Below are 72,089 nucleotides of genomic sequence, written 5' to 3' on the forward strand. Positions count from 1 at the left end.
AATGTTTTGGAGGGTAACTTGCAGGGGTTGGTTCTCCCATGTATCTACTCTCGTTGTTTTTATAACTGTGTGTGTGTTTTGCAAAATGCACTTGAAGTACATTTGGTGGAGTTCTGCGGTGCATCTTCATATGAGGGAAGGAATGTATGCTTGTAGATATGGATGCAGAACATTCCCTCTGTTTTATCTTCATATCTGGTGCCTGAGCTGTCGAGCGTCTTCCTGCAATTTCTTTTTTGTTTGTCTCTGAACAGGTAACCATTTTTCAACGATACTTGTGGTTGTGGTGTCAACCAGGTTTGCTGCTTTTCGTGGATGGTGATGAGCTTCTCGAGTGTTGTTGGAGCTGCATCCAACCAGGCAAGTGAGAAATATTCCCTGAATTGAGTTTTGCCCAACAGGCTTTGGCAGGAGTCAGATTTTGAGTTCTATATTGCATGATTCCCAGCTTCGAAATGTCCTTACAGCTACGGTACTGATTTGGTGAATCTAGTTACGTTTCCGGTCAAGCTGAACTCTCACGTTCATAGTGAGGAAATTGAATGTTGGTAAAGCCATTGAGCATCAAGGGGCGAAGATTAGAGACCCTCTCAATACTAATCCTTAATGTGTTAATAATGAAGGAATTCAATGATGGTAATGCAATTATCAAAAGTGTGAGGATAATATTACTTCTTAATTGTAATTGCACGATGTTGGCAGTGAGGAGTCACTAATAGTAATAGCATGGAATGTCACAAGGTAATGCTTGTATTTTCTCTTATTGGATATGGTCATTTGTGTGACACGAATGTTCCCTGCCAGTTTTCAGCTCAGGCTTCTCATGTCAAGTCTTTGCTCGTTTTGGTTAAAGTAAAACTGTTCTGTCGCCAGTCACCATCCTGACTGTCATCCTTCAGTGAAGTTGCAAAGAATGAGCTGGCACTGAATATGAGGCAAGAGCTCACTGTCAGTTTACAGGGCCAATGCAAAGCTCTTGATTATTCAGTGTTCTGTATCATGTGTACAATCCATTACATATTGCAAAACATTTTGTGTAGGTGGTGGATTAGAAACCAAACATGCACGCACTCACTCTCCCAGAGAGATATGCATACACACACCGATGAACCATGATTGGAAACTGCAGCAGAAGAGGGAGGGAGGCAGAGACACAACTAATTAAATCGATGAGCACAGCAAATAGAGAAAGAGATCCTAAATGTTGTGTGAGAAGTGGAGAGGGAGAGTACTGAGAGAGAGGGGAGGAAACAGAATACCCAGAAAGATAGAATCAGTGAAAAGAGTGCATGAGAGGGGCAGTCTCATTACTCTGTGTTGTCTGCATCAACGATTTGGATGGTAATCTACGATGCATGTTTAATAAGAATGCTGATATCACTAAAAGTATAGCTATCATGGCCAGTGAGGATGGTTATTGGAAACTTCAGCAAGAACCTGATGAGCTGGGCAAAGGGGCTGAGAAATGGCATATGATGTTTAATGCAGATATATGTGAGGTCTTGCATTTTGGAAAATCAAACCAATGAAGGAGTTCCATGGAGGATGATATGACCTTAAGGAGTGTAGTGGAAGAGAATTTAGGTTCACAGTTTTCTGAAACTATAATGGGTAATGGATTGAGATATGGTTCGGTTTATGGTTAGGTATAGGGTTAGGTTTATAGTTAGAGTTATGTAGTCAAGGCACACTGGCCTTTATCAGACAGACCAGTGAATATGGTAGTTGGTATGTTGTAGTTATCCTCAATACATGTGAGGCTGCCCTTGAACTTTGTTTCCAATTTTGTTCAGGGGGTTGTGAAACTAGAACGATTGCAGAAGAAGTTTACAAGGATGTTCCAAAGACTCCAGGATCTAAGTTAGAGGAAGAGGTTAGACAAGCTCGCTCTTTGTTCTTTAGTGCGTAAGAAACTGAGGGAAGATCTTTTGAATGTGTATAATCATGAGAGTAATGGATAGGGGAGTGCACTCATTCTTGTTCCGATCTTGGGCAATCGAGATCAAGACAGCATCATTTGACAGTTTCAGAGGAACGAATAAAAGGGGATCTGAGGGGCACAGAGGGCGGTACACATATGAACTGAGCTGTCAGCGAAGATGTTGAGACGGGGACATTAAAAATGTTTGAAAAAAACATTTGAACAAATAAATGGATGGGGAGTGATTAGAAATGTACTGGCCAAGTGCCAGAAAATGATATTAATGTGAATAGGTAGGATTGCTGTAGGATTCAAGATTACAGGGGTGCTGGAAAGCACAGCAGGTCAGACAGCTTCCAAGTGGCAGGAAGGTCGAGCTTCTGCCCGAAATGTCGATTTTCCTGCTCCTTGAATGCTGCCTGACCTGTTGTGCTTTTTCAGCACCACTCCAATCTTGACACTAGTCTCCAATATTTGTAGTTCTCACTTTCACCTACATTTCTGCAGGACTTTATGATTCTGTGTTTTTGCCTCTCCTTCCCCAACTTCCTCATACGCTACCCCTCAAACTTTCTCTCTTTGTGAATGATGTGTGCATACTTTTATTAACTCGTGGAACCAGCATTTATTATCGATTCATTATTGCCCCGTGACAAGGGTGTAGTATACTGCAGTAGGTGGATCTAGTAAATCGAAGGTTTTGACGCAAAATATTCCCAAGTCAAGATGGTGAATGTCTTGGAAGGGAATCTGCAGTTGCTGGTCGTCTCGTGTATCAACTTTTGTTGTGTTTATAATTGGTTGTGGGTTTTGCAAAATGCACTTGAAGTATATTTGGTGAAGTTCTGCGGTGCATCTTCAAATGAGGGAAGGAGTGTATGCTTGTAGATGTGGATGCGAAACATTCCCTCTGTTTTACCTTCATATCTGGTGCCTGAGCTGTCGAGCTTCTTTCAGCAATTTCTTTTTGTGTGTGTCTCTGAACAGGAAACCCGTTTTCAACTAAACTTGTGATTGTGGTGTCAACCAGGTTGGCTGCTTTTGGTGGATGGTGTCGAGCTTCCGTGTTGTTGGAGCTGCATCCATTCAGGAAAGTGGCAAGTATTCCCTGAATTGATCTCGGCGATAATGGTTAGGCTTTGGTGGGAGTCGGAATTTGAGTTCTATACTGCAGGATTCCCAGTCTCTGTCATTTCCTTATGGCTACGGCACTGATTTGGTGAATCTAGTTACGTTTCTGGTGAATTTTAACTCTCACGTTCATAGTGAGAACATTGAACGTTGGTAAAGCCATTGAGCATCAAGGAGCAGCGGTTAGAGACCCTCTCAATACTAATCCTTAATATGTTAATAATGATGGAATTCAATGATGGCAATGCAATTACACACAAAAATGTGAGGATTATATTCCTTCTTAACGGTAACTTCCAGGATGTTGGCAGTGGACCATTCAGTAGTAGTAATGCCATGGAATATCACAAAGTAATGCTTGTGTTGTCTCTAATTTGAGATGGTCATTGCCTGGCATTGGTGTGACACAAATGTACCCTGCCAGTTTTCACCTCAACATTCTCATATTAAGTCTTTGCTGGCTTTAGTTAAAAATTCACCTCTAAAGTAAAACTGTTCTGTCGCCAATCACCATCCTGTCTGTCACCCTTCAGCGATGTTGCAAAGAATGAGTTGGCTCTGAATTTGAGTAAAAAGTGAGGTCTGCAGATGCTGGAGATCAGAGCTGAAAATGTGTTGCTGGTTAAAGCACAGCAGGTCAGGCAGCATCCAAGGAACAGGAGATTCGATGTTTCGGGCCAGAGCCCTTCATCAGGAATCTGAGGCTCTGAATATGAGGCAAGAGGTCACTGTCAGTTTACGGGGCCAAAGCATAAGCTTGTGATTTTTTAGTGTTCATTGTCAAGTGCATAATCCATTACATATTGTGAAATATTTTGTGTAGGTGGAGGAAGAGAAAGCAAACATGCACGCACTCACTCTTTCAGAGAGAAATGCATACTCATATCCACAGATCGAAGAACCATGATTGGAAAATGGAGCAGAAGAGGGAGGAAGGCAGTGACATAACTAGTGAAATCGAGGAACACGGCAAATAGAGAAAGAGATACTAAATATCTCTTAGATATTTAGAGGTGGAGAGGAAGAGTATTGAGAAGACAGGAGGAAACAGATTAATCAGAAAGACAGAATCAGTATCGAGAGTGCAAGAGAGGGGTAGTCTCATTACTTTTGTTTACATAGAGAGTGGTACCCATATGAAGTGAGCTGCCAGCGGAAGTGGTTGACACAGATATATTAACAACATTGAAAAGCTATTTGGACAATACATGGATTGGGAAGGATTAGAAGTAGATGTGCCAAATGCTGGGAAATGTGGTTAACGTGGATGGACTTTGTGGTCAGCGTGGACCAGATTGAGTCTTTTGATTTATTAATCTGTGGGACTTGGCCATCACTGGCTAGCCAGCACTTAGAGTATAGTGTTCAGTTTTGATCACCTGTCCATTCCTATATGCTCAAGAAGGCGAGCTGCCTTCTTGAATCACTTGCTGTGGATTGACCCACAATGCAGGTAGGGAGGGAATTCCAGTATATTTCCAAATCAGAGTGTTGAGTCACTTGGAGGAGAACTTGCAGGTGTGGTGTTCCCAAGTACCTGCTGCCCCTGGAAGGTTGAAGAGGTTGTGGGTTTGGAAGGTGCTGTCTAATGATCTTTGGTGAATTTCTGCACTGCATCTTGAAGATAGGACATACTGCTGCTACTGAGTGCTGATTGAGCTTGGATTGAATGCTTGTAGATGTAGTGCCAATTAAGGGGGTTGCTTTGTTCTGGATGGTGTCAAGCTTCTTGAGTGTTGTTGGAGCTGCACTCATCCAGGCAAATACAGAGTATTCCATCACACTACTGACTTGTACATTGTAGATAGTGTATAGAGTTTGGCGTCTCAGGAGGTGAGTATCCATAGTCTCTGACCTGCTCTTTGAACCATTGTGTTTACGTGAAGAGTCCAGTTGAGTTTCTGGTAACCCCGCGGATGTTGACAGTGGGATATTTAGTGATGGTACTAACGTTGAATGTCAAGGGGCAGTGGTTAAATTGTCTCTTATTGGTGATGGTCATTCTCTGGCATTTGTGTTGTGTGACTGTTACTTGCACTTGGCAGCCCAAGCCTAGATATTGTTTACGTTTTGTTGCATCTGAGCACAGAGCTGATGAGTTGTGAATTGTGCTGACCGCTATGCAACCATGGGTGCACATCTCTACTTCTAATTTTTATGACAGAAGGAAGATCATTGATAAAGCAGCTGAAAATTCTTGCGCATAGGACACTACTCTGAGACACTCTGGACAGATGTCCTGGAGTTGAGATGATTGAATCTTCACCACCACAACCTTTATTTCAGGTATGCCTCTAACAAGTGGATTGTTTGCACCCTAATAACCATTCATTCCAGTTTGTTTTTTCTCGTGCTCCTTGATGCTTAGTCTCTGTGCTATAGGACTCTATGACTCTATACGCCCAAAAACTGGAGTCCAATACTTTGTGATCAGTCATGAGACAATCATTTGATATCCCATAAAAGGTTGTCCATGCTCAAGTCATCTCGCTGCATCTCTGATGAGCTTAGTTGAAAATGGGGAACGATCTGCTTTTATCCATGCAACCTTGCTTCGAGTGGAATCTTCTGTTATCGACAAATTATATCATGTTTCTTCCTGGACGCCAGTCCATCTCTCAGCACTGGATCTGCTGAAATGTTAATTGCCCTATAAAGTGTCCATTCAGCTTGGAAAATCTGTGCTGACATTAAGGAGGATCGTGGCTGAGCTATGCTTTCATGTCATCCGCAAATCGTTGTTGCAGGATCAGAAAAAAATCTCTTTTCGAATGGAAAGCTCCCAGTTTGAGGCTTGACTATTCTTATAAATGAAATTTCAACATAACCTTCAATGGAGTAGCCAAAGCAATTAGCCTCCAACTACTTATCATTAGACCTCTTGTACTACCGTGTTGCCGGTAAGGATATATTTCATTAAGTCGAAACCACAGTCACAAACCCTACACTCACCCCTCCTTCATAGTCAACCTCCAGTAGTCCAGTCTGTGAGACATCGTCATCCTGATCCTGATGAAGGGCTTTTGTCAGAAATCAATTCTCCTGCTTCTTGAATGCCACCTGCCCTGCTGCGTTTTTCGAGCACCACACTGTCAACTCATCCCGCTAATTCTCTCCATTGGGACAGTCACAGACATTCATGCTCCTGTCATTGACAGCTGTGCTTCATATCCTCGAGTCCTAATCTTCCTCACAGCATCCATCTGTTTTTCCATCCCCCTTTTTTTCAAGATTAGAGTTGTGCCTGCTGGGCTCTGCCACTATTCCTGATTAAGGGCTTTTCCCGAAACGTCGATTTTCCTGCTCCTCGGATGCTACCTGAACTGCTGTGCTTTTCCAGAACCACTCTAATCTAGAATCTGATTTCCAGCATCTTCAGTACTTGATTTTACCCTTTTTTTAAAGTGCCACCTTCCAACCACACAGTTTGACGAAAGTGGGTTCTCCTGTTACTTTTTCGCTGTTCATGTGATCCAGTCTAATTGTGATTCAGTCATCTCATGTGAAGCTTGTCAGAAAGCTAAATTCTAACAAATGGTTGGATCTCAGGTGTTTTTCTGTGAATCCATCTAGTTTTCTATATGTCCCTCAGTTAGACTATGCAAAAAATACAGTGCACAGTTCTGGTTTTCATATCTTGCCATCAGACCACACTGGGGCCACTGTTCACAGTTCAAGTCATCATATTTCTGAGGTACAGAATATTAAGAGCATTGTGCTCACTTCTGGTCACATATCCCTCAGTTAGACCATACCAAAGCACGATGCACAGTTATGGTCGCTATACCCCTTGGATCGTCCACACTTGGAGCACTATTCCAGTCTCCATATCCCTAGTTTTGACTACTCTTCGAGCAGTGCATGCAATTCCACGTTCCACTCAGTTACTGAAGTGCTGTGCACAGTTCTACTCTCACAGATCACACCTGGAGCAATGTGTCGAAAATGTGGTGCTGGAAAATCATCGCAGGTCAGGCAGCATCCGAGGAGCAGACGAATTGACATTTCAGGCATAAGCCTGAAACATCAATATTCCTGCTCCTCAGATGCTCGCTGACCTGCTGCACTTTTCCAGAATCACAATCTTGACTCTGACCTCCAGCAGCTGCAGTCCTCACTTTCTCTTACCTGGAGTACCGTGCACAGTACTCTCCGTATTCCTCAATTAGACCACACTTGGAGTACTGTGCACAGTTCTGGCCTCTGTACTCTTTTTATAACACCCACAATACTCAATGGACCCATTTTTGTCCATGTCATTTGCCTGGAACACAGGCAAAACCTTGCTTCCCTTCTGTCTGACAGCTTTGGACAAGTGCATTGGGCAGGAGTGAATCCCCTTGCTCAGTTCAGCACCTTGCTCAACATCACTGCCCTCACGATCTATTTCAACTTGAGTTGTGAGGGTCTGAGGGGCATACCTGCATGCTAGTTTTCTGTGTCTCACGATCCCTCTATACCATAGTACCCTAAAGGCCCCCTCTCCCATTTAGATAATAGGTTGTCTATCCATATTTTCGACCAAAATGCAAACGCTAAAAGCCATCTGCCACGTTTTGGCCCACTCTCCTCACCTATGCATATACATTTGTATGGTTCTTATTTTGTCATTACAAGTTACCATCCCGCCTACTTTTGTGTCATCTGGAAACTAGGTAATAGGATAGGTAATCTATCCCTGTAACCACGTCGCTAATGTAGACAGAAAGCAGCTTGAACTCAAGGACTGAATCCTCTGTCATCCCTCTAGTTAGAACATAGAGCAATACAGCACAGAACAGGCCCTTCGGCCCACGATGTTGTGCCGAACATCTATCCTAGATTAAGCACCCATCCATGTACCTATCCTATTGCCGCTTAAAGCTCGCCAATGATTCTGACTCTACCACTCCCACGGGCAGCGCATTCCATGCCCCCACCACTCTCTGGGTAAAGAACCCACCCCTGACATCTCCCTTCCACCTTCCACCCTTCACCTTAAATTTATGTCCCCTTGTAACACTCTGTTGTACCCAGGGAAAAAGTTTCTGACTGTCTACTCTATCTATTCCTCTGATCATCTTATAAACCTCTATCAAATCACCCCTCATCCTTCGCCGTTCCAATGAGAAAAGGCCGAGAACTCTCAACCTATCCTCGTACGACCTATTCTCCAGTGATGGGATCAAAGGACAGATCTGTTCATAGGACAGATATTACTATCCACAACTTGTTGGAGCTTGCCTGCCTTGATGCTGTCAGAGAAAGTATTTTGTTGAGTCTGTAGATAAAATGAAACTGGGAACCAGTGCAACTTTGTGAGAGAGTGAATTGATATTGTCTCAGAGTGGCGTTCTTATATTCTCTCATTATTGTCCATTGCCCCAGGTCAAGGAGCAGCACATTCAGCTATTGGATGCTCCGCCTGTCCCTCGCCACCCTTTCATGGAGTTTTAGGGAGAAGTGGGATGGGGGGTCACGCTTGCCTCTCAAGGGAATCAAAATCTAGTTTCTCCAAAAATTACTTGACTTCATGTAACTAACATGTGAACATCGCAATTCCACTTCCAACATTCGAGTTGTGAAAAGAAAACAGACCTCACAACTTGTTTCCAATGCTGCGATATCGAAACATCCAATGCTTCCGTTTTATGCAACAAGAGTGATATTTGCATTAGTCTCTTCAAACGTTTTCTTGCTTAATCTGTATTTCACCATTTGTCACACATACTTTTTCACCACTATTTCTTCATCTATTTGTAAAGAATATTTCTCAAACACGAACAAATGAATCTCAATAACATTCGGTGCATGGATTGAAAGCCCTCAAAAAGAATTGATTCAATTTTAGTAATGGCGTGGGTTCAGTTCCTTTAATAAGATGTGCAATCATCGGGGAAATTGAATAGATTTACCTTCTTTTTAAATGGCATGGATTACTTGAAAACCTTATGTTAACATAGAACATAGAACATAGAAGGATACAGCGCAGTACAGGCCCTTCGGCCCTCGATGTTGCGCCGACCGAATCCTACCTAACCTATACTAGCCCAATAACTTCCAAATGCCTATCCAATGCCCGCTTAAATGACCATAAAGAAGAAGAGTTCACCACTGATACGGGCAGGGCATTCCATGAACTCACAACCCGCTGTGTGAAGAATCTACCCCTAACATCTGTCCTATACCTACCACCCCTTAATTTAAAGCTATGTCCCCTAGTAACACCTGACTCCATTAGCGGTAAAAGGTTCTTAGTATCTACCCTATCTAAACCCCTAATCATCTTATACACTTCTATCAGATCTCCCCTAAACCTTCTCTTCTCCAATGAGAACAGCCCCAAGTGCCTCAGCCTTTCCTCATAAGATTTTCCTACCATTCCAGGCAACATCCTGGTAAATCCATCATCTTGTTATTCCTACCAAACTCATCTTGTTATTCCTACCAAATCATCTTGTTATTCCTACCAAATCATCTTGTTATTCCTACCAAAACATGTTCTCCCACCTTCAGTCACAGAGATGAAGAACTAACAAAGAAAACAGCTTTACATTAACATTTCAATCTTACCTCATCAGAGAATGAATTAATTTCAGAATCATCAATTTGAATCCCCACAATATTTTGTGTAAATGAAGTTACACTTTTATACCAGTTGCTCAAACCAGTAAAAAGTACAGCAAATCTTCCACAAGAAACATTTATTTGACTTAAAAAACTAAATCACATGACAAAAACATTGCTGATGTACCATGATATTAAATAACAATATTGCCTGGCAGGCCCCTATATTAATAGTTGATATTTAATTGGCAGTTGCACAACACAATTAATATGATAGATTGTACAATCAATTCAGTCCATCAGCACTATTCACAAATAGCTAATACTAATTATTAAATTACAGTTTAACTGAGAATCTGAGAACTTTTGTCTAAATTGTTTAGTCAACTGTTTAGTCATCTGATTATTAAATTACAGTTTAACTAAGAATCTGAGAACTTTTGTTTAAACTGTTTAGTCAACTGTTTAGTCATCTGATTGTCAAATATTATTCATGATCATGTGAATTTGTTCTGGCAATTTGTTAACCATCAATATTTTATTGTGGTTCTGATATTTGTGTTTCCATAATATATTGCTTTCTGATGTGAAGCTAGTCTTGTGCACACTGTGTTCTCAGATCCAGCAGCAGGAATAACATAGGATGTGCAAACAGCCAGTGTACCATGTCTTCTTCCTTGACCCTGTTATGCCATTGCTCACTATCCCTATTTCATGTAAATTGCTTTAAAACTATTAAAATCAATCCCTGTCTTGAATGTATGCAATGACTCTGTTATATTAATGAACAGGTAAAGAGAAAATATATTTCTCAAAGTGCACTTTAGTTCTTAATGTGTGGTGAAAACAATCCATTATTAACTCAAACGTAAACTGTTCCCCAATTAAATCCAAATAAACAATATGAAATGAGTGTAAATACAATAGATGACTTCATCGGTGCACTCAATGGGCTGAAAGGCCTATTCTGTCCTGAGTGACACTCTGACTCTCAGATATTGAATGGGTGGATTGTCAAGCATCTGTTTGTAGAAAACCTGTGGGTAGTTAATATAGGCAAAAAAAAAACAGAACATCTGCGGGTCAAAGTCCAAGCAAAAACAGGTAGAATTAATCTATTGCTCCCAGTTCTTTTGCCTTGGGTTTTGGTGATCGCATGACCTTGTACATGAGTGGTATGTGGTTCTGGAAAAGCACAGCAGTGTAAGCAGCATCCAAGAAGCAGGAGAATCAAGGTTTCAGGCAAAAGCTTATGCCTAAAACGTCATTATGCCCACAATTTCGACTCTGATCTCCAGCAACTGCATTCCTCACTTTCCCCTAATCGCATGTGAGTGCATTGATTCTCAATTTGGTAGCTGGATCATTAAGACCACACTTTTGATTGGCACGAGAAAACGTCTTTCTTTATCAGTGGATTGGTTATGCTATTTTACCACATTAGTGTCCAGGGACATAAAGGCTATATGGGTTAGCTATGGGAAATGCGGTAGGGCACTGGGATCTGTCTGTGTGATATGCTTTTCAGAGAATCAGTGCAGACCTGATGGGTTGAAAAGCTTCCTTCTGCACTGTAAGCATTCTATGACTCATCCTCCATTACTCCAGTAATTGTGAAATTGAAGATTCAACTCCCCAGCAAAAATAATCCTCTTCTCATCCTAAAAATGTCGACTTCTTATTCTGATACACTCTTCCCTTCGCTTTAAATGCACATGCCAACAAGGGCATCCTAACTGCATTTGCCCTTCTGAGGTTTCTCAGAATTTTGTTTAACTCAAAGAGAAATCACCTCATTTTCAAGCATTCCAGTCACCTCAATCTCTCCTTAACAGAGAATCCCACTATCACATGCACATTCTAATTAACCTTTATTGTATTTCCTTATGTATGCATATCTTTCCCTCCAAAAAGGATATTACAGATCGCATCTCATCAAGGCTGTGTACAACTATAGCCAGATTTAGTTTCTCCTGTTCTCAATGTTGCAATTCATCTAAGAGAGTGAATGGGTGCTTTGTTATCAGCTAATAATAACTGATGGCAATACTATGATCTATACCTAGTTGCCCTTCGAATGATATCATAGGATATGGTGGTGAGCTGCCTTCTTGAATCGCTGGAGCGCATTTAGTGTAGGAACACGCACAATGCTTCCTGTTTCTGATTATCTGTTCTCGCCAACTCTATTGTTAGTTTTTTCTTATTCCTGTAAAATGGCTAACTTGTCATTTTTGAGTTATAATTATTTCAAGTCTTTATTTTATTCACATGTTATCACTGGGAACTAAGACAAATACTCTTGCTTATGTAGAGATGCTGGTGTTGGACTTGGGTAGACAAGGTCAGAAGTCACACAACACCAGGTTATTGGAAATCACAAGCTTTCGGAGGGCTGCTCCTGCAAGAGGGCTGCTCCTGCTCCTTCTCTGCATGCAATGGGACGTGCCCTTCCTGGAGGGAAGTTTGTATGAATTAATTATATTGTGACTTCATGCTTTATTTCTGCATTAAAATTACTCCAGCCTTTGGGGTGTCGTTTAATTCAGTCTCATCGCTTATTATCTGAATTCAGAATTGAATCTTTAAGAAGAAAAGCACCCTGCAACCAGGCTGAAGGGGATGCCTCGACCTGGCCTGTACTCCTGTAATTATTGGTGGCAATGTCCCAGAAGGGCCGGGTCACCAGATGGCAGATACTATGTCTGGCTCAGCACATTCTACAGAACTCAGAGCGGCGGAGAGAAGTAAGAGGCTGGATGCGGTGATTCCTTCTCCTCCCTTCAGCACCTCCAAAAATGAGTGCTGTTTGCATGTGTTGCTGTCACATTTCCTTCAAGGCCAGACAGGTAGGGGAAACTGAGTGACTTGGCTGGAAGCAATCACGCAGTGAGCAGCGAAGGGTATAAATTGAACTGTTTAGATCGTCACACACAGTCGGGATCCCTTTAGTGTCTCCAATTGTCCTCTTCCGTTTGGGCTGAATATATTGCTCTTCAGCCTGGAACAGATTAGACAGGAAATAAACCAATAAACAAGAGGGAGATTGCAGTTAAACACTGAACAATAAACACAGCAATGTTCACTAGAAATCTAACAGAAAGCCATTTATATTTTCTTTATTCTGTAGTAAAATAACGCTGGACAACACTAAAACTCACTGGATATGCTTCAGATTCCTGCAGGTGTGGACTAGGCCCTGGAGGGTGGGAACAGACAGGTCGGTGAAGGAGTTTGAATTCAAGATCAGCAGTGTTAGTGACTGGTTCATACTGAGAGCTGAGGAGAGATCCTCTGTACAAGAATCTGTGATGCCATTCATTTCAAGGCTAGGGATTAGAGAGGAAAACAATCATGAGAATATCTTTACAATGTCTATTAGCCCAATTACTGACAGTCATGATAACAGCCAGTTATTATAAACACAGCTACACAACTTCAGTTTCTTTATTTTACAATTCGGGTTGCTCAGAGCAACGGACAGCAGCTTCACCCCAGAACCCTGTGGGTTATTATATCCCAGGCTCAGATCCATTAGTGATTGGTTTGTAATGAGAATAAAAGCGAGATCCTCTGCGCACGAGTATGTGAGAACATTACTGTCCAACCTGAGGATCAGAGATTGAAAGATAGTGGGAATCCGGGGAAATCCAATGCTTTAATGACAATAACAATACAGTCTAACATATTCAGGCAGCACAATTTCCACCCATGAAGAAGGAGAAATATTTTCAGTGCTGAAAATCTGAAATACAAATAGAATATGTTGGCAATAATCAGTAGGTGTGATAGCATCGAAAAAAGAGCAAAGAGGAGACTTCACTTCTCTTTCCAATGAACTTTTCTTAGCACTGGCAGAAAACAGACAATAGACATATTGTAAGTAAGAAGATAGGGGAGACAACAATGAAGACCAGACTAGAGTTCAGATAGAACCTATTTTCTGCGTTCTGTTCTGCTGTGAGAGGCTGCAGCTGTGGAGATTGTACAATTGAGAATACAGGATGTTCCAACAAGCTGTGCAAGTGTTGCAATTGTTTTTCACACTGATCCATTCTGATCACTGACTTTATTTTCAGAATAACTTCAGATTGCATTTAAAAGGATTTACTGCCCAATCATGCGATTTATTGCAGTCCAGAGCAGCCAGTAATTGGTTTGCACTAAGAGGGGAGTGAAGAGTGTATAACGCTGTGACCATCTAGCCTTGAAGATCAGAGAGAGAAATCATAGGAATTGGAGTAAATCCTTGGCAGTTGTTTTAACATTAAAGTGACTGTGATGAGAACAGAACATAGAACATAAAACATAAGAACAGTACAGCACAGGACAGGCCCTTCAGCCCTTGATGTTGCGCCGACCTGTGAACTGTTCTCAGCTCGTCCCCTTACACTATCCCAAAATCATCCATGTGCTTATCCAAGGATTGCTTAAATCTCTCTTATGTGGCTGAGTTAACTACTTTGGCAGGTAAGGCATTCCACGCACTGATCACTCTCTGAGTAAAGAACCTGACATATGTCTTAAATCTATCACCCCTCAGTTTGTAGTTAAGCCCCCTCGTACAAGCTGACGTCATCATCCTAAGAAACAGACTTCCACTGTCTACCCTTTCTAATTCTCCGATCATCTTGTATGGCTCTATCAAATCCCCTCTTAGCGTTCTTCTTTCCAATGAGAACAGATCCGATTCTCTCAGCCTTTCCTCATAAGACCTTCCCAACAGACCAGGCAACATCTTGGTAAATCTCCTCTGCACCTTTTCCAATGCTTCCACATCCTTCCTGAAATATGGTGACCAGAACAGTACATAATATTCCAAGTGTGACCACATTAGCATTTTGTATAGTTGCAGCATGATATTGCGACTCTGGAACTCAATCCCTCTACCAATGAAACCTAACACACCATATGCCTTCTTAATAGCACTATCAACCTGAGTGGCAACTTTCAGGGATCTATGTACATGGACTCCAAGATCCCTCTGCATATCCACACTATACAGTATTCTGCCTTCCTGTTATTCTTCCCAAAGTGCATCACCTCACATTTAGCTGCATAGAACTCCATTTGCCATCTCTCAGACCAATTCTGCAGTTTATGCAACCTGTAACATTCTTCCAAACTGTCACCACTCTGCCGACTTCAGTGTCATCTGCAAATTTACTAATCCACCCAACTATGCCAGCGTCTAAGTCATTGATAAAAATGGTCCCAAAACAGAATCTTGTGGCACACGACCAGTAACCAGAGTCCAGGCTGAATAGTTCCCATCAACTATCCACTCGCTGCCTTCCTTCAGAAAGCCAGTTTCTAATCCAAACTGCTAAATCATCCTCAATCCCATGCCTTTGCATTTTCTCCAACAGCCTACGATGTGGAACCTTATCAAAGGCTTTACTGAAGTCCATGTACATCACGTCAATTGCCCTACTGCCATCCACATGCTTGCTCAACTTCTCAAAAAACTCAATGAGGTTTGTGAGACGTGACCCACCCTTGACGAAACCAACTTGACTGTCTGAAATCAAATTGTTGCTTGATAGATTATTATAAATCTTATCCCTTTTAATCCTTTCCAAAACCTTTCTTACAACAGATGTAACGCTCACTGGTATATAATTACCTGGGTCATCTCTACTGCCCTTCTTGAACAAGGGCACAACATTTGCAATCCTCCAGTCCTCTGGTACTAAACCTGCAGACAATGACGACTCAAATATCAAAGCCAAAGGTTCTGCTATCTTCTTCCTAGCTTCCCAGAGAACCCTTGTATAAATCCCATCCGACCCAGGAATGTCTACTTTCAGTCCTTCTAGAATTGATAACACCTGCATGTAACTAACTTCGATCCTTTCTAGTCTAATATCTTGTACCTCATTCTTCTCCTCTACAATATTCTCCTTTTCTTGAGTGAAAACTGATGAGAAATGTTCATTTAGCACCTCTCTGATCTCCACAGGTTCCACATTTAGCTTCCCACTTCTGTCTTTGACTGACCCTATTCCTCACCTTTTTATTCCTCGCATACCTATAGAAAGCTTTAGGGTTATCCTTTATTCTATTTGCTAAAGATTGCTCGTGTCCTCTCTGTGCACTTCTTAATTCTCTCTTTAAATCCTTTCTAGCTGATCTGTAACTCTCCATCACCTCATCTGAACCATCTTGCCTCATCAGCACAAATGCTCCTTCTGCTTACCAGACATGCAATTTCTGTAGTAAACCACAGTTCCCTTACTTTATCATTTCCTCCCTGCCTGATAGGGACATACCTATCAAGGAAATGCAATAACTGTTCCTTAAACCAGCTCCACATTGTCTGTATCCCCCGCATTTTGCTACCACATTCTCGGCATCCTAATTCTTGCCTAATTGTATTATAATTGCCCTTGGCCCACTGATAACTCTTGATCTGTGGCATATATCTATCCCTTTCCATCGCTAGTTTAAACGTAACTGAATTATGGTCACTCTCTTCAAAGTGCTCACCTACAACGAAATCATTACCAACACCAGATCCAGTCTGGCATCCCCTCTTGTTGGTCCTTCAACTTACAGTGTCAGGAAACCTTCCTGTACATATTGGACAAAAACTGATCCATCCAACGTACCAGACTTATAGCATTTCCAGTCAATGTTGGCTAAGTTAAAGTCCCCCAGAATGACCACTTTGTTCCTTTCACTCCTACCCAGAATAATTTTGCTAATCCTCTCTTCCACCTCCCTGGAACTCCACGAAGGCCTATAAAAAAACTCCAAGCAGTGTGACCTCTCCTCTCCTGTTTCTAACCTCACTCCACACTACCTCAGTAGATGAGTCCTCATCAAAAATCCTTTCAGCCACCATACTATCCTTGACTAACAAGGCCACATCTCCCCCTCTTTTACCACCTTGCCTGTTCTTAATGAAAGATCTAAAGCTTGGAACCTGCAACATCCATACCTCACCCTGATCTATCCATGTCTCTGAAATGGCCACAACATCGAAGTCCCAGTTACCTATCCATGCTGCAAGCTCTACTTATTTCCGATGCTTCTGGCGTTGAAGTAGACACACTTCAAACTAGCTTGCTGTCTGCCAGCACATTCCTGTTACTGGAAATCCTGTCCCTGTCCTCCCTGCTCTCATTCTCCTGTGCACTGCAACAACGTTGCAAGTTCCCATCCCCCAACCTAGTTTAAATCTGAATAGCACCAGCAAATTTTACACCCATGATATTAGTACCCCTCTGGTTCAAGTGGAGACCGTCCTGTTTGGACAGGTCCACCTTACCCAGAATGAACCTCGATTATCCAAGTGCCTGAAATCCTTCCTCCTGTACCATCCTTGCAGCTACGTGTTCAGCTGATATCTCTGCCTATTCTTTGCCTCACTAACACATGGCACCGATAACAAACCAGACATAATAACTGTGCAGTAATCAATGTGCAGTATTGATTTGATAACACTGCTCTAAATAAGGATATATAATTTCAGACATCCAGATATTACAACACCAGCTAACAGAACCTGGTACTCACCTCAGTGTCTGTATTTTGCAGTGCGGATTCTTCAGAGCTACAGACAATAGTTTCACTCCAACATCTCCCAGCTCATCATGACCCAGATCCAGAAGTGTTAGTGACTGGTTCACCGTGAGAGCAGCAGCAAGGTCTTCAGCACAAGAACCAGACTATAGTCCAGTCTGGAGAACAGAAAGAAAGTGAAGGAGAAGAATGATGGACATGTGGACAAAACATAGCAGGACTGACCTTAGACATGGACCCAGGATGCAGAATAGGAAGTGGCACGTCAATCAACTGTGACCAGGATCAACTTTAATAAATGTCAACATCGGATGTTCCAATAATCAGCAACAAATGTATTCTTGTCTGTTTTGTGTCCCTGCTCACACTTAATTGCGCTCTCTCTGTCCAACTTGTCTCTCTATACTTTAACGTAAATACCAGAATTGAAATACAAAACATAGAACTCTGTTTTTAATAATCTGAAACTAATAATAACCAGATACATTGTCAGACATGCAGCTGATGTAAGTAGAAATGTTGATACTTACTTCAGTTCCTGTATTTTACAGTCTGGATTCCTCAAGGCTGCACACAGTATTTTCACTCCTGAATCTTGCAGCTTATTGAAAGTCAATCTAAATGTAGAACAAAAACACTTTAGAGCAGCTGGAGTTTTCTGGAAAATAAAAACTGAGAAACCCACCAGTGATGGAATATGGATTGAAGTCTTGATTTTGTTTTGTCGGGGAATGCCGTTATTTGGTTTCACTACCAGCGGCGGTGAGACTGCAGACGGATCTAGCGAAATGTGCATTTCTTGACTCTTCCTTGGTAACTATCCACTATCTCTTCATCAGAGCATTGCCCTACTTTACACAACGTTCATTCTGTTCTGTTACAAAATTGGAATCTCCCCGTTCGCCTGGTTTAAACAAAGGAGAGTTGTCTCCTACGTTATGCTCTATTAAAAAAGCTCAACTTTTACTGCAGGCACAACTACTGCCACATATCAGTCAGTAATGACTCTTACACTTGCAAGACGTTTGTCCAGCTCTTGTTAGACCGCATGACAGCTCGGGAGCTGCAGATGGACTCACTGTGAAGCATCTGTGACATTGACGAGGTCATAACTAGGACGTTTAGTGAATTGGTCACACAACAGATTTAGGATTACTGACGGAGATGGTGAATGGGTGACCAACCGGCAGAGAAAGAGTAGGAAGTCAGTACAGGTGTCCCCTGCTGTCATCTCTCTCCAAAACAGGTATCCCATTTTGGATATTGTTGGGGGGAGATGGTTCACCAAGGGGAGGGAAGCAGTTGCCAGGATCATGGCAATGTGGCAGGCATTGCTGTTCAGAAAGGTGGGAAAAAGACTCGCAAGACCATAATCTTAAGGGATTCTATTGTAAGGCGAGTAAATAGACGGTTCTGTGGCCTCACACGAGACACCCAGGGTGGTATGTTACCTCCCAGGTGCTCGAGTTAGGGATGTCACCGATCGGCTGCAGAACATTCTGAAAGTGGAGGGTGAACAGCCAGTTGGCATGGCGCACATTGACACCAATGACACAAGTAAACAAAATGAGTTGAGCTCCTGAAAGCAGAATTCAGGGAGCTAGGAGAGAAGTTAAAGAAGAGAACCTCCACCAGTGGTACGTACTAGCCAGGGTAGAAATGAAAGAATAGGCAGGATGAACATGTGGCTTGAGGGATGGCGTAGGAGAGAGAGGTTCAGATTTGTGGGACATTGGGACCAGTTCTGGGAAAGGTGGGACTATTACAAATTGGACCGTCTATACCGGAACCAGACGGGAGCTAATGTCTTTTGGGGAGCTAATGTCTTTGGGGGAGCTTTTGCTACTTCTACTGGGGAGGTTTTAAACTAAAGTCGCAGGGGGCTGGGAACTTCAAAAGAAGACTACTAGACAGTGAGGTGGAAGATGGAGACTGGAAGGATCACAAAGCTAGCATTACCAAAGGGAAGAGGAGGTAGAGAGCAGATGAACGCAAAAGAACTGGCGGCCTTAAATGCATATACTTTAATGCAAGGAATATAGTGGATAAGGCAGATGAACTTAGGGCTTGGATTGGTACTTGGGAGTATGATATTATTGCGATTATAGAGACATGGTTGAAGGAAGAGCACGATTGGCAACTAAATGTTCTAGGATACAGATGTTTCAGACAGGACAGGGATGGAAGTAAAATGGGGGGAGGAGTTGCATTGCAGGTCAGGGATGATATCACGGCTTTGATAAGGAGGACACTATGGAGGGCTTGAGCAGTGAGGCGCTAGAGGTGGAGCTGAGAAATAAGAAGAGTGCAGTTACACCGGTGGAGCTGTATTAAAGGCCACCTAACTGTGAGCATGATGTCAAAGACCAAATAGGTAAACAGATTATGGGAAGATATAGAGGCAACAGATTGGTGGTGATGGGAGATTTTAATTTTCCCAACATTGACTGGGATACACTTAGTGTCAGAGATCTGGATTGAGCAGAATTTGTAAGGAGAGCAGTATGTCAATAGCCTAATGAGGGTACTCATCCCTTAGGACCACTCTCGTCTTTGTCTATGAGTATTCAAAAACTTGCAGGATTGTGGTCAATATTCACAAAGAAATCTCCCACTGCAACTTCTACCACTTGGCCTGGATCATTCCCCAACACTAGGTCAATTTCAAACACACACATCTGTTGATGTCTTCTGTGTCTTTCTTCTTCCAGCTGAGATCTCCGTGGGTTATCATCTTCCTTTTTACTGCTGTTATGTTTCATATGGAAAGGTATCTTTGATAGAGAGTGATTCTAATTTCTTGGGTCAGTCTTAATACCAGTTGCATTCTCTCCAATTTTCAAAACATTCGCATTTTTATACCCCCAATATAGGAACATCTCATTGGTTTGATGTTAGCAAAATAATAAATTCAAGCTCAATTAGGTTTTGGTATCCTGGGGCATAATGTAAATGTTGTTGGTTAAGTTCAAATTATTCTCAAAACAGCAACCAAATCTCAGGTATCCACTTCGTAGCCAAATGTTACATATTTTCAATTTTCCAGTACACTGTGAGACTGCCATCAAGTCATATACACAGGGGCTTATAATCTCTCAGTTCAGAACAGCATTCACACTCTGTCCTAAAGGCACAGTACACAACTTCAACTTCATACTATTTCTTCACTCCAGTGCTAGAAGCTCACTCAACCTTTATTCCGAAGACATGCCCTCCAATCCAGGCAGCATCCTGGTATATCTCTGCAACCTCTCTAAAGCTTCCACATCTTTCTTATAATTAGGTGACAAGAATTGTCACAAGAAGGGTCAGCCCAGCACAGCACAAGAAAACAAGTAGAGCTCCTACTATTCTTTTAAGCACAAGGTAAATGTCTCTCCACATTGTATCCATCAAACACTCCCTGGATGCACATGCACACATACTCTCTGTCTCTGCACTCAACTCTGAACTCTTAACTGTAATACCACAGGTTCACTGATGTCACTGGTTCAACATTCTCAACAAGAACAGGCCTAACTCAAATTCAAACCTCTTTGTGCAACTGTCTGTTCTCTTTTGACTCTGCTAGATTCCTGGTACTTAACATCCATATGAAGAATCATCCCAATCCCCTGTGGCTATGTCCTGCTCCCACAGTATCTGCTTCCAATACCATGTTTGAAATTGGAGCCTCTCAATGTCAGGGGAAGGTGAGTCCTGAGACTGACCAAGATGTGTGAATGCCCTGTGTTAATTAGACATCAGGGATTGTTACATGGAGCTTTAGTGTTTTAAAATCTCAACATGATTAGACTCCCTACAGTGTGGAAACAGAGCCTTTGGCTCAACAAGTCCACACCGACCCTCGAAAGAGTAACCCACCCAGTCCAATTTCCCTTTGACTAATGCACCTAACACTACGGGTAATTTAGCATGGCCAGTTAATCTAACCTGCACAGCTTTGGACTGTGGGAGGAAACCGGAGCACCTGGTGAGTGAATGCATTGATATATTCAATGTGGGGTTTGTGTGCGTGCATACAGCATGGGCCTGAGAGATAATGGAGCCTTACCTTCAATTTAACAGAAGAGAGAGCTTCAGTTTAAAAAAAGGACAGGAGCAATTTTGTAGGAGCAAACCAAGACATTTCTTTTTACAAAAAAGGACAATATGCTGCACATAATTGGGTTGATCAAAGCTCTGTACAATTAGTTACAAACAGAAGAGTTCAGTCTGAACACAACAGAGGGAGCCAGAGTATGGCTGCTATTTGACTGTAGGAACTGTCACAATCTGGGGCAGGATTCAACATGTGTGATACATCCCTCAGCCCCACACCGAGCTCTCTTCCCTGACAGCGTTCCCAGCGTGACATTCAGGAGGAGCATATCCAGACATCGATCACATCATCATTCTCCATCTCGTTGTCCTGGGGAGTGCTGCTCTCCGATAGCTCGGCACCGTCAAAGTGGAAAGTCAGTCGGCATCGCTGTAGAGCCATCCGCTCTTTGTAATCCTCCATCAGTCTCTTCAATGACTCAGTCTGTGTCAAAACAGAGAACAAACTTACAGACAGCTCTCCAATCGAGGGGCTAAAATAGAAAACAACAGACTGGAGAGTGAGTTATCTGCTGCACTCTGATCGAAAGGTTTATGCATTATAAAAAAGAGACGGGAGTGAATTACACACTGCACTCTGACTGAAGGGGAATATATATGGTGGTATATATACATAAAAAACCACACTGCACTCTGTCCAAGGGCAATACATATTAAACAATATTGACTGGGAAGGAGTTGCACACTGCACTCTGATGAAGGGTTTATACGTCAAACAACAGAGACTGGGGAGTTAGTTACACACTGCACTCTGATCAAAGGGTTTATATATGAAACAATATAAATTGGAGTGAGTTAGAGACTGCAACCCAACAAAGGTGTTTATGTATAAAATAACTTTAAACTGGGCAGTGTGATACAGGTATACTCTAATCACATGTTTTATGAAACAACCAATAACTGGGAGTCTTTTACAGACTGGACTGATTTATGTTGAACATATACTAGGGAGTGCGGTACAGACTTAGCGCTAATCAAGGGGGTTAAACAGATAAAACCATTTTCTGGGGACTGAAGTATTGTGGCACTGTTTGCACTGAGGCTTATACCTAAAACAACACAGAAGAGGGAGCAATACTTCGACCAAGGGTTTGATGTATTAAACAATATTTAGTGGACGAGGGAGTTACAGTCTGCACTGTGATCACAGGATTTACATAGAAAACAACATACAGAGGGAAATGTGCTACAGTGTACATTGTGATAGAGGAGTTCAGCACAAAGTAATGCATACTAGCAAGTTACAGACTGCACTGATCAAGGGGATTATATATAAAAACATGGACTGGAGTGAGTGACAGACTACACTCAGAGGTTGATATACAACACATGTAGTGGGGGGTGAGTTAGAGATAATGCTCTGATTGAGAGGACTGTTTATAAAATTATGGGCAGAGTGTTACACTCATGAAGTGGTTGATGACATATAAAACAAATACTGGAGAGAGTGTCACAGACTGTATGCTGATTAAGGAGTTGACATAGAAATCAAAAAAATCCTTGCGAATGACACGACGCCCCCACTCCCACCCCCACCCCCTGAGATTATGAAGGAGCAGATTGGGAAGCAGATTTTAGAAATGTGCAGAAGTAACAGGGTTGTTGTCATTGGTGACTTCAAAACCTTTAATATTGGCTGGAACCTCCTTAGTGCAAATAGTCTGGATGCAGCAGTTTTTTGTCTGGGGGCATCCAGGAATGGTTTCGGACACAAAATGTAGACTGGCCGACTAGAGGGGAGGCCATATTGAATTGGTGCTTGGCTATGACCCAGGTGACAGATCTCTCAGTGGGAGAGCATTTAGGTGATAGTGATCACAACTCCTATACTTAGTGAGAGGATAGGAGCAGACGATGTAGGAAAGTATTTGATTGGGGGAGGGGGAATTATAATGCTATTCAGTAGGAACTGGGACACCGAAATCGGGAACAGATGTCCTCAGGGAAAGGCACAACAGAAATGTAGAGTTTGTTTAGGGAGCATATGCTGGTAGTGTGGAATAGGCAAGGAAGGAATGGTAAGTTGATAGAACCTGGGGTTACTAGGGATGTGGAATATCTAGTCAAGAGGAAGGAAGGAAGGAAGCTTACCTAAGGTTCAGGAAGCAAGGATCAGATAGGGTTTGAGGGTATATACGGTAGCCAGGAAAGAACTGAAGAATAGCTTGACAGATAGGATGAAAGAAAACCCCAAAGCATTCTACACTACGTGAGAAACAAGATGATGGTCACATTGAGGGTACGGCCGATGAGGGAAAGTGGAGGAAATATGTGCCTGGAGTCAGAGGTGGTAGGGGAAGTGCTTAATAAATACTTTGCTTCAGTATTGTAAGAGGTCCTTGTTGGTTGTGATGACACCACGAAACAGGTCGAACAAGTTGATGTTAAGAAGGAGGATGTGCTGAAACTTTTGAAAAACACAAGGATAGAGAAATCCCCTGGGCCAGATGAGATATACCTCTATGGGAAGTGAGAGAAGAGGATTGCTGTGCCTTTGAGGACGCAGAGATCATCGCCACTGTCCACAGGAGATTGGCAAGTGCTATTCCCTTGTTCAAGAAAGGGATTAGGGATAACCTTGGGAATTACAGACCAGCCAGTCTTATGTCGGTGATGAGCAAATTATTGGAGAGGGTTCTGCGAGACTGGATTTATGATTATTTGGAAAAACACAGTTTTATTAGAGATAGTCAGCATGGTTTTGTGAGGGGCATGTCATGCCTCAAAAGCCTTAACGAATTATGTGAGGATGCGACAAAACACATCGATGAAGGTAGAGCAGTGGATGTGGTGTTCGCAAGGCGTTTGATAAGGCTCATTCAGAAAGTAAGGACGATAGGATATAGGAAAATTTTGCTGTCTGGGTACAGAATTGGATGGACCATGGAAGACAGTGTGGTGGTAGGTGGAAAGTATTCAGCCTGGAGCTTGGTGAACAGTGGTGTTCTGCAGGGATTTGTTCTAGGACCTCTGCTCTTTGTGATTTTTATGAATGACCTGGCTGAGGATGTCGAAGGATGGGTTAGTAAGTTTATCAATGACACAAAGGTTGGTGGAGTTGTAAATAGTTTGGAGGGTTGTTGTCGGTTGCAACGGGACATTGATAGGATGCAGAACTGGACTGAGAAGTGGCAGGTGGAGTTCAACCTGGAAGAGTGTAAAGTGATTCACTTTGGAAGGTCAAATTTGAATGGAGTGAGATCTTGGGGTCCACATTCATGGATGCCTCCAAGTTGTCACCCAAGTTGATAGGGTTGTTAAGAAGGCATTTGCTTTCATTAGCAGGGGAATTGAGTTTAAGAGTCGCGAGGTTATGCTGCTGTTCCATAAAGCCCTGGTTAACCACACTTGGGATACTGTGTTCAGTTCTTGACGCCTCATTCTAGGAAAGATGTGGAAGCTTTAGAGAGGATGTAGAGGAGATTTACTAGGATGCTGTGTGGACTGCAGGGCATGTCTTAGGATCAAAGATCGAGTGAGATCAGGCTTTCCTCATTTGAGTGAAAAAGGATGGGAGGTGACTTAATAGACGGGGAACAAGATGATGAGAGGCATAGGTGGAGTGGCTAGCCAGAGACATTTTCCCCAGGGCAGAAATGGCTATCATGAGGTGGCATAATTTTAAGGTGACTGGAGGAAGGTTAAGGGGAGATGTCAGAGGTAGGGTTCTTTACAGAGAGTGGTGGGTGTGTAGAATGCACTGCTGGTGGTGGTAGTTGATTCAAGATACATTAGGGACATTTAAGCGACTCTTGGATAGGCACATGGATGGCAATACAATGTAAGGTATGTAGGTTAGTTTGATCTGAGAGTTGGATAAAAGATTAGCACAACATGGAGGGGCAAAGGGCTTGTACTGTGCTATGTTCTACGAGTTGCAGACTGCACTGTATCAGAGAAACCCTACAGCACAGCATATTGAGTCTGCACCTACCTTCCAAACAGCATCCCACATAGATCCACGCAATCCCCAAAACCCCACATCAACTACACCGAGTCCACCTTCCCTGCACATCCTCGGGCACAACGGGATATGTGTTGGGTATGCTAGCGGTTATTAAGGTGGACAAATCCCCAGGACCAGATGGGATCTGTCCCAGGTCACTGAGGGAGGAGAGAGAGAGGAAATAGCTGGGGGCTGACAGATATCTTTGTGGCATCCTTAAATACCGGTGAGATGCCAGAGAACTGGAGGGTAGCTTATGTTGTCCCCCTGTACAAGAAGGGTTTTAGGGATATTCAGGGTAGCTACAGACCAGTGAGCCTGATGTCGATGGTGGGGAAGTTGCTGGGTAGGATACTAAGAGATAGGATATATTTATAATTAGAAAAGAATGAGTTAATCAGTGACAGGCAAAACGGTTTTGTGCGGGGGAGATCATGCCTTACCAACTTAATAGAGTTCTTTGAGGAAGTGACCAAGTTGTTAGATGAAGGAGGGGCCGTTGATGTCATATACATGGACTTTAAGGCATTTGATAAGGTTCCCCATTGTAGACTAATGGAGAAAGCGAAGTCACATTGTGTGCAGGGTGTTCTAGCTAGGAGGGTAAAGAACTGGTTGAGCAACAAGAGACAGTAATTGTTGAAGGAGAAAGGTGACCAGTGGTGTTCCACAGGGGTCAGTATTGGGACCATTGCTGTTTGTAATATACATAAATGATCTAGAAAAGGACACTGTTGGTATGATCAGCAAGTTTGCAGATGACAAAGATTGGTGGAGTAGCAGAAAGCATAAGGGACTGTCAGAGAATACAGGAGGATATAGATAGACTGGAGAGTTGGGCGGAAAAGTGGCAGATGGCTAACAATCCAGACAAATGGGAGGTGATGCATTTCGGCAAGTCCAATTCTAGAACGGATTATACAATGAATGGAAGAGCCTTGGGAAAAGTTGATGGGCAGAGAGATCAGGGAGTGCAGGTCCATTGTACCCTGAAGGTTACTGCACAGGTGGATAGAGTGGTCAAGGCGGCCTATAGTATGCTTGCTTTCATCGGATGGGGTATTGAGTATAAGAGCTAGCAAGTATTGTTAAAAACGTACAAGACATTGGTTCGGCCGCATTTAGAATATTGTGTACAGTTCTGGTCGCCACATTACCAAAAGGACGTGGACGCTTTGGAGAGGGTGCAGAGAAGATTTATGAGGATGTTTGGCTGGTATGGAAGGTGTTAGCTATGAAGAGAGGTTGAGTAGGTTAGTTTTATTTTCACTAGAGAAAAAAAGGAGATTGAGGGGGGACCTGATTGAGGTTTACAAAATCATGGAGTATATAGACAGGGTGGATAGAGACAAGCTATTTCCCCAGGGTGAAGGATTCAATAACCAGAGGTCATGCTTTCAAGATAAAAGGTTAAGGGGGATACACGCGGCAAGTACTTCACACAGAGGGTGGTGGGTGTTTGGAATGCGTTGCCAGCAGAGGTGGTAGAGGCAGGCACGGTAGATTCATTTAAGATGCGGCTGGACAGGTACATGAGTAGGTGGGGAGCTGAGGGATACAAACGCTTAGAAATCGACCAACAGGTTTAGCCAGCATATTTGGATCTGCACAGGCTTGAAGGGCCGAAGGGCCTGTTCCTGGGCTGTAAATGTTCTTTATCCTTGGGACAATACTGCATGGTCAATCCACCCTAACTTGGAATGTGGGAGAAAACCGGTGCACCTGGCAGAATCCCAGATGCGACAGACACATAACAGTGTCAAACAGTGCATTCTGGTCAAACGGTTTATTGTTAAGACAACAAATACTGGGCAGCATGTTATAGACTAGACTGCAATGGAAGGGGTTTACATACAAGAGACTGGGGAGTCAGTTACAGTCCATATTCTGATAGACGGGATTAAAGCGAGAAAAACAAAGAGGAACGACCAGTGTACTTGAGGGGATTATATATAAAGCCACAAATACTGGGGAATACATGACAGACTGTACTCTCATTGAGTAGTTTATATGTTAACCATACATTGGGGAGGGAGTTCCAGCCTGCAGTCTGATCATGGGGTGTACACAGCACACAGCATGCTAATAACTAGCTGAGGAATGGGGACCTGGCCAGAGGTCAGTTAGAGCTGCACAGAGAGCACAGCAGAGCTGAACTGAATCCAGCTTAAAAGGTAAGTGTACTGACTGCTTCAGAACCAGGGCTGCAGACTGAGCGAATAGGAGCTGTAGGGAGATGGAGCATTAAGCCACTTATTTTTGTGACTGATTGGTTCTTTGTTCCCAGCAAACAGAGTGAGAAATCAGATTTTAGTGAGAAGCGGACAAGGTTGTGGAATTTGTGGGATATACGTAAATTAACATTACTTCTGCAAATATAATTGCTTATACAAAGTAAATGAACTGACACCAGTGTGTAATTGTTTCAGCCAAGAGCTGAGTCAACAAGAATGGAAACTATGTGGAGGAAATGCATAATTGTTTCTTTTTGTATTAGCTAAAAATGTATGCAAGAAAGAAACGGGACTGCAAAACAATGGTAGAAATACAGGCACTAGATACGATGCTGTGAAGAGAGGCAGTTAAACTAGAGACGCCTGTATAAACAGTAGGTATAAACATCTGTTTCCCACTTTTACAGAAACACAGGAACAAACCCCAATTAAAAAGGCTTAGTGATAAGGTGCTGTGAGGAAAGGAGCAGATGGAGGGAGTAGATAATGGTCAGGCAAGGATGTGCCTAACAATAATCCACAGCAGGATGAGGTCAAACGGCCTTGAGAGGCCAGAAATAAGCATTTTGTCACAGACAAGGCCGGATAAGACAAGAGATAAACAGGAGTAATGAGTACCGGTCTTAGGGAAATGGAGGTTGTAAACAGGGGGGGAGCAATGAAACTAAAAAAAAAATGTAGGAACCAAATTATATAATTATCAAGTATTTGTTGCATTCAGTGTGAGAGTCCTTGTGAGGAGAGACAGTGGACTTCACACCCTCTTGCAAGAGTTAAATACTGCTGATTCAGATTTTGTCTCGGACTGAAATTATTGAAGTGAGTGAGCTTTGTTTCTCACAAATTGATTCTCAGTTTAACATTTGCAGTTGCCAAGGTGGAGAACAGCAGGAGAACTCGTCCCTGTGGAATATTCCTGCAGGAAGATCAGAGCCACTCCCAGTCTCCACGGTGACGAGTACAGGAAGTGTGTCCAGATTGGCTGAATGGAATGCCAGGAGCTATGGCTGGACTCACTGTGGGGCAGCCATGAGGCTGAGAATGGTGTGGACAGCACGTTTAGCGTCAGGAAGAGTCAAACACAGATACAGAAGTGGGCAGAATGGTGGCTTAGTGGTTAGCGCTGCTGCCTCACAACGCCAGGGACCTACGTTTGATTCTCATCTCGGTCAACTGTCTGTGTGGAGTTTGCACATTCTCCCCATGTCTACATGGGTTTCCTCTGGGTGCTCCGGTTTCCTCCGGGTGCTCCGGTTTCCTCCCACAGCCCAAAGATGTGCAGGTTAGGGTGAATTGGCCATGCTCAGTTGCCCATAGTGTTCAGGGATGTGTAGGTTAGGTGCATGGTTTAAAGGTAAATATAGGATAATAGGATAGCGAAATAGGTCTGGGTGGGTTACTCTTTGGAGGGTCGGCGTGGACTTGGGCTACAGGACCTGTTTCCACACTGTCGGGATTCTATGATGATTCTGATTCTAGCTTAGTGAGCACCAGGAGGACGCAAAGTGCGGGCAGGCAATGCAGGAGTCCCTGTGGCCATTCCCCTCTCTAACAAGTATACCATTTTGGATATTGTTGAAAAGGCAGAATGTCCTCTTAGGGGAAAGCAGCAAGTCAGTGGCACCATGATTAGATTAGATTACTTATCTTCAGCCCAACAAGTCCAGACTGACCCTCCGAAGAGCAACCCACCCAGGCCCATCCCTCTACATTTACCCCTTCACCTAACACTACAGGCAATTTAGCGTGGCCAGTTTCGGACTGTGGGAAGAAACCAGAGCACCCAGAGGAAACCCACACAGACATGGGGAGAATGTGCAAACTCCACACAGACAGTTGCCTGAGGCGGGAATTGAACCTGGCTCTCTGGCGCCGTGAGGCAGCAGTGCTAACCACTGATTGACAGTAAGGGGTTCAAAGTGCAGGCAAGCAGTATTGATACGGGACTCTCCGTTCAGGGCCACAGAGAGACATTTCTACTGTAGTGCAAAGATCTTTTTAGGGCCACTACTGTTCTTCATTTTTACACGTCATGACCTGGATGAGAGTGTAGAAGGATGGGTTAGTAAAGTTGTGGATGACACTAAGTTTGGCGCAGTTGTGGACAGTGCTGAGGATGTTGCAGGTTACAGAGGGACATAGATAAGCTGTGGAGCTGGGCTGAGGGGTGGCATGTGGAGTTTAATGCGGAAAAGTTTAAGGGGATTCACTTTGGAAGGAGCAACAGGAATAAAGAGTACTGGGCGATAGTGTAGATGAGCAGAGAGATTTGTGTGTCTATGTACATAGATCCCTAAAAGTTGCCACCCAGGTTGACAGGGTTAAGAAGGCATATGGTGTGTTAGCTTTAATTGGTAGAGGGACCGAGTTTCAGAGCTACGAGGTCAAGCTACAACGGTACAAAATTCTGGTGTGGCCGCACTTGGAGTATTGTGCACAGTTCTGGTCACCGCATTACATAGGAAGGATATAGAAGCTTTGGAAAGGGTGCACAGGAGATATACGAGGGATGGAGGGATAGTCTTATGAGGAAAGGCTGAGAGACTTGAGGCTGTTTTCGTTAGCGAGAAGAAGGTGGAGAGGTGACTTAATTAAAATCATCAGAGGGTTAGCTGGGGTGGACAGTGACAGCCGTTTTTCTCAAGATAGTTATGGCTGGCATAGAACGAGGGCGTAGAAGGATGAGTTAGTAAATTTGCAGAGGACACAAAGTTTGGTGCAGGTGTGGATGGCTAGCATGAGGATACAGAGCTTTAAACTGAGGGATGATAGATATGGGCCAAATGTCCGAGGCAGTTTCTTTACTCGGAGTAGTAAAGGCATGGAATGCCCTGCCTGCAACAGTAGCCCACACGCCAATTTTAAGGACGTTTAAATTGTGAATGGATAAACACATGGATGAAAATAGAATAGTTCAGGTTAGATGGGCTTCAGATTGGTTCACAGAATTCGCACGACATCAAGGGCGGAAAGGCCTGTACTACACTGTAACATTCTCTGCTCTGTGGCCCTGAGGGAGATGCCAGGATTGCAGTGTTCCCTCTCTGGTATCAAGGGCATCGCTGAGTGGGCACAGGATATTCTGAAAGGGAAGGGGTGAGCAGCCAGTGATTGGGGTTTATATTGGTATCAATGACCCAGGCAGACAGCCAGAGGTGGTCCTGCAAAGGGAATTTAGGGAGTTTGCAGAAAGTTGAAAAGCAGGAGCTCTCGGGTTATAATTTTGGGATTACTCTCTGAGCCATGCGCTAGTGAGGCTGGGAATAGAAAGGTAATACAGTTGAGCGCTTGGCTCAAGAGCTGACGCACGAGAGAGGGCTTCAGATTTCTGTGTCATTGGGTATCCACCAATGCAAACAAGGACAGGTCACACCCCTGGAGCGTCAGAAGCTGAGTGGCGACCTTACTGATGATTATAAAATCATGAAGGGCATGGATAGGGTGAATAACCAAGGTGTTTCCCCCAAAGATGGGGAGTCCAGAACTCAAGGGCATAGGATTCAGGTGAGAGGGGAAGATTTAAAAGGGGCCTAAGGGGCAACATTTTCACGCAGAGGGTGGTGCATATATGGAACGAGCTGCAGGAGGAAGTCGTGGAGACTGGTACAATTGCAGCATTTAAAAGGGATCTGGATGGGTACATGAATAGAAATGGTTTGGAGGGGTATGGGCCAAATGATGGCAAATGGGGCTAGGTCAGATTGGAATGTTTGGCTGCCGTGGACAAGTTGGACCGAATGGTCCACAAACTGAAGGGTCACAAATATCCATGTAAAAGGGTTTGCCAATGCCAACTGGGAGAGTTTCTGCTAGTGTGATAGAAGGGGCGTGCAAGACAGCATCGGGGGTGTCAGAGAAGGTCGATCTTGAGTCAGGAAGGTCTGACAGCACGAACAGGCAGGGCCAGGTTGATGAACACAGCAGGACTGGAGGGCTGAAGGGTGTTCATTTTAATGCAAGGACTACAACAGGTAAAGCAGATGAGCTTCGAGCCTGGACTAGTACGGGGGAGTAGAATGAGACAGTCATTACCGAAACTTGAGGCTAGATTAGAGTGGTGCTGGAAAAGCACAGCAAGTCAGGCAGCATCCGAGGAGCAGTAAAATCGACATTTCGGGCAAAAGCCCTTCATTAGGAATACAGGCACCACTCTAATCTAGACTCTGATTTCGAGCATCTGCAGTCATTGTTTTTACCCCGTTACTGAAACTTGGCCGAGTAGGACAGAATGGGCAGTGTCATCATTCCAGAGTTTCGGTGTTTCAGGTGAGGTAGAGAGTGAAGAGGTGGACGGTAAAAGCCATGGGGGAGCAGCATTACCGATAGAGAAGAATGCCACAGCTGTAATAAGAGAGGACACCTCAGAGGACTCATCCAGCGAGGTCGTACGGACAGACCTTACGAGTTAGAAAGGTGCAAACACTGATGGGGTTTATACTATAGACCTCCCAATAGCCAGCATGAAATAGAGGAACAGATACATAGACAAGAGTTGTATCGAGGGGAGTTTGAATTTCCCAGATTATTAACTGGGACGCCCTTACTGCCAGTGGTTGAGATGGGGCAGAATTTCTTATGTGCATTCAGGAGGGTTTCTTGAAACAGTACATAGATAGTACAACCAGACAGCGTACTGGGGAATGAGCCTGGCCAGGTGATCGACATTTCAGTGTTGTGGGAACAGCGATCATAATTACTGAAGTTTTAAGATAGTTATGGATAAGGTTAAAAAATGTTGCCATGAGTACTTCAACTCAAGAACATTATGAGGGACGAACGGGAGAAATTAGAGAGGGGGAGGGAAACGGAGGATAAATGCACATCAAATACCAATGATGTGGATGGGAATGGCATGATTAGTGAGTTTGCTGATGACACTAAAGTAGGTGATATCATGGGCAGCCAGGAAAGTTACCAGAAATTGCAGCAGGGCCTTGATCAGCTGGGCAAGTGGGCCAAGAAATGCCAAATGGAGTTTAATATCGATAACGTCTTGCACTTTGGAATGTCAAATCAAGGTCAGAGTTTCATGGTGAATGGTACAGCCTTAAGGAGTGTAGTGCAACCTTGGAGTTCAGGTACACTGTTCTCTGAAAGTGGAGTCACAGGTAGACAGGGCAGTGAAGGCAGCTTTGGCACACTGGCCTTCAGTCAGGGCATTGAATACAGAAATTGAGAAGTTATGTTGCAGTTGTACAGAGTGACAGTGAGGTTGCACTTGGGAGTATTGGGTTCAGTATTGGTCACCTTGCTACAGGAAGAATGTTATTAAACTGAAAAGACTGCAGAAGAAATTTACATGGATGTTGCCAGAACTCAACAATCCGAGTTAGAAGATGATGTTGGACAAGCTAGGACATTTTTCTTAAGAACGTACAAGACGGAGGGGGAATCTTATAGAAGTGGATAAGATTGTGAGGGGCAGGGATACACTCCATCTTTGTCCCAAGGTTGGGGAATCGAGGACTGGAAAGCTTCATTTTCAGGTCAGAGGGGAAAGAATAGAAAGGAACTTTTTAAAAACACAGAGGATACTCCGCATCTGGAATGAGCTGCCAGCAGAAATGGTTGACGCTGGTACATTAACTAGGAGAAACGGCATTGTGGGAGGGGAAATTGCAATCTTCGAAGGACAACGACATCTGGGATGTTCTGTGGTTGAACTGGTCCTCTGGGGAGCGGATGCAGCGGAGGCAGAGGCATTGGGAAGAAGAGCTTATGCCTGAAACTAGACTCTCCTGCTCATCGGATGCTGCCTGAGCGGCTGTGCTTTTCCAGCACCACACTCTTCGATGCAGGTACATGAACATCATTTAAAAGGCATTTGGATAAATAAATGAAAGGATTAGAAGGCTATGGGCCAAGTGCAGGGAAACGGGGTTAGTTTGGATGGGCATTTTGGTCAACCTAGACCAGTCTGGGCCGAAGGGCCTGTCTCCATGCTGTAAGACTCTATAACTCTTTGACATCTGGATCTTTTAAAGACAGGTTGATCAGAGTTCAGGACAGACGTGTGTCCTGTGAACATGAGAGGTAAGGATGGCAAGAATCAGGAACCTTAGATGACAAGAGAAATTGAAAGGTTAGTTAAAAAGAAAAAGGAAGCATATGCAAGGTTTCGGACACTGAAATCAAGCAAGGGCCCCGAAGAGTATAAAGGAAGTAGAAAAGAACTGAAAATTAAGAGGGCTAGAAGAGGCCATGAAATGCCCTGAACAATTCAGATTATGGAGAATGCAAAGGCGTTTTTGGCACATATTAGGAGTGAGGTGCTAGTCGGGCGAGGGGGTGGAAGAGTAGGTCCACGCAAGGACAAAGGAGCCAAAGGAAGTGGGTGACCTCCTTAATGATTACTTGGCATTGGTATTCAAGAAGAAGGAGAAGGACACAGCCGATGCTAATGTTAGGGAAGGACATGTCAATGAAAAACGTGGAAATCTCGAAAAACATCCCTGATGGGATCTATCCCAGGATGCTGAGGGAGACAAGGAAGGAAATGGCTGGGACCTGGACAGAAATATTTTGTCACTAGTGAGGTCCCCGAAGACTGGAGGGCTGTGACCAATGGCGTTCCACAAGGGTCCCCTATTGTTTGATAAGTTTGCAGACCACACAAGAATTGTTCGAGCTGCTGGAGATGGTCATTTCCTGGTCTTTCTGCGGCACAAATATTGCTTGTCGCTTAGTCCAAACCTGGATATTGTCCAGATCTTGTTACACAACATTCAGACCATTCACAACTCCTCAGATATTAAAGTAGGCCCATATTCAAATGCAACAAGATCTGGACAATATCCAGGTTTGGGCCAAGAAGTGGAAAGTAACATTCGTGCCACACAAAGGTCAGGCAATGACCATCTCCAGCAGCTATTTTCTGGATCTATACATTCTTAAAATGAAAAGATGGCCTTTAAAAGAGTGATGTGCTCTTCCTGTCCGATGTGAGAGTCAGGCAGAGGGTGGAGAATGAAAAATGTGTTGCTGGAAAAACGCAGGTCAGGCAGCATCAAAGGAGCAGGAGAATCGACATTTCGGGCAGAAGCCCTTCTTTCTGAAGAAGGGCTTCTGCCCGAAACGTTGATTCTCCTGCTCCTTTGATGCTGCCTGACCTGCTGCACTTTTCCATCAACATATTTTTCAGCTGATCTCCAATAACTGCAGTCCTCACTTTCTCCTAGAGGGTGGAGAATGCATGGAATGAGCAGCCAAAGGAAGTGGTATAAGCTGGTACAGTTCCAACATTGAAAAGGCATCTGCATGGGTACATAAATATGAAGGGCTTAGAGTGATATGGGCCAAGTGCTGGCAAATGGTACTAGATTACTTTAGGATATCTGGTCAGCATGGACGAGTTGGACCGAAAGGTCTGCTTCAATACCATACATCTCTATGACTCTTGGCAAAACGTCACTTCTTGATGCTGCCAGACCTGCTGAGATTTTCTAGCATTTTCTCTTTTGGTTTCAGATTCCAGCATCCGCAGTAATTTGCTTTTATCAGGTTCACTCTGGTTTGGTTTGGTCTGGCTATTCACTGAACGCAGCCAGGCAGGTGTTGCAAAAGCTGCCTGGTCCAAAGAAACAGGTCCATGCTGATCCTCCTCTCTCTTTCTCGGAGTTCTCTCCTGTAAGACCCTGTGCTTGATTTTTGTTGCAAGTATTGGGAACAGCATCATTATTCTGGGATAATATGTTGCTTTCTCGGATTGGTGAGGTTATTTGGTATTCTCTTCTCTTTCGTTTGTTTCATTCAGTAACCTTGTAAATAAATTCTGTTGTTTTGTTTAAAACTGAGTGGTTGAGCCCACTGTATCACTCCCAGAATATCCACAAAACACCTGCTAGCAAAGTTAGGCTACTTTCTGAAAATGTTTTGAGGGGGGGGTCTGGCCTGGTCCATTAACAGGTTATCAAAAAATATAGCAGTACCGACATCAGTTTGAAAACTGGGCAGAGGTATGAGAGACGCGATTTAATTTGATGCATTTTGGGAGGGGAAATGCAACAGGAAGGTATACAGTAAATAGCAGCACTCTAAAGAGAATGGATACACAGAGGGACCTTGGGGTGCAAGCCCACATCTCCCCGAAAAAGTGGAGACAAGTAGATAAGGGGAAGGACAGCATACGACATGCTTGCCTTCAGTCGGGAACGCTGAGCGTAATGTTGACAGGTCTCGTTTCTGCAGCATCAGAGTTTAGTTTGACCATACCTATGGAGGATTGAGACACGTTCTAGTCACCATACTGTGGGAAGGGTGTGGAGGCTTTGAACAGGATGCAAGAGTTTACCAGGATGTTGCCTGGATTGGAATATATTCACTGTAAAGAAGAGATTGGACAAATTTGGGATTGTTTGCGCTAGAGCATCAGAGGCTTAGGGGCAGCCTAAAAGAAATGTACAAAATTGAGAGGCACGGATAGGGTGGATAGTTGGAGTCTTATTAGCAGGGTGAAAACGTCAAACATTAGAGTTTGGTATAAGGTAAGGACATAAATATTTAAAAGAGATGGAAGAGCAAAGTATTTCTTTTTTAAAAACACAGAGCGTGAGAGGGGAAGTGGGTGAAGCAGATACAATAGCAATGTTTAAGAGCCATTTCGACAGACATGTTAACGCAGGGAACTGGACCACATGCAGGCAGCTGGGATTAGCTCTGCTCTGCAAAGACATGCTGGGCTGAAGGGCCTGTTCTTATGCTGTACTATTCCATGATCCTGTATCAAAATGTTTACTGGGGAGTGTGTTACTGGCTAGAATCGAACTGAAGAGCTACGGAGTGGTTTATATAAAATAATAGCCACTTAGGAATGAATTACGAACTGGAATCTGATTGACATCCTCAGCCAGTGCAGTAGTTTTGTTCCAGTTTCCAGCTATCCATTCTCTATAATGATAGAACATATTGTTGTGATCACTCTTGCCAAGTGGCTGTTGGACAAAGTGTAATGGATGGTGTTCCCCTGCTATTAGGGTCTTTGCCTGAACAATGCAGTGTTCTCTTGCACCTCAGCCCCACCCTCCACGCTCACCTTCCCGATGGTGATGTCCAGGAACGAGTTCTTCTCCACTCCCCGTACACGCAGGCAGATCTTGTCCTGATCATCGGTGGGCTGTGCAGGGTATTCAGACATCACAAAGCAATCTGAAAACAGAGCGCAGAGTCAACTCCCGTCCAATCCTAAATGGGGGAAGACGAGGGAATTGGATAGTGAGTGTGGGTATGTGTGCACGCGTGTCCATGCCTGCCTGCATGCAGAGCTGGCTATGGGTACATGACAGTCCATGTGTGAGGAATGCGCACACATGTGCATGTGGCTCCTGTGTGAATCATATAACCCAAATTTGGCCCTTCAGCCTACCAAGAATGCACCAAAAATATACTATGACCTACGCTTGTCACACTTTCCCGCATTAAGCCCGATGGCTTGAAAATTAGGATGCTTCAAGAGGCTCACCCAAGTACAAGCCATCCTGCTAGAAGGCATATTTCGATAACACAAATTGGCTGTAAGGCCACTGACGAACTGGGGACATGGTTTCGGAAGTTCCAACATTTAAAGCGCGTGCTGGTTCTAACATCAGCTGACATGGTGCTGCTCCTCCGTGATTTTGTTGTAACACGGGATGGGATGAGAATGGGTTGACTGCCTTACAGCTGAACCTGGACCCATCCCTCCTCACCCCCCTCCACACCAAGATGCGCTCGTGTCCCCCTTTCCCACCCCCTCCCTACCATTACACTGCGACGCGCTCCTGTGCCTCCTTCCCCCCTCTCCTCCAATACACTGGGATGCACTCCTGCCCCTCCTTCCCCTTCCCCTCCGCGCCGGGACTCGCTCCTGCCCCTCCTATCCCCCTCCGCGCCGGGACTCGCTCCTGCCCCTCCTTCCCCCTCCACGCCATGACACCCTCCTGCCCCTCCCCTCCGGGACGCCCTCCTGCCCCTCCTTCCCACTCCCCTCTGCACCGGGACACGCACCTGCCCCTCCCCTCCGCACCGGGACGCCCTCCTGCCCCTCCTCCTCCTTCATCCTCCCCTCCGCGCCGGGACTCGCTCGTGCCCCTCCTTCCCCCTCCCCTCTGTGCCGGGACTCGCTCGTGCCCCTCCTTCCCCCTCCCCTCCACGCCGGGACTCGCTCCTGCCCCTCCTTCCCCCTCCCCTCCACGCCGGGACTCGCTTCTGCCCCTCCTTCCCCCTCCCCTCCACGCCGGGACGCCCCTCCTTCCCCCTCCCCTCCACGCCGGGACGCCCTCCTGCCCCTCCCCTCCACACCGGGACGCCCTCCTGCCCCTCCCCTCCACACCGGGACGCCCTCCTGCCCCTCCCCTCCACACCGGGACGCCCTCCTGCCCCTCCCCTCCACACCGGGACGCCCTCCTGCCCCTCCCCTCCACACCGGGACGCCCTCCTGCCCCTCCCCTCCACACCGGGACGCCCTCCTGCCCCTCCCCTCCACACCGGGACGCCCTCCTGCCCCTCCCCTCCACACCGGGACGCCCTCCTGCCCCTCCCCTCCACACCGGGACGCCCTCCTGCCCCTCCCCTCCACACCGGGACGCCCTCCTGCCCCTCCCCTCCACACCGGGACGCCCTCCTGCCCCTCCCCTCCACACCGGGACGCCCTCCTGCCCCTCCCCTCCACACCGGGACGCCCTCCTGCCCCTCCCCTCCACACCGGGACGCCCTCCTGCCCCTCCTTCCCACTCCCCTCCACACCGGGACACCCTCCTGCCCCTCCTTCCCACTCCCCTCCACACCGGGACACCCTCCTGCCCCTCCTTTCTCCTCCCCGCCGCGCCGGGACGCCGTCCTGCCCCACCGGGACGCCCTCCAACCTCTCCCCTCCGGGACGCGTTCCTGCCCATCCATTCCGCGCCGGGACCCCCTCCTGCCCCGGGACCCCCTCCTGCCCCTCCCCTCCGGAACGCCCACCTGCCCTCCCCTCCGCACCGGGACATGCACCTGCCCCTCCCCTCCGCACCGGGACGCGCCCACGTGCCTCTCCCCTCCGCACCGGGACACCCTCTTGCCCCTCCTTCCCACTCCCCTCCGCACCGGGACGCCCTCCAGCCCCTCCCCTCCGGGACGCACTCCTGCCCATCCCCTACGCGTCGGGACGCCCTCCTGCCCCACCCCTCCGCGCCGGGATGCCCTCCTGCCCCTCCTTCCCACTCCCCTTCGCACCGGGACGCCCTCCAGCCCCTCCCCTCCGGGACGCCCTCCTGCCCCACCCCTACGTGCCGGGATGCCCTCCTGTCCCTCCTTCCCACTCCCCTCCACACCGGGACACGCACCTGCCCCTCCCCTCCGCACCGGGACGCCCTCCTGCCCCTCCCCTCCGCACCAGGACGCGCACTCCTGCCCCTCCCCTCCGCACCGGGACGCCCTCCTGCCCCTCCCCACCAGACCGGGACGTGCACTCCTGCCCCTCCCCTCCGCACCGGGACGCCCTCTTGCCCCTCCCCTCCGCACCGGGTCGCCCTCTTGCCCCTCCTTCCCCCTCCCCTCCGCGCCGGGACGCCCTCCTGCCCCACCCCTCCGCGCCGGGATGCCCTCCTGTCCCTCCTTCCCACTCCCCTCCGCACCGGGACGTGCACCTGTCCCTCCCCTCCGCACCGGGATGCGCCCTCCTGCCCCACCCCTCCGCACCGGGACGCCCTCCTGCCCCTCCCCACCAGACCGGGACGCGCACTCCTGCCCCTCCCCTCCGCACCGGGACTCCCTCTTGCCCCTCCTTCCCCCTCCCCTCCGCACCGGGACACGCACCTGCCCCTCCCCTCCGCGCCGGGACGCCCTCCTGCCCCACCCCTCCGCGCCGGGATGCCCTCCTGTCCCTCCTTCCCCCTCCCCTCCACACCGGGACGCGCGACTGTCCCTCCTTCCCCCTCCCCTCCACACCGGGACGCACTACTGTCCCTCCTTCCCCCTCCCCTCCCCTCCACACCGGGACATGCTCCTGTCCCTACCCCCATCCCCCATCCTCCCAACCAGGGTGCGTTCCAGTCCCGACCCCCTCCACACCGGGACGCGGTCTAGTCCCTCCTTCCTACCTTCCATACCCCTAACCGAGACGCGCTCCAGTACCTACCCCCATCCCCCTAACCGGGATGTGATCCAGTCCCTACCCACATTCCCCCCAACCGGGACGTGCTCCAGTCCCTCCCCCTTCCATCCCCCAACCGGGAACATGCTCCAGTCCCTCCTTCCACCCATCCAGGACGTGCTCCAGTCCCTCCTCTCCCGCCCCCCCCCCAAATCCCCCCATCCGGGACGCACTCAGGTCCCTACCCCCATCCCCCGCCATCGGGATGCGCTCAGATCCCAACCCCCATCCCTCCCCACCGGGATGCGCTCAGATCCCTACCCCCATCCCTCCCCACCGAGACACCTTCCTGTCTCTTCCCCCCCAACATCAGGACGTCATCCTGTCCCTTCCGCACCTTACACCAGGAAGTCTTTCTGTCTCTCCTCCCACTACACTGGGACATAATTCTCTCTCCCCTTCCTCTCAAGTTAGATACTAGTCAAACCATCCCCTGCCCTCCCTGAGAACTCACCGAGAATGTCTGCCACACCGATGTTCTGAGACTCAGGGGTCTCCGTACACAGCACCTCCACGTCCTTCTGAAGGAGGAGAATTCGATCAGCAGTGACCCCCAGGCGGCCTGACAGATAGTCCGTCACCTTCTGGAGAGGGTCTGTCTGTGTGGGGGAGAGAAGGCAGGAGGAGGCAGGAGAGGTTGAGAGAGACAGTAAGTCAGCACAGCAGATGTAGAGAGGAGGACAGAAAGGAGGAGAGAGAGGAGGAAGAGTGAGGGATAGATGGATGTGTGGGAAGAAGGAACATGTAGTGAGAATGAGAGCAACAGGGCGGGACAGGGAAGGAATGAGACGGATGGAAGACAGAGCTTGAGGAGAGGGGGAGAAAACAGGAGAAGAAAGGAAACAGGAGTGCCAAGACAAAGGAGATTTTTAGTTCCACAAATGATAAAGGGTTCTGGGCACACAGTGCGGCAAGGGAATTACATTGGCGATTGATGTAGGAGTGAGTGGGGCAATGGAATTAGTTCAGGGATTAATACAGGGCAATGGAGAGAGAAAGAGTAATGCAGTGGGATTAGTTCAGGGATTAATACAGGGCAATGGAGAGGGAAATGGTGATAGCAGGGCAGTGGGATTAGTTTGGAGATTGATACAACGCTGTGGGGAAAGAGAGCAGGGCAATGGGATTTGTTTGGGGATTAACACAGGGATGTGAGAAGTGAAGAAGACTAAGTCACTCACCACCCTCATCGGCACTCGGTAGATTTGTCCTCGATACCGGACCTTGATTGTAATCTCTCGGGGAGTGGGGGTAACAGTTGGTAACACACCCACCAGCACCACGTCTTCAGACTCATGCTGCACCTTGGTCTTCACAGGGCTGGAGTGGAAATCTTCGAGCTGCTTCAGGTTCCTGTCGGCTTTCCTGAGAGACAGGGAGAGAGGGACAGAGCCTTATGTAAACACAGTGAGATTCACAGAGGGCAAGCGAACGAGAAAGGAGAGTAAGAGAGGATTCGATTCAGAAACACAGATAGGGGCAAAGGCAGGAACCTCTGCAGGTTCACGCCAGAGAGGGAGCAGTACCTTATCGCCATGCAAGCTCGCCTCGTCTGTTGGGAGTGTGTGGTGGGCGTGGAGGGTGGAGAAGGCGATCGGTCCCTATGACCACTGGAGCTGTCAACACAAACAGAGACCACAGCATGCGTTAGATAGATTGATTTACTGTTGTCAGATCTACCCATATGCAACGAAAAGCATTATTTTTGCTTGTTACACAGACTGATCATATCATAAAAAAAGGAATCAGGATGACAGAACAGAGTGCAGGATACAGCGTTACAGCAACAGAGAGAGAGAGAAATTGCGAGCGGGCAAGAGAGCCAGGGCGTGACCCAGAAAGTGGGGACAGACTGCTAAGGGGCAGGGGTGGGTGGGGGAAGAGCCCAGAGCATGGGGACAGATTGCCGGGGTGGGGGGGAACCAGTGCGTGGGCAAACTGCTGGGGGGGGATAATCGGGGGAACCCCAGACAGTGGGGACAATCTGTCCATGGTGCAGGGGAACCCAAAGCATGAGAACAGACTTCAGGAGGGGGGGGGGGGGGGGGCCCAGAGAGTGGGGACAGACTACTGGAGGGGTTCCAAGAATGTGAGCACAGACAGCGGGGGGACGGGAATGAGGAGGAACACGAACATGGGGACAGACACACAGCCATCAGGAAGGCAGAGCGAGAGATGGATGTGTGGAATGGGCCAGTCAGGATAGAGACTGGAGCAAGAAGAGAGGGAGAGAGACAGTGAGGGAGGGAGATAGCGACATGAGGGGAGGGACAGGGAGACAGACCTGTGGAGAGGTGCACTGAAAGGGAGCGGCTGTGTCTGATGGGTGAACCCCAAGTCCTTACACACTCAGATTCAGATCCTCATCCTGCTCCGAGTCAGAGTGCAGGCACCTCCCCTGGGCCCGTGGGGGCGGCCGTTTCCTTTTCCTATCCTGTCTACTCTCTGACGCGCTGTCTTCATCTGGATCATCCTCGGAATCTGGGGGAGGAGGAGGGGGCGAAACAGTCAGACCGTCACCCCAGGGCGTGGGCTGTTGAGAAGATTGGGGAGGGGTGTGTGTGTGTGTGTGGAGAGGTTGGGAAATCAGCAAGTGGGGTTTCGAACCGATTGGGAACAAGCCCAACCCATCCCATCCCCCTCCCGCACATCCGTTTTCCCTCCCCCCAAATGCCCAGTTATACACAACTGCAACTCCCCTGGGGTTGAGGCCCTTCTGTCCAACACCTTAGTGCAGGGTCTGCCGCAGAAGACTAAGCAGGGTATTGGGGGCAATGGCCGGAAAACGGAGGCAGATTGATCTGAACCATGGGGTCGGGGCTCGAGTGGATGCGGGGTGGGGTGGCGAGGCCCAAATGTTGCAGCCCGGAGACAGACACAAACGAGAAGGGAACAGTGAAGACTCCTGCAGTTCAACAGCTCACCAAGGCTAATTTGGTGGTGGTTGTGGTTGGGGGGGGGGGGGGGGGGGGGTTTACCTGTTTGAGGTGGGAAAAACAATGATTGGGTTTAGGGTGGGTGGAAGAGTGGGACACTGGGTTTCTGGAGGAAGGGGACTGTGTTTACGGTAGGGGGTATTCTTGGGGAGGGACTGGGTTTACGGTGAGGGTATTGTTGGGGGGGTGAAGGACTGGGTTTACGGTGGGAGGGACTGGTTTTATGGTGTGGGGGAGTGTTGTCGGGTGGGGAGGACTGTGTTTACGGTAGGAGGGATCTGATTTATCGTTTGGAGTATGTTGTCGAGGGAGATACTGGGTTTACAGTGGGGGTGTTGTCAGGAAGGGACGAGGTTTACAGTGGGGCAACTGCGTTTACATTGAGTGATGTCGGCAGGGTGGGGGGGGGACTAGATTTATGGTGGAGGGTGTTGTCAGGATGGGGGTGGGGAGGAAAGACAGGGCTCATGAAGGAGGGGTGTTGGGATGGGAGGCGACTGTGTTTATTGTGGGGGTGACAGGTTGGGAGGGGACAGGGTGTACTGTGGGGGGTGTTGGGTGGGAGGGGACTGGGATTACGGTGTGGGGGGGGGGGGAAACTGGGTTCACTGTGCCGGGGGGTGTTGTTGGCTGGGGGAACTGGATCTACGGTCAGCGAGTGTGTTGTTGGGGAGAAAGGGGGGATTGGATTGATGGTGAGAGGGGACTAGGTTTGCGGTAGGGGGCCCCCAGCCTCTCCCACACCCCAACAACCGCCAAAATGACTTACCAGCCTCCCGCCCCAGACGCTGGAAAACCCGGTCCACCTCTTCGGGATTCTCCTGGTACAGAGTCAACGTGCGGCTGACCTGGGGGGAGAGGGGCGATAGCTGAAAACAAACGAGACGACACCCAAACTGGGAGAACTGGCCACTCCCCTCCCATTCTTCATCTAGACTCTTCGACACCTCTGTCTTTACGTTCTATCTTCAAATAAAAGCTTATGACATAATGGCCTTCTTAAAAGTGACAGCATTGCCACACCGAATGGTGCAGAGGGGAGAGCCCAGAGCTCAACAGCAAAGGTCCCCTTGTCTGTCAGCAACTTGCTGGACAGAGAGTTGCTGCATCAAACCTGATAGGGACAATGGGAGAGGTGCAATCCAGGATGGGGAAGAGAGGGTATGCCGAAAGACTACGACGGGGGTGGGGGATTAGGGGAGAGATTGTTGTGGCAAATATCAACAGTGCGACACCCGATTGGGGGGTGAGGGGCAGTGCCTGCACGAGGGACTTACCCGTCCGGTGTAAATGGGGACAGTTAGTACGTTGGCACTATCGAGGATCCTGCGATGTTTGACGCGGGGCTGGCGGACACGACGAGGGCAATCGATCAGCTCCAGCTCACTGTCACTGTCACTGTCACTGCTGACATTTTGCTGAAGACAGATGAGAACAAGACAATTAGGACCAGCACCGGCACGTGCTCGCACCGACCAAAACGCATCAGCACCGACACACACCAGCGCCTACATGCCCTGACACCAACATTTGCCAGCACCTAAACGCACCAATATTGACAGGCCCCAACACTAACACGTGCTCACACCAACACAGCCAACACGCACCTTCACAATCAGTACGACAGAAAAATGGGACAATTGATCAAACAGGCCAACTAGAAAGAAGTGGTAGATAGAATTTAATTGAAAAAAATTGAGATTTGCTGCAGTTTGGTAGGGCAAACCAGGGCATGATTAATCCAGTAAATGTTCAGGTTCTGAGGAATGTTGCTGAAAATGTGTTGCTGGTTAAAGCACAGCAGGTCAGGCAGCATCCAAGGAACAGGAAATTCGACGTTTCGGGCCAGTGCCCCTCATCAGGAAAATGTCTGGCCCGAAACGTCGAATTTCCTGTTCCTTGGATGCTGCCTGACCTGCTGTGCTTTAACCAGCAACACGTTTTCAGCTCTGATCTCCAGCATCTGCAGACCTCACTTTTTATTCTGAGGAATGTTGCCAAACAAGGAGACCGAGGGGTGTAGGTGTAGAGTTCCTTGGAAGTGGAATCGCAGGGAGACAGGCCGGTGAAGAAAACCTTTGCCACACTTGCCTTCATTGGGCATAACATTGATTTGGGAGGTCAACTTACGGCTGTTAGAGGACATGGGTGGGGCCACTTTTAGCATATTGGGTACAATTCCAGTCTCCCTCCCAGTCTGTGGGGCGTGGGGCAACGAGGACAGGAAGGGTCTGTGGGGGGGGTGGACAGGGACAGGAAGGGTCTAGGGGTGGACAGGGACATGAAGGGCCTGTGGGGGGGTGGGACAAGGACAGGAAGGGTCTGTGGGGGGGGGGGGACAGGGACAGGAAGGGCCTGTGGGGGGGGAGAACAGGGACAGGAAGGGTCTGGGGGGGGACAGGGACAAGAAGGGTCTGTGGGGGGGGTGGACAGGGAGGGCCTGTGGGAGGGGTGGACAGGGACAGGAAGGGCCTGTGGGAGGGGGGGACAGGGACAGGAAGGGTCTGTGGGGGGGGGGGGGGGGGGGTGTATCACTCACACACAAACTCTAATTCTCTCCGTCCTCACCTTCGCCGCCATTTTCCTTACAAACGGAGCCCCGGTCCGCGTCTCCTCCTCCTATTGGCCGGGCGACCTGCCAGTCAACACCCCTCTCCCCACACCCCGGCGACTGATTGGACCACACCCCATGTCATCCTAGTTTCCCGCCTACCTCAACCTCCTTCCGATTGGTCATGCCGCCTGCCTTACCTGACGTCCCGCCCTCCTCCGCCCCCGCCCCTCGGCCCGTGCGACCCCGCCCCATCCCGGTGGTTCCGCCTCCTGACCGTGTTTTGTCCAATCACTCTCCCGGCCCGGCTGTGTCAGCGGTCACGTGGCGGGCACCTCCACGTTTTGCTTATTGGTCTGAGCTCAGCGTTCAAGGTCCTGTCCCGCCTCTTCCCTGATCCGATTGTTTACCTCATTTGTCTATCAAAGCTTCACACCCCGCCCCCTTTTCCTGGTTGGCCCGTCGTCCCGAGACCTTCCTCTGGTTGGTTGGCAGCGCCGTCCATCGTTTTGGCCCACCAGTTTATCTCTCCCCCATTGGTTGGACGCCCCCCTAAACCCCGCCTCCCCTGTCTCTTACCGCTCCGCCTTTAGCTGTTCCCAGCGCTCCAGCGCCTCTCAGCGAGGAAGGAACTGCTGATGCTGTCAATCAGGGACAGGAACAGGATTCAACAGCGTAGGCAGAGAAATCAGGGTTAACCTTTCCTCAGTGTGGAGAGAAATCAGGGTTAACCTTTCCTCAGTGAGCAGAGACAAATCAGGTTTAACCTTTCCTCAGTGAGCAGAGAGAGAGATCAGGGTTAACCTTTCCTCACTGAGCAGAGACAAATCAGGGTTAACCTTTCATCAGTGTGGAGAGAAATCAGGGTTAACCTTTCCTCAGTGAGCAGAGAGAGAAATCAGGGTTAACCTTTCCTCTGTGGAGAGAGAAATCAGGATTAACCTTTCCTCAGTGGAGAGAGAAATCAGGATTAACCTTTCCTCAGTGGAGAGAGAAATCAGGGTTAACCTTTCCTCAGTGGAGAGAGAAATCAGGATTAACCTTTTCTCAGTGAGCAGAGAGAGAGATCAGGATTAACCTTTTCTCAGTGGGCAGAGAGAGAGATCAGGATTAACCTTTCCTCAGTGAGCAGAGACAAATCAGGGTTAACCTTTCCTCAGTGGAGAGAGAGAGAAATCAGGGTTAACCTTTCCTCAGTGGAGAGAGAGAAATCAGGGTTAACCTTTCCTCAGTGGAGAGAGAAAGCATTGAGTCGGCAGCACCCAGAAAAGGGAAGGACTGCTGGAAAGCTGAGATCCCAATCTCCTCCAGAAGAAAGGCAGCATCCAGAGCGCACACAGCAAAGATCCCATGGGGGCCAGTGGTGGATGCAGGGGGTGGAAGCAGCACCAACACGTTTCCAGACCGAGATAACTCGCAGAATTCCCGGACCCACCTCCAGTCTGCAGTCTCCCATTTCAAGATACTACCCACATTCCCCTGACCACCTGATTCAGGCAATTTCTGGGAACCCCAACACCCACAAGAGAGTGAGTAATCGCAGTGTAGATTTCAGGTCCAGGGCCTGTGGCTGTGTGTGTCTTTCAGACACCTGCAGTCTGGAGTCGAAACTATCGAGCTGCTGTGCTCTCTCTCCCTCTCACCAGCTAAAACCCTACCAGCTAAGGACACCAAATTTAAGGGAGAAATCAACATGTATTCTGCAGGAGAGGCAGATTTCAGTGGTCACAAAGCAGACATAGTGACTCAACTCATTCCTGATGAAGGGCTTGTGCCCGAAACATCGAATTTCCTGTTTCTTGGATGCTGCCTGACCTGCTGCGCTTTAACCAGCAACACATTTTCAGCTCAAAGTGACTCAACAGCACTTCAAGGAGCTGACTGACACACCATCACTTGATACAATCCTGACAGTGTGGAAACAGGGCATTTGGTCCAACGAGTCCACACTGACCCTCCAAAGACTAACCCACCCAGAACTAGCCCCCTATCCCTGACTAATGCACCTAACCTACACATCTTTGAACACTAACGGCAATTTAGCATGGTCAATCCACCTAACCTTCATATCTTTGCACTTTGGGAGGAAACTGGAGCACCAGCAGGAAACCCACTTAACACGGGGAGAATGTGCCAACACCACACAGTCGTCAGAGGCTGGAAATGAACCCAGGTCTCTGGCGCTATAATGCAGCAGTACTTGCCACCGTGCAGCCTGTAACCTTTGAGGAGTAACAAGAGATCGGCACCCAATGCTCCATGTCACATAAGAACAAATTTGTCAGGCCGTGCCCTTTTGAATATGTGCTTTATCTGGCCATCACTTTCTGAGGCTGACTGGATTCTGCTGCTTCACTCTCTGTGGAGATTCTCACCGAGTAACCCTGGTCACATTCGTCCCCAGAGAATAAGAATCTTGCAATGTTTGTCAGGACAGTCAAAATATAAAAATAAATTTAAACTTACATTAAATAATTGAAAGTTGCATGGCACCACATTTCACAGCTAAACAAAAACAATTTTTATTGTGTGAATGAAAAATTAAACAAAGAAACATCCTAACTTAACACAATCCTAAATACCTAAGTAAAGATTTGAATTCAGTTTTACTTTTACACCCTTTATCTCACAAAGTCTGGAAGATTTATTCACTTTCTTCAGGGTTCAACCCAAAGGTATGCCACAGCCCACTGGAATTTACTTGTGATTTCTCCCCAGTTTCTCATTCTGATACTTTCTCAAAGATTCACAACTGATCTTGGAGGAACCTGTTTGAAAGAGGTCACAGCACAGAAACAGTTAAATCCATAATTTTAAATGTAGCCTTGCTGTAAATCTCCAATCTGTAAAGTATTGGGTTCTTTCTTGATTATACGTTTTATTGAGATCTGTCTCGATTACATTTTTAAAATATAATCCTTATTAAGTTAGCCTGAAGCAGTGTTTTTCACAGCAGTAAGATAGGGTGAGGCTGTTTTCCCTGGAGCATTGGAGACTGAGGGTGACCTTATAGAAGTTTATAAAATCATGAGGATAGGAAAAATAAACAAAGTCTTTTCTGTGGTTTGCAGGAGTCCAGAAATAGAGGGCATAGGTTTAGGGTGAGAGGCGTGGATCTGGTATTTCTTCTTTTGGGGTTGCCAAATTTGCCCTCTCTAGGTAAACATGGGAAGAGATCGTGTAACATTCTTACCCACTGTGCGAGGAAGAACATTCTAGTGAATTGGACCTCGGTAAAAACCAGCAGGTCTGGCGCAGGCTGGTGACGGAGCATCTCCCCCAAGACTACCTCACAAATATGGTGCACCACAAAACGGAGCACAAGACGTGGCGGCCCTTTTTAAATTATATTTATGCAGACTTATCAGTCATATTATTTAGGGCCGTGGTATAGCTCTGGGAATCAGTATGGGTGCCGTGGGGGCCTGGGAGGGGGAGGCTGGGAGAAAAAGAATGCGGGTACTGTAGCTGGTGGTCCCAGGGATGACAGCCTCAGTGGAGGTATGATAAGTGAAATAGAATAAGTAGTGAGATATAATTTAGTCTAAGTTACTTGAATTTAGTTTAATTTAATATTTATTTAACTTAAACTAAGCTATGAACAAATTAAGTAATTGCGTTTGTTCTGGTAGAATAGCAGGTCGTTCGTTACTAATAGTGTCACATTATAACTTCATTGTACTGTCTCTACTTTTCTGTGTTTTGATGGGTTTTTTTGTATGTAGATGTTTTGTAAAAGATTTACAAAGGTCTTTAATAAAACTATTTGTTTAAAAAAAAGTCTATCTCAGCCTTCAACATAGGTAATAACCCAGCCCTGATACGCCTCACTTGTAAACAAGTGAAGGGCCTGTTTCCACACTGTAAGTCTAAGTCTAAGTCTAAGTCTAAGTCTAAGTAAAGAATTTCAGCCTCCCAACCTTTAAGAAGAAATTCGCCCTCGTCTCTATCTCAAGTAAATGACCAAATATTCTGCGATTGTGCCCAGTGTGGTCCTAGACTTTCCCACAAGGGAAAACAAACTTTTTACAACTACCCTGTCAAATCTCTGAATCATCATAGCATCCCTACAGTGTGGAAACAAGCCCTTTGGTCCAACAAGTCCAGACAGACCTTCCAAACAGTAACTCACCCAGACCCATAACCCGACCCTGTCACTCTACATTTACCCCTGATTAATGCACCTAATCTACACATCCCTGAACACTCTGGAGCAATTTAGTATGGCCAATTCATCATAACCTGCACCTCTTTGGATTGAGAGAGGAAACCGGAGCACCCGGAGGAAACCCACACAGATACAGGCAGAACGTGCAACTCCACACAGAGAATCGCCCGAGGCCAGAATCGAACCTGGGTCTCTGGTACTGTGAGGCAGCAGCGCTAACCACTGAGAGACTTTTCTATAAGGTCCTGTTTCATTGCTCTATTTTCCAACATGTGCAGGCCCAATCTGTTCGTCTTCCCCTCTCAGCAGCCCCTCTATGCCTAGAGCCAGCCGAGTGCACACCCTCAATGCCCAGTACATCTGTCCTTCAATCAGAGGCCCCAAAACCATTCACAATATTCTGGCAAGTATCTTCGACACACATTAACCCGCAATAACATGCATTAACACAGTGAAAAGGTCCAAAGCTTTCCCTCATACAATTTCAGCTGAGTCAGCAACTCCAAATAAAAATCCTTCTTGGACATCTGGAAATGACTTCCCCAAAAATATAAATGCTTTCAAATCCCTCGCATCTATTTGCGCTTGTGGTTAATGCATTAGGAAGGATGAGTTTCTCAGGAGCATTCCCCCTTTGGTGCGACATTGCCTGAAGAAACACCATCCGCTTTTATCAACACTGATTTACTCCATGATCTCCAGCAATTTGCTTTAAACGTCCCACTAGTTAAAAACTGATCAGTTCCATTTATTCAGTTCAGTCTTCTGCACCATTTTTTTGACGATCTTCAGGACAACACTTCGAGGGTTCAGACAGGAACACGGGAGTGGATGTGCAATCCGATCCATCACTATCTTGTCACAGTGTCGAAAGGCTGAATGGCCTTCCTGATCCTCATTCATTTGTTTGATGTACAACAGCTTCCTGCCACCACATGACTCAGTGAGAGCCATATTGGAGATTTCTTCCTCCAGATCCAAGCTCAGCAAACCTTCTGGCTTCGTTTCCCCCTCAGCGATTCCAAATGAGCTGCCATCTTTCCAAATCTCCAAGGAACTTCTGTGAGAAGCATCCTCACATCAATTAAATAAAACTACCGCCTATTGTGACCATCTCCATGCCAACGTGGAGAACATGAAATGCAAACTGAAGGACTTCTACCTCCCAAACCTTCCTCTCATTCATCAATTCCTTATGGCATTTGAAGCATCCGCCACATTGGATGCAAAGTGCTGAGGTGGCCAGTCCAGCAGAAAGAAACCTTCCGAGCCTCCCACTTCACCCACTGGCAGACTCAACATAGTTTGGTCCTGATTGTGATGGGCAGCAGCACTAACAGCAGAAAACACTCCTGCAGTCACTGGTGATCTCGCTGGTGTTTCTGCAGACTGGAGAATCGATTGTATCCCTTCCCGCACTGAGAGCAGGTGAATGACCTCTCCTTGGTGTGAATCTGTTGGTGTTTCCGCAAATGGGATGACTGTGTGAATCCCTTCCCGCACTGAGAGCAGATGAACGGTCTCTCCCCCGTGTGAACTCGCTGGTGTTTCTGCAGGTTGGATAATCGAGAGAATCCTTCCCTGCACTGAGAGCAGATAAATGGCCTCTCCCCGGTGTGAACTCGCTGGTGCGTTTGCAGATTGGATAACTGCGTGAATCCCCTCCCGCACTGAGAGCAAACAAACGGCTTCTCCCCAGTGTGAACGCGCTGGTGGACATGCAGGTTGGATAACTGCGTGAATCCCTTGCCACAATGAGAGCAGGCGAATGGCCTCTCCCCGGTGTGAATCCGTTGGTGTTGCAGCAAGTTGTGTGAATCACAGAATCCTTTCCCACATGCAGAGCAGGTGAATGGTCGCTTGCCAGCGTGAAGCTGCTGGTGTCTCAGCAGATTGGAGACTGAAATGAAACCTTTCTCACACATGAAACAGGTGAATGGTTTCTCTCCAGTGTGTCTGCGCTCATGAATGTCAAGTGCAGATGGGGAAGGAAATCCTTCCCCACATTGTCCACATTTCCAGGATTTATTCATGCTGAGAGAGTGTCTCTCAGGGTTTTACAATCAGTTGAAGCCTTGTTCACACACATAGAATATACAAATGATCTCTCTTCTTCTCTCTGCTGTGAACTATAATTTCTTTTTCAGGCTGTTTAATTAGCTACAGCTTTTCTTCACTGTCAAAGCACTAAAACACTTTCATTCATGTGTGTCTCACAATCTTTCTCCAGTCACATTCATTTTTAAAACCTTGTGAAGCAGAGAGGAAAATTTCTCCTTCCATGTTTAAAGATCTATGACATTCAGATCCTGACAGATCGAGTGATTTCAAATCTTGATATGATGTCAGTTCCAGAATTCTTCCTTCAAATCCTCCCCTTCAAATATCCTGGAAGAGCAGATTAAAAAGTCATCACTATCAGTGCAAGATAAAAATTCACAAGAAAATATTCTAAAGGCAATATTTCATGCTAATTGATGGATATCTGTTGACTATTGGTCCAGACTCAATGGGCGAAACAGCTTCTTCGATACCGCATGGTTGTATGCTTGGTATAGAGCCAAAGAGTCATAGAGATATACAACATGAAAACTGACCCTTCGGTCCAACTCGTCCATGCCAGACCGACAACGTAACTTAGTCTCGTCCCATTTGCCAGCAATTGGCCCATATCCCTCTAAACCCTTTCTCTTCATATACCATCCATGTTGTAACTGCACCAGCCTCCACCACTTCCTCTGGCAGCTCATTTCATAAACTCACCACTCTCTGCATGAAAAAGGTGTCCCTGAGGTCCCTTTTAAGTTTTTCTCCTCTCACCCTAAACCTATGCCCCCTAGCTCTGAACTCCCTCACCCCAGGGAAAAGACTTTGTCTATTTACCTTATCTATGCCCCTCATGATTTTATAAGCCTCTATATGGTCACCCCTCAGCTTCTGACACTCCAGGGAAAACAGCCCCAGCCTATTCAGCCTCTTCCTGTAGCTCAAATCCTCCAACCCTGACACAATCCTTGTAAATCTTTTTCTGAACCCTTTTAAGTTTCACAACATCTTTCCACCTTCGAGCCACTTCTGTACCAAATGGCTAATTCTCCCTGTAATCCAAGAGATCTAACCTTGCTAATCAATCTATCATGATCAACCTTGTCAAACGCCTTTCTGAAGTCCATATTGACCTCGTCCACTGCTCTGTCCTCATTAATCCTCTTCATTACTTTTTCAAAAACTCAATCAAGCTCATGAACCATGATTTCCCCATGTTGTCACAAAGCTGGTCCCTTTCTTTTTCGAAAAGCTGTTTCTTGGTTCAAGGATACTCTGTCCTTGATTCTATTCAGAGGAGTAATGAACCGCGCCGGGCTCCAATCAGTCTGGTTTGGTACAGAGATGAAAAGGATTTTGAGAGGCCTTTTATTTATATGTCACCAAATGAGACTTCAGGCCAAAGTGGTCATACTTTAGAAGTATAATGAAACAGGAGTCGTCCGCTCTCTAGCTGAGCAGTCTTAATTCAGTCTTCAATTGGTTGAAAATTGAACAGGGAGCTGTGTGAAAACTCTCTCTTTCTGCCCTTCAACTTCAACCTGTAAGCATGTGTTCCATTTATACAGGTTCTAAAGGGAGTTTGCTTATTGGGACTGTTGTGTATATTCGAAACAGCACAATTCAGTCCAGTTGGATAGGCTGAGTTCTGTAGGGGTTCTTTATTCCGTTCTTGTGTTTCATTGTGTAATTTTGTCATTAAATTTTGTCTGTGTTAAAATCTAGTAGTCAACCTAGCTAACTTTTAATCCAGGTAATTTTCACTGTACACTTACCAAAACACGTTGCAAAGTTATGGTCTGAGCTGCCTGCTTAAGAATGTTTTGAGTGGTCTGGCTTAGTCCATAACAATGTTGACTACCCCCAATCCATCCTTGCCTTTCCAAATAGAAGTAAATCCTGTTCCTCAGGAATCCCTCCAACAAATTGCCAACTACCAATGTCAGGACCACTGGTCTATAGTTCCCTGGTTTTTTCTTACCATCTTTCTTAAGTAGTGGCATCACGCTAGCCAACCTCCAGTTGTCCAGCACCTCACCTGTGACTATCGCGAATATGAATATCTCAGCAAGTCGCCCAGCAATCACTTCCCTCGCTTCCCACAAAATTCTAGGGTACACCTGATCAGGTCCCAGGAATTTATCCACCTTCATGTGTTTTAAGACATCCAACACTTCCTCCTCTGTAATGAAGACATTTTTCAAGATGTCGTTATTTATTCAATGTCTCTCTCTTGATGCAAAATACTCATTTACTCTCTTCCCCATCTCCCGTGTTTCCACACATAGGCTGCCTTGCTGATCTTTGAGGGACCCTATACTGGTTACCCTACTGTCCTTCATGGACTTGTAGAATCTCTTTGGATTCTCCTTAACCTTATTTGCCAAAGCTATCTCATGTCGCCTTTTTGCTGTCCTGACTTCCTGCTAAAGTATACTTTCACTAACTTTATACTCTTCTAAGGATTCACTTAATCCCTGCTGTCTGCATCTGACATATGCTTCCATCTTATTCTGAACCAAACCCACAATTTCTCCAGTCGTCCAACCAGCCTTGCCTTTCACTCTAACAAGAATATACTGTCTGTGGACTCTCGGTATCTCATTTTTGAAGGCTACCCTGTTTCCAGCCATCCTTTTACCTGCAAACATCTGCCCTCAATCAAATTTTGCCCAATACTGTCAAAATTGGCTTTCATCCAATTTAGCGATTTAACTTTTAGATTTGGTCTATTCTTTTCCATCTCTATTTTTAAACTGATAGAATTACGGTCATTGGCTCCAAATTGCTCCCCCACTGACATTTCAGTCACCTTTCCTGCCTTCTTTCCCAGAGGATGTCAAGTTTTGCACCTTCTCTAGTAGGTACATAAGGAATCAGAAAATTTTCCTTAACACACTTAACAAATTCCTCTCCGTCCAATCCTAACACTGTGGCAAGTCCCAGTTTATGCTTGAAAAGGTAAAATTGCTGACCATAACCACCCTCACTGAGACCTCCTTACAAATTTGTTTCTTAATTTCTGGCTGACTTGTCTGGGGAGAATCTATAAGAACAATCTTAATTTGGTAGTCATCATTTTCTTATTTCTCAGTTCTTCGCAATAACTTGCCAGGATGTATTCCCAGGAATAGCCTCCCGAAGTAGAGATGTAATGTTATTCCTCATCAAAATAGTTACCTCCCTTCCTCTCTTGCCCTCCCTTCTATACTTCCTATAGCATCTACACCCTGGAACATTAAGCTTCTTTATGGTATATTACAAGTTGAAAAATATTTGAATTAACAGGATTGAAACACTTGATTAATGACACAACAGGGTGTAAGGAAGAATGTTAGGCAGCAATTGGTCACAACCTGGAATGCTCGACATACGAGAAAGTGACAAGAATTATTTCAAACAACTGACACAAAATTGACAGGATTCATACCCACAGTCTTCAGGGATGTGTCGGTTAGGTGCATGAGTCAGGGGAAAATATGGGGTAGGGAACAGGTCTGGGTTGTTTATTCTTGCTTACTCACAAGTCAATGTGAACTTGTTGGGCCAAAGGGCCTGTTTCCACATTGTAGGGATTCTATGATTCTAACTTTGCTCGTTGCTTTAAGCGGATATTTAAGTGGATATTCCAGGAGTAATGCAGCCCGCTACCCACACTGTCGGAATTCTAATTCTAAAACAAATTTTTCTTTATTAGATTAGATTCCCTATAGTGTGGAAACAGGCCCTTTGGCCCAACAAGTCCACATTGACCCTCTGAGGAGCAACCCACGTCGATCCATTCCCCTATATCAACCCCTGACTAATGCACCTAACACTACAGGCAATTTAGCACGGCCAGTTCACTTGACTTGCACATCAATGGGCTGTGGGAGGAAACCGGAGCACCTGGAGGAAACCCACGCAGACACAGGGAGAACATGCAAACATCACATAGACAGTGGCCCAAAGCTGGAATCAAACTCAGAACCCTGGCGGTGTTAGGCAGTATTACTAACCACTTAGCCACCATACCGCCCCACTAAGATTCTAAAACTAAGATTTCAAAATAAAATGGGGTAGGCATTTGAGGGAAATTAACCTGCTGTATGTCAAATATATCAAGAGAGATAAAGAGTGACTGGATTGCTAGAGAGTTGTCGCAGATATAAATTGCTGAATGGATTCTTATGCCATGAGTCCATCACTGTAATAAAGAATTTCATAGCAATTCTCTCATTCAAGAGTGGAAACAACACGTGAATGGTACAATAGCATGCTGATATCAAATATATCTAATACAACCAAAAGTAGGCATGACTATGGGTGGCACAATCGCTCAATGGTTAGCACTGCTGCCTCACAGCACGAGGGACCCAGGTTCAACTCCGGCCTCGGGCAATTGTCTGTGTGGAGTTTGCACATTCTCCCCAAGTCTGCGTGGGTTTGCTCCGGGTGTTCCCATTTCCTCCCACAATCCAAGGATGTGCAGGGTAGATGAATTGGCTGTGGTAAATTGCCCATAGTGTTTAGGGAAGTGTAAGTTAGTCAGGAGCAAATGTAAGGTAGGGGAATGGGTCTGGGTGGGTTACTCTTCAGAGGCTCAGTGTGAACTTGTCAGACCTGATGGTCAATTTCCACACTGCAGGGATTCTATGATTATAACTCAATCCTATATTAATGTACTTCCTCATCACATTTCAGCCCTTACTTGGAAATCACACCTTCTACTTATGAACATTAAGAAATACGTCATTCTGTTCACCAGACAAATAAAGGTGTCAGGCTGAGGAAGTGAAAGATGTCATCGCCTATTAAGAGTTAAAAATCACACACCACCACGTTATAGGCCAACAGGTTTATTTGGAAGCACTAGCTTTCAGAGCGCTGCTCCTTCATCAGGTAACTAGTGGGGAAGGATCATCAGACACAGAACTTGTAGCAAAAGATCAGAGTGTCATGCAATTAAAATGATATATGGAACAAACCTAGACTGCTCTTACATCTTTCAATATTTTAGAATACGCTGCAGGTTTTGATTCATTAAATATAAATCCCAGAACATCTTCCAAGTCACATTCCTGAGATAACAAGGTTTTTTCAATAATAAAAAAAGACACCTCAGCTCAGACAATGTATTAAAGATGTGAGGTTTGAGTTGTCTGTATTCCAAATTTGAATCAGACTGGTTCTATTTCCAAAGAAGGAATTTATAAATTGATATTTGGACTGACCACCTGCAGATTGTGCTTTTTTGAACAAAAATAGAACCAGTCTGACTCAAGACTGAAATACAGACAGACTGAACCTCACACTGTTAGTGGACTGTCTGAGCTGAGATGTCACTTTTTAAATTGTAAAACCTTATTATCTTACGAATGTGATTTAAAAGAAGTTCTGGGATTTACATATTCATGAACCAAAACCTGCAACTCATTCCAAAAGATGTAAGTTAACAACAATCTAGGGTAGTTCAATACATCACATCAGTTGCATGACACTGAGATCTTTTTGCTATAAATTCTGTGGCATACGATTTTGCTCCACAGCTACCTTGCTTCCAAATAAACCTGTAGGACTGTAACCTGGTGTTGTATGATCTTTAACTTAGTACACCCCAGTCCAACACCGGCTCCTCCACATTTCAAAAGAGTGGAAATTTTGGGCCTACCTTTCCCGAATCACTTGCCTATTGTTCAATTCTTGCGAGTCAACAATTTAACCCCGAACGAGAAAGGAACTGCAAATAAAGCAGTGTAATGCTGACGGATGATTTCAGAGGGTAGGATGTTTCAGTCTGAGTAAAGCTCAGCCTTCATTCAGACAAAGATGAGAAGCAGCAGCTTACCCCAGGCAGAAATTAACAGCTTCAACAGCGCATCGTCTAACTTCCGCATTCAGGCACTGGGACCTCTGATTGGCTGGAGGTCCAACTCGCTTCCGGTCTTCCGTGGTTTCCCATTGGACAGAATTGATCCGCATCAATCGTGGCACCTTTCCTTAGCCGCCTGCCGAGGCGGCAGATTCAGTGCTTTCCAAGGCATCGTGCTTTGTGGGTCCGTCTCGCCGCGAATGCACAGTGGCAGCCGAATCTGCAGCATTGTGCGAAAAGGATGGACATTGGAAATGCTACGGGCAATGTGGCTGAAAGGATATGAGTCGTCATTTTGTGAAACTTGAAAGGGTTCAGAAAAGGGTTGCAGTTTGCTGATGACACGAAGATTGGTGGAGGAGCAGATAGAGAAGGGAACTGTTAGAGAATGCAGCAGAATGTAGATAGATTGGAGAGTGGGGCGAAGAAATGGCAGATGGAGTTCAATCCGGGCAACTACAGTGGTAATGTTTGGATATTGGTTTTACAGGGTAATTGAAGATCCAGCTCAAGAGCGAACTATACGATAAATGGAAAATCCTAGGGGAAAATTGATGCACCGACAGATCCGGGTGTTCAGGCCAATTGTACCCTGAAGTTGGCATTGCAGGTCGATTGAGTGGACAAGAAGGCATATGGCATGCTTGCTTCATTGGATGGGTATAAGAGTTGGCAGGTCGTGTTGCAGTTAAATAGGACTTTGGTTTGGCAACATTTGGAATATTGCATATAGTACGAGAACATGAACATAGAACATTACAGTGCAGCACAGGACCGTTGGCCCTCGATGTTGCACCAAACTGTGAAACCAATCTGAGGTCCACCTAAACTACACAATTCTATTTTTGTACTTTTAACTATCCAGTGGACATTTAAATGCCATTAAAATTTCCCAATGAAGGGCTTTTGCCTGAAACATCAATTCTCCTGCTCCTTGGGTGCTGCCTTACCTACAGTCTTTTCCAGCACCACACTGTCGACCACCCTAAAGTTGGCGAGTCTACTATTGTTGCAGGTAGTGCATTCCATGCCCCTACTACCCTCTGAAGAAAGAAAGTACCTCTGACATCTGTCCTATATCTACCACTCCTCATTTTAAAGCTATGTTCCCTTGAGCTAGCCATCACGAACCAAGCAAAAAGGCTCTTACTATCCACCCTATCTAACCCTCTGACCATCTTATATGTCTCAATTAAGTCACCTCTCACCCTTCTTCTCTCCAAAGCTTCATGTCCCTCAGCCTTTCCTCGTAAGACTTTCCCTCCAAACCAGACAACATCCTAGTTAATCTCCACTGAATCATTTCCAAAGCTTCCACATCCTTCCTATAATATGGTGACCAGATTTGTATGCAATACTCCAAGTACAGCTGCAAGAGAGTTTTGTACATCTGCAACATGGCCTCATAGTTCCAAAACTCAATCGCTCTACCAATAAAAAGCTAACTCACCGAATGCCTTCTTAACAACCCTATCAGCCTGGGTGGCCACATTACCAAAGGATATGAATGCATTGGAGACAATGTAGAGGAGATTCGCAGATATTGACTGGTATGCAGGGCGCTAGTTTGAAGAGAGGTTAAGTAGGTTAGGATTACTTTCATTAGAAAGACATATTTTGAGAGGGGGGATCCTGACTGAGTTCTACAAAATCAGAAGGCGTAAAGACAGTGTGGATAACATATTTTAGATTAGATTAGACTTACAGTGTGGAAACAGGCCCTTCGGCCCAACAAGTCCACACCGACCCGCCGAAGCGCAACCCACCCATACCCCTACATTTACCCCTTACCTAACACTACGGGCAATTTAGCTTGGCCAATTCACCTGACCCGCACATCTTTGGACTGTGGGAGGAAACCGGAGCACCCGGAGGAAACCCACGCAGACACGGGGAGAACGTGCAAACTCCACACAGTCAGTCGCCTGAGTCGGGAATTGAACCCGGGTCTACAGGCGCTGTGAGGCAGCAGTGCTAACCACTGTGCCACCGTGCCGCCCCAAGAAGCTTTTTTCCCAAAGTGGGGGAGTCAATTAGTGGAGTCACGATTTCAAGGTGAGGGGGAAAGGTTTAAGGAAGATATGCATGGGAAGTTTTTTATGCAGAAGGTGGTGGGTGCTTGGAATGCATTGCCAGCAGAAGTGGTAGAGACAGTAGTGTCATGTAAGATGTATCTAGACAGATACATGAATGGGCAGGGAGCAGTGGGATACAGATCCTGAGAAAATTGGTGTAAGGTTTAGATAGAGGATCGAGATTGGTGGAGGGCCGAAGGGCCTGTTCCTGTGCTGTAATTTTCTTTGTTCTTTGTTGGGTGATTTGAGCTACTGGCAGAAGTTGAATATTTTGGGGCTGTTTTCCCTGGAGTGTCCTGATGAGGTGTGACCTATAGAGGTTTAGAAAATCGTACAGGGTAAATAGACAAGGTATTTTCTCCAGTCTGGGGATGTCCAGAAATAGAGGACATAGATTTATGGTGCAAGAGGAAAGATTTAAAATGGACCTGAGGAGCAACGTTTTCACTCATACGGTGGTGCATGTATGGGATGAGCGCTCAGAGGCAGTGGTGGAGGCTGGTATAATGACAACATTTAAAACGTTGGGTATATGAATAGGAAGGGTTTTCAGGGATACAGGCCAAGTGCTGGCAAATGGGACTAAATTAATTTAGGATATCTCGTTGACATGGAAAGGTTGGACTGAAGAGTCTGTTTCCGTGCTGTACACCTCTATGACTCTAATTGATTTGATTGTGGAGGCCCCCGTTCTTAAAAAAAACGTTTGTTAAATTGAGATGTAAATGACCAGGTGCCTGGTTGACATATTGAATAGGACAAAGCCTGACTGCAAAAGTGTACTCGAGAGTCAGCACGTGCTGAGAAGGAGAATTGGAGAAAGACGATGCCAGTTGATTACATTACTAAAGCTACATGGGTAGTCATGGTGGTGGTGCCCATCTGCCTGAATTCAGTAGTTACCACTTGGTCGATGTGCACAGCAATCAATGTTGCTATGGAACTCACAGCCCCAATCTTATTTGGGGTCCCAATCTCCACTTTGGGAAGAACCATTCTGAACCACAATGGTAACTTTTAGATACTCATTTTCCAAGATAATCAGGAAGGAGAATAAACAAGACAGGGATGATTAACAAAAATTCATTCAGATTTTAGTGATCATTCTGAGTCGTGAAATCCTTTAAATGCTGTCTTCCGCATCAGAAGTTTAATCTCTTCTTCCAGGAGCTGATCTGATCTCCTGCGAGCAGTGACATATCCAACCTAAATTCCATGGATGCCATAGGCTACGTGGTGGCTCAGTGGTTATAACTGCTGCCTCATAGCACCAGGGACCCAAGTTTGATTCACATCTCGGGCAACTGCCTCTGTGGATTTTGCATATTCTCCCCACCTCTGCATAGGTTTCTTCCCACGCACACAAAGATGTGCAGATTAGGTAGATTGACCTTGCTGCATTGCCCACAACGTTAGGTGCATTACTCAGGGGTAAATGTCAGAGAGTGGGGCTAGATGGGTTGCTCTTTGAAGGGTAGGTGTGGACTTGTTGGGCCAAATGGTGAGCTTCCACACTGTAAGGAATCTAATCTAAACCATGACAGCTGATGTTTGCAGAATGTGTTCAATCCAGTCTGCATGGCATTGGTCATCTGATTATTTTGAATGTCAGAATTAATAACAACATCTTAGTCTCTGCTTATTTCCAGATGCTGGATGCAGACTTGTCTTCTGAAACTGTTTGATTTTGCCTTTCCCAATAGATTCAACAGCTACTTTGTTATTATTATGGTTTTATTATTATTATCATCATTATTTTTATTTGCAGATAGGATGTATCAATTGATGGCTGGGTCAGTGTTCATTGCCCACCATACGCTAATTCAATATATGTTTTCTAGAGCTCGGATAGACTTGTTTTGAAAAATGAAGGAATCAAGGATGACAGTGAGAGGGTGGGTAAGTGGAGCTGAGGCCACGTCGAAATCGGCCATGATCTTACTGAATATTGGAGAAAGTTCAAAGGGTCAAATGACAGACTCCTGCTCCGAGTTCAACTGTTCTTATGATGGTGAGCTGCCTGTTTGAATTTTGGTTTGGTAGTCTCAAAATGATGAAAAGGAGCGAGTTTCATGTGTTTGACTCAGTGACTCTAAAGGAGCACTGACGTATTTCTAATTCATGATGCGGAGGTGCTGGTGTTGGACTGGTGTGCCAAATTAAAACTCACACAACACCAGGTTATAGTCCAAGATGTTTATTTGCATATACTAGATTTCAGACCACTACTCCTTCATCAGTCAGCTCGTAGGACAGGGTCATAAGACACAGAATTTATAGCAAAAGATCACCATGTCATACAACTAATGAGATATATTGAACAAATCTAGATGGCTGTTAAGTCTTTCAGTTTTTAGAAAGGATTGCAAGATTCGATTCATCAATATGAAAATCCCAGAACTTCGTTCAAGTCATATTCCCGAGATAATTGAAGGTTTTATATATAAAAAAGTGAAATCTCAGCTCAGACAATGTATTTTTGCAGGAGCGGTGGGAACAGTAAGAGCAAAGACCAGGGGGCTGCGCGAAGGTAAATTAATAAGCGAATAAGCAGAGTGGGGCTTAACAGGAGCTGAGTAAATGAGGTAATATGTTTGGGTGGTTCCTTTACCTAAAACAGGACTGAGGTAGGGTCTCCCACCCATCCTCTAACGAAAGTAAAACGTTTCTGAGTGCCAATTTGGTAAGGTTACTTGTTTTTTTATATAGTCTGTTTGGGAACTCAGAACGGTGGGAATGGATGGTGAAGGGCTTTTGCCCGAAACATCGATTTTCCTGCTAGTCAGATTTTACCTGACCTACTGAGCGTTTCCAGCATCAAACTCTCGACTCTAATCTCCAGCATTTGCAGTGCTCACTTTTGCCAAGGATGGTAGGGCAGTTTAATACTCCTCCTGTAGAATGTGGGAGGTAAAGATCACCACTAGTGTCTCCGCTGACGTCATCTGCAGGAAGTGCACACAACTTCAGCTCCTGGAAACCATATCAGGGAACTGGAGCAGGAACTAGATGAACCTTGGATCATTTGGAAATAAGAGGGGGTAATTGCAAGGAGTTACAGGGAGGTAGTCACACCTCAGGTACAGGGAAAAGGTATTTGAATGACCGTCAGGGGACAGAAAGGGAACCGACAGACGGTGCAGGGATTCCCTGAGGCCATTCCCCTCAATAACGTGGATACCACTTTGGATACAGTTCGGGGAAGCTGAGAACATAGAATATAGAACAATGTAGCACAGAACAGGCCTTTTAACCCTCGATGTTGCGCCGACCTGTGAACTATTCTCAGCTTGTCCCCCTACACTATCCCAACATCATCCATGTGCTTATATAAAGATTGTTTAAATCTCCCTAATACGGCTGAGTTGACGACATTGGCAGGTAGAGCATTCCATGCCCTTACCACGTTCTGCGTAAAGAACCTGCCTCTGACATCTGTCTTAAATCTATGAAGCCTCAATTTGTAGTTATGCCCCCCTCATACAAGCTGACATCATCATCCTAGGAAAAAAGACTTTGACTGTCTATCCTTCCTAATCCTCTGATCATCTTGTATGTCTCTATCAAATCCCTTCTTAGCCGTTTTCTTTCCAATGAGAACAGACCGAAGTCTCTCAGCCTTTCCTCCAGACCAGGCAACATCCTGGTAAATCTCCTCTGCACCGTTTCCAATGCTTCCACATCCTTCCCGAAATATGGCGACCTATATTCCAAGTGTGGCCTCAAGGGCATTTTATACAATTGCAGCATAGTATTGCAGCTCCGAAATTCAATCCTTCTACTAATTAAACCTTACACACCGTATGCCTTCTTAACAGCGCGATCAACCTTGGTGGCAACTTTCAGGGATCTATGTACATGGACTTCAAGGGCCCTCTGTACATCCACACTACCAAGAATCTTTCCATTGACCCAGTACTTTGCCTACCTGTTATTCTTTCCAAAGTGCATCACCTCACAATTAGCTGCATTGAAATCTATTTGCCACCACTCAGCCCAATTCTGCAGTTTATCGAAGTCCCCCTGCAACCTGTAACAATCTTCCAAACTGTCCACTACTCCACCGACTTTAGTGTCATCAAATTTTATAATCCGTCCACCTAAGCCTGCGTCTTAGTCATTTATAAAAATGACAAACAGCAGTAGTCCCGAAACAGATCTTTGTGGCACACCTCTAGTATCCGGACTCCAGTCTGAATATTTTCTATCAATATTTTCTTTTCAGAATATTTTCTTTCAGAAAGCAAGTTTCTAATCCAAACTGCTAAATCACTCTCAATTCTATACCTCTGCATTTTCTCCAACAGCCTACCCTGTGTAACTTCATCAAAGGCTTCACTGAAGCCCATGTACACCACGTCAACTGCCTTAACCTCATCTACATGCTTGGTCATCTTCTCAAAAAACTCAATGAGGTTTGTGAGACACAACCTGCCCTTGTCAAGACCATGTTGGCTATCTGAAATCAAATTTTTGCTTGCTAGATGATTATAAGTCTTATCTCTTATACTCCTTTCCAAACCCTTTCATGCAACAGAAGTAAGGCTCACTAGTCTATAATTACCTGGGTCATCTCTACTGCCCTTCTTGAACAAGGGCACAACATTTGCAATCCTCCAGTCCTCTGGTATTGAACCTGTACAAAATGACGACTGCTAAAGATTGCTTGTGTCCTCTCTTTGCTCTTCTTAACTCTCTCTTTAAATTCTTCCTATCTGATCTGTAACTCTCCATCGCCTAAACTGAACCATCTTGCCTCATCAACACATAAGCCTCCTTCTGCTTAACAAGAGATGCAACTTCTGTAACAAACCACGATTCCCTTACCTTATCACTCCCTCCCTACCTGACAAGGACATACCTATCAAGAATACGCAATATCTGTTCCTTAAATCAGCTCTACATTTCCTGCATCCCCTGCATTTTGCTACTGCATTCTATGCATCCTAATTCTTGCCTGATCGGATTATAATTGCCCTTGGTCCATTGATAACTCTTGACACTAACACTAACACTGAACTAAACGTAACTGAATTATGGTCACTGTCTCCAAAGTGCTCACCTGCAACTAAATCAAACACCTGGCCTGTTCATTACCAACTTCCAGATCCAAGGTGGCCTCCCCTCTTGTCGGCCCTTCGACATACTGTGTCAGGAAACCTTCCTGTACACATTGCACAAAAACAGATCCATTTGACATACTAGAATTATAGCATTTCCAGTCAACGTTGGGGAAGTTAAAGCCCCCATAATGACCAATCTGTTCCTTTCATTGCTGCCCAGAATAATTTTGCTAATCCTTTCTTCCACCTCCCTGGAACTCTGTGGAGGCCTATACAAAAACTCCAAGCAGTGTGACCGCTGCCCTCCTGTTTCAACCTCAGCCCACATTCCCTCAGTTGACGAGTTCTCGTCAAAAGTCCTCTTAGCCACCATTATACTATCCTTGACTAACAAGGCCAGGGATAAGCCATGGAGCAGTGGTCTCTGGCAAAGACTCTGTCCCTGTTGCTCAGAAGGGAAGCAGAGAGAGGAGGAGAACATTAGTCATTGAGGAATCCATTGTTAGGGGAAAAGACAGGGGACTCTGTGGGAATTAAAGAGACTCGAGGTCGGTGTGTTGCCTCCCAGGTGCCTGGGTTCATGAGATCTTGGATCATGTTTTTGGGATCCTTAAGGGGAAAGCGAAGCAGCCCCAATCGTGGTCCAAGTAGACACCAACGCCATAGGTAGGAAGAGACATGGAGATGCAAGACAGAAATTCAAGGACTTAGAAGCTTAGAACTAGCATAAACAGAGTTGCTACTTCTGGTTTGTTACCCGTGATACGTGCTAGCGAGGCGAAGAATAGGGAGAGAGAGCAGTTTAATACGTGTCTACAGGGATGGTGAAGAAGGGAGGGATTCAGATACCTGGATAATTGTGTCTCATTCTGGGGTAGGTGGAACCTCTACAAACGGAATGGTCTACACCTGAACCAGAGGGGTGCCAATATCCTTGGGGATAACTTTGCTACTGCTCTTCAGGAGAATTTAAACTAATTCATCTGGAAGGTAGGAACCTGAATTATAGCTCCAGTGTACAGGAGTTTGAGAGTAGTGATGTCATGAGTAAGATTTAAAGGTTGCAGAAGTGCACCAGCAGTCAGGAATGTGGTTTGCAGTCTGTTTACTTCAACGCCAAGAACATCTAGAATAAGGTAGGTGAACTTGCAGCATGGGTTGGTACCTGAGACTTCGATGTTGTGGCCATTTGGGAGACATGTGTAGAGCACAGCCAGGAAAGGCTTTTGCAGGTTCTGAGGTTGAAATAGTCATAGAGTCATAGAGATATATGTGACGGAAACAGTCCCTTCGGTCAAAGCCGACCAGATATCCCAACCCAATCTAGTCCCACCTGCCTTATACATATACCCATCCAGATACTTTTTAAATGTTGCAATTGTAGGAGGAAATTGCCATTTCCTCTGGCAGCTCATTTCATACACGCATCACGCTCTGCATGAAAACGTTGCCCCTTAGGTCCGTTTTATATCATTACCCTCTCACCCTAAATCTATGCCCTCTAGTTCTGGACTCCCCCATCCCAGGGAAAAGTCTTCGGCTATTTATCCAATCCATGCCCCTCATGATTTTATAAACCGCTGTAAGGTTACCCCTCAGCGTCCGACACTCCAGGGAAAACAGTCCAGCCTATTCGACCTCTCCTTACAGCTCAAATTGTCCAACCCTGGCAAAATTCTTGTAAATCGTTTCTGAACCATTTTACGTTTCACAACATCTTTCTGATAGGAAGGAGACCATAATTGCACGCAATATTCTAACAATTGCCTAACCAATATCCTGTACAGCCGCAACATGGCCTCCCAACTCCTGTACTCAATATTCTGACTAATAAAAAAAAGCATACCAAATGCTTTCTTCACTATTTTATCTACCTGCGATGCGACTTGCAAAGAGCTATGAACCTGCACTCCAAGATCTCTTTGTTCAGCAATAATCCCTAGGACCTTACCATTAAGTGTATAAGTCCTGATAAGATTTGCTTTCCCAAAATGCAGCACCTCACAGTTAACGAATTTGAACTCCATCTGCTACTTCTCAGTCCATTGGCTCATCTGATCAAGATCCCGTTGTAATCTGAGGTAACCTTCTTCGCTGTCCACTACACTTCCAATTTTGGTGTCATCTGCAAACTTACTAACTATACCTCTTATGGTCACATCCACATCATGTACATAAATGATTAAAAGTAGTGGAGCTAGCACCGAATCTTGCGGCACTCCACTGGTCACAGACCTCCAGTCTGTAAAACCACCCTTCAACCCTCCACCACCACCCTCTCTCTTTGACCTTTGCACAAGTTCTGTTTCGAAATAGCTAGTTCTCTTCGTATTCCATGAAATCTAAACTTGATAACCAGTCTCCCAGAGCAAACACCTTACTGAAGTCCATATATAGATCATGTATAGCTCTGCCCTCATCAATCCCATTTGTTACTTCTTCAAAAACCTCAATCTAATTTGTGAGACATGATTTCCCACGCACAAATCGACATTGACTACCCCTAATCAGTCCTTGCCTTTACAAATATACGTACACTCTGTCACTCAGGATTCCCTCCAACAACTTGCCCACCACCAAGGTCAGGCTCTCTGGTCTATAATTCCCTGGCATGTCTTTACCACCTTTCTTAAACAGTGGCACCACCTTAGCCAACCTCCAGTCTCCCAGCACCTCACTTGTGACTATCAATCATACAACTATCTCAGTAAGAGGCCCAACAATCACTTTCCTAATTTCCCACAGAGTTCTGGAGGACACCTGATCAGGTCGTGTTTGAGTTAGAAGGAGGTAAATAAGGGTAAGTGAGGCATTGTTAGTCAACCATAGTATTATGATGGCAGAAAGGACAATTGATGAGGATTCGGCTAATGAGGTAGTATGGGCTGACGTTAGAAACAGGAAAGGAGAGGTCACCCTGTCGGGAATTTTCTAAAGGCCTTCAAAAAGTCCCGGAGCTGTAGACGATACAATTGCAAAGATAATTCTGGATAGGAGGGAAGGTAACAAGGTAGTTGTTATGGGGGGCTTTAACTTTCCAAATGTTGACTGTAAATGCCCTGGATGGGTCAGTTTTTGTCCAAAGTGTGCAGGAAGGTTTTCTGACACAGTATGAATTTAGCACAAGAGACGAAGCCGCATTGGATTTGGTACTGAGTAATGAAACAGGGCAGGTGTTAGATTTGGAGGCAGGTGACCACTTTGGTGATAGTGACATAATTTAATTCTGTTTACTTTAGCGATGGAAAGGGAAAGATACATTTTGCTGGGCACAAGTTATTGCTGGGAAGAGGCAATTATGAGGCGATTAGGCAAGATTAAGGATGCATAGGATGGAGAAGGAAACTGCAGGGAATGCAGGACACAACTGAAATGTGAAACTTGTTCAAGGAGCAATGACTGCATGTCCTTGATAAGTATGTACCTGTCAGGCAAGGGAGAGGTTGTCGAGTGCGGAAGTCGTGATTTAGGAAAGAAGTTGAATCTCCTGTCAAGAGGAAAAATGCTGTTTATGTTTAGGATGAGGCACGAAGACTCAGTTAGGGCAGTTAAGAGTTACAAGTTAAGCAGGAGAGCTAAGAAGGGGACATGAGAAGTCTTTGGCAGGTAGGGTCAAGGAAAACCCTAAACCCTTCTATAGGTATATCAGGAAAGAAAAAGTATAAAAATATTGACTAAAGTACCATTAGGGCCGGTCAAGGACAATAGTGGAAAGTTGTGAGTGGAGTCCGAAGAGGTAGGAGAGGCACTAAATAAATATTTTTCCTAACTATTCAGACTGGAAAAAGACAATGTTGTCCAGGAGAATACTGAGCTACATGCTATTAGACGATATGGGAATGAGGTTCATAATGAAGAGTTGTTAGCAATTTTGGGAAGCGTGAAAATAGATAAATTCCCTGAGCTGGATGGGATTTATCCTAGGATTCACTGGGAATCTAGGCAGGAGATTGCAGAGCCTTCAACTTTCATGTTTATGCTGTTATTGTGTCCAGCAATTGTGGGAGAAGACTAGAGGATAGTAAATTTCTCTTTGTTCAAGAAGGGAGTAAAAAATGAGGTCTGCAGATGCTGGAGATTGCAGCTGAAAATGTGTTGCTGGTCAAAGCACAGCAGGCCAGGCAGCATCTCAGGAATAGGGAATTCGACGTTTCGAGCATAAGCCCTTCATCAGGAATGAGAGAGAGTAGCCAAGCAGGCTAAGATAAAAGGTAGGGAGGAGGGACTTGGGGGAGGGGCGATGGAGGTGGGATAGGTGAAAGGAGGTCAAGGTGAGGGTGATAGGCCGGAGTGGGGTGGGGGCGGAGAGGTCAGGAAGGAGATTGCAGGTTAGGAGGGCGGTGTTGAGTTGAGGGAACCGACTGAGACAAGGTGGGGGGAGGGGAAATGAGGAAACTGGAGAAATCTGAATTCATATCTTGTGGTTGGAGGGTTCCCAGGCGGAAGATGAGGCGCTCCTCCTCCAGCCGTCGTGTTGTTATGTTCTGCCGGTGGAGGAGTCCAAGGACCTGCATGTCCTCGGTGGAGTGGGAGGGAGAGTTAAAGTGTTGAGCCACGGGGTGGTTGGGTTGGTTGGTCCGGGCGGCCCAGAGGTGTCCTCTGAAGCGTTCCGCAAGTAAGCGGCCTGTCTCCCCAATATAGAGGAGGCCACATCGGGTGCAGCGGATGCAATAGATGATGTGTGTGGAGGTACAGGTGAACTTGTGGCGAATATGGAAGGATTCCTTGGGGCCTTGGAGGGAAGTGAGTGTGGAGGTGTGGGCGCAAGTTTTACATTTCCTGCGGTCGCAGGGGAAAGTGCCGGAGGTGGAGGTTGGGTTGGTGGGGGGTGTGGATCTGACGAGGGAGTCACGAAGGGAGTGGTCCTTGCGGAACGCTGATAGGGGAGGGGAGGGAAATATATCCTTGGTGGTGGGGTCCGTTTGGAGGTGGTGGAAATGACTGCGGATGATACGTTGTATGCGGAGGTTGGTGGGGTGGTAGGTGAGAACCAGTGGGGTTCTGTCTTGGTGGCAGTTGGAGGAGCGGGGCTCAAGGGCGGAGGAGTGGGAAGTGGAGGAGATGCGGTGGAGGGCATCGTCGGTCACGTCTGGGGGGAATCTGCGGTCCTTGAAGAAGGAGGCCATCTGGGCTGTGCGGTGTTGGAACTGGTCCTCCTGGGAGCAGATGCGGCGGAGACGAAGGAATTGGGAATATGGGATGGAGTTTTTGCAGGGGGCAGGGTGGGAGGAGGTGTAGTCCAGGTAGCTGTGGGAGTCAGTCGGTTTATAGTAGATGTCTGTGTTGATTCGGTCGCCTGAGATAGAGATGGAAAGGTCTAGGAAGGGGAGGGAGAAGTCTGAGACAGTCCAGGTGAATTTCAGGTCGGGATGGAAGGTGTTAGTAAAGTTGATGAACTGTTCAACTTCCTCGTGGGAGCACGAGGCAGCGCCGATACAGTCATCGATGTAGCGGAGGAAAAGGTGGGGGAGTGGTGCAAGTGTAGTTGCGGAAAATGGACTGTTCCACATATCCTACGAAGAGGCAGGCATAGCTGGGGCCCATGCGGGTGCCCATGGCAACTCCTTTAGTTTGGAGGAAGTGGGAGGATTGAAAAGAGAAGTTATTCAGGGTGAGGACCAGTTCAGTCAGTCGAAGGAGGGTGTCAGTGGAAGGGTACTGGTTGGTGCGGTGGGAAAGGAAGAAGCGGAGGGCTTTGAGTCCTTCGTGATTGGGGATGGAGGTGTACAGGGACTGGATGTCCATAGTGAAAATAAGGCGTTGGGGACCGGGGAAGCGAAAATCCTGAAGGAGGTGGAGGGCGTGGGTGGTGTCCCGAACGTAGGTGGGGAGTTTTTGGACTAAAGGGGCAGGACCGTGTCGAGGTATTGGGAGATGAGTTCGGTGGGGCAGGAGCAGGCTGAGACAATGGGTTGGCCGGGGCAGGCAGGTTTGTGGATTTTGGGCAGGAGGTAGAAACGGGCGGTGCGGGGTTGTGGGATTATGAGGTTGGAGGCGGTGGATGGGAGATCCCCTGAGGTGATGAGGTCATGGATGGTCTGGGAGATGATGGTTTGGTGGTGGGAGGTGGGGTCGTGGTCAAGGGGGCGATAAGAGGAGGCGTCCGCGAGCTGGCGTTTGGCCTCAGCGGTATAAAGGTCAGTGCGCCAAACTTCCACCGCGCCTCCCTTGTCTGCGGGTTTGATGGTGTGGTTGGGATTGGAGCGGAGGGAGTGGAGGGCTGCACGTTCTACCACCGCGCTTCCCTTGTCTGCGTTTGGCGCACTGACCTTTATACCGCTGAGTCCAAACGCCAGCTCGCGGACGCCTCCTCTTATCGCCCCCTTGACCACGACCCCACCTCCCACCACCAAACCATCATCTCCCAGACCATCCAGGACCTCATCACCTCAGGGGATCTCCCATCCACCGCCTCCAACCTCATAGTCCCACAACCCCGCACCGCCCGTTTCTACCTCCTGCCCAAAATCCACAAACCTGCCTGCCCCGGCCGACCCATTGTCTCAGCCTGCTCCTGCCCCACCGAACTCATCTCCCAATACCTCGACACGGTCCTGTCCCCTTTAGTCCAAGAACTCCCCACCTACGTTTGGGACACCACCCACGCCCTCCACCTCCTTCAGGATTTTCGCTTCCCCGGTCTCCAACGCCTAATTTTCACTATGGACATCCAGTCCCTGTACACCTCCATCCCCCATTACGAAGGACTCAAAGCCCTCCGCTTCTTCCTTTCCCGCCGCACCAACCAGTACCCTTCCACTGACACCCTCCTTCGACTGACTGAACTGGTCCTCACCCTGAATAACTTCTCTTTTCAATCCTCCCACTTCCTCCAAACTAAAGGAGTTGCCATGGGCACCCGCATGGGCCCCAGCTATGCCTGCCTCTTCGTAGGATATGTGGAACAGTCCATTTTCCACAAAAACACTTGCACCACGCCCCACCTTTTCCTCCGCTACATCGATGACTGTATCGGCGCTGCCTCGTGCTCCCACGAGGAAGTTGAACAGTTCATCAACTTTACTAACACCTTCCATCCCGACCTTAAATTCACCTGGACTGTCTCAGACTCCTCCCTCCCCTTCCTAGACCTTTCCATCTCTATCTCGGGCGACCGACTCTACACAGACATCTACTATAAACCGACTGACTCCCACAGCTACCTGGACTACACCTCCTCCCACCCTGCCCCCTGCAAAAACTCCATCCCATATTCCCAATTCCTTCGTCTCCGCCGCATCTGCTCCCAGGAGGACCAGATCCAACACCGCACAGCCCAGATGGCCTCCTTCTTCAAGGACCGCAGATTCCCCCCAGACGTGATCGACGATGCCCTCCACCGCATCTCCTGCACTTCCCGCACCTCCGCCCTTGAGCCCCGCTCCTCCAACCGCCACCAAGACAGAACCCCACTGGTTCTCACCTACCACCCCACCAACCTCCGCATACAACGTATCATCCGCCGTCATTTCCGCCACCTCCAAACGGACCCCACCACCAAGGATATATTTCCCTCCCCTCCCCTATCAGCGTTCCGCAAGGACCACTCCCTTCGTGACTCCCTCGTCAGATCCACACCCCCCACCAACCCAACCTCCACCCCCTGCACCTTTCCCCTGCGACCGCAGGAAATGTAAAACTTGCGCCCACACCTCCACACTCACTTCCCTCCAAGGCCTCAAGGGATCCTTCCATATCCGCCACAAGTTCACCTGTACCTCCACACACATCATCTATTGCATCCGCTGCACCCGATGTGGCCTCCTCTATATTGGGGAGACAGGCCGCTTACTTGTGGAACGCTTCAGAGAACACCTCTGGGCCACCCGGACAAACCAACCCAACCACCCCGTGGCTCAACACTTTAACTCTCCCTCCCACTCCACC

General features: G+C 46.4%; 2 protein-coding genes and 1 long non-coding RNA gene across 4 annotated transcripts; all 3 read right to left on the reverse strand.

The window, feature by feature from the left end:
• Window positions 1–10,060: 10,060 nt before the first annotated feature.
• Window positions 10,061–17,757, reverse strand: LOC132834629 (uncharacterized). The gene is made up of 4 exons (XR_009647232.1): window positions 17,656–17,757; window positions 17,120–17,283; window positions 12,760–12,927; window positions 10,061–12,599 (listed from the first exon to the last, which is right to left on the reverse strand). It is a non-coding gene; the product is annotated as an uncharacterized LOC132834629 (long non-coding RNA).
• Window positions 17,758–21,230: 3,473 nt separating this feature from the next.
• Window positions 21,231–45,098, reverse strand: nfatc2ip (nuclear factor of activated T cells 2 interacting protein). Its single transcript, XM_060853525.1, has 9 exons — window positions 45,017–45,098; window positions 43,726–43,866; window positions 43,218–43,296; window positions 41,858–41,993; window positions 41,039–41,128; window positions 40,694–40,877; window positions 39,967–40,111; window positions 36,438–36,550; window positions 21,231–21,650 (listed from the first exon to the last, which is right to left on the reverse strand). Exons 1-9 carry the CDS (start codon window positions 45,026–45,028, stop codon window positions 21,483–21,485), a joined length of 1,068 nt encoding a protein of 355 aa, XP_060709508.1. The 5' UTR covers window positions 45,029–45,098; the 3' UTR covers window positions 21,231–21,482.
• A 2,435-nt stretch (window positions 45,099–47,533) lies between these two features.
• LOC132834612 (zinc finger protein 239-like) lies at window positions 47,534–57,086 on the reverse strand. 2 transcript variants are annotated; one of them, XM_060853509.1, is made up of 2 exons: window positions 57,041–57,086; window positions 47,534–51,555 (listed from the first exon to the last, which is right to left on the reverse strand). In XM_060853509.1, the coding sequence occupies exon 2, from the start codon at window positions 51,198–51,200 to the stop codon at window positions 50,526–50,528; it is 675 nt and encodes a 224-aa protein (XP_060709492.1). In that variant the 5' UTR covers window positions 51,201–51,555; window positions 57,041–57,086; the 3' UTR covers window positions 47,534–50,525. The 2 variants fall into 2 exon arrangements, with proteins under 2 accessions (XP_060709492.1, XP_060709491.1); XM_060853508.1 differs by having other exon boundaries at window positions 56,864–57,058.
• Window positions 57,087–72,089: the final 15,003 nt, after the last annotated feature.

Source organism: Hemiscyllium ocellatum, chromosome 41 (genome assembly GCF_020745735.1).
Source record: "Hemiscyllium ocellatum isolate sHemOce1 chromosome 41, sHemOce1.pat.X.cur, whole genome shotgun sequence".
In the NCBI taxonomy this organism is placed as follows: Eukaryota; Metazoa; Chordata; class Chondrichthyes; order Orectolobiformes; family Hemiscylliidae; genus Hemiscyllium; species Hemiscyllium ocellatum.

What these genes read in the sequence shown, in the direction of transcription:
- LOC132834612 (XM_060853509.1), bottom strand. Translation starts at nt 51,200, where the DNA reads ATGAATAAATCCTGGAAATGTGGACAATGTGGGGAAGGATTTCCTTCC.
- nfatc2ip (XM_060853525.1), bottom strand. An exon ending in GAGGATCTGAATCTGAGTGT is followed by an intron (nt 41,129 to 41,857) that starts GTAAGGACTTGG and finishes TTGTGTTGACAG; the next exon opens with CTCCAGTGGTCATAGGGACC. An exon ending in TGGACATCACCATCGGGAAG is followed by an intron (nt 21,651 to 36,437) that starts GTGAGCGTGGAG and finishes GTTTTGACACAG; the next exon opens with ACTGAGTCATTGAAGAGACT.